The sequence below is a fragment of the Cygnus olor genome, chromosome 23 (genome assembly GCF_009769625.2).
Source record: "Cygnus olor isolate bCygOlo1 chromosome 23, bCygOlo1.pri.v2, whole genome shotgun sequence".
NCBI lineage: Eukaryota > Metazoa > Chordata > Aves > Anseriformes > Anatidae > Cygnus > Cygnus olor.
In genome coordinates this window covers 7,150,152-7,211,099 of record NC_049191.1, presented here as the reverse complement: position 1 = coordinate 7,211,099, position 60,948 = coordinate 7,150,152, and the positions used below count along the sequence as shown (strand labels likewise).

Below are 60,948 nucleotides of genomic sequence, written 5' to 3'. Positions count from 1 at the left end.
TGAAATCATAAAGCCAGTACTTTCACAAAGACACTGGATAAGCAACTTGTTGTGCCTCCTTTCATTAAGGACTTGCCCTGAGATAATACAGGCATAAACATACCATTGCTCACACACCAGGAAAAATGCTGCTGGTGCTCCTTGAGCCTCAGCTCACTCCCCTTAGACACGTCTAGAAGTAGGTGAGGAGCCTCTGGCAGGAACTGATCCACTGCAGTCCAGAAATGAGTCAAAAAAGCCCCTGTGGCCAGCTATGGCCAGAGTTGATAGGCTAAGCCAGTACTACTGGCCAGTTCCTCATAGCCCTGCACAGATGCTGGCAGCTTGCCATCTGGGTATCTTTGCAAAGCAGCAGTAAACAACTTCAACCATGGCAGACATATCAGAATAACCAGAGCAGTACTTGGAGCACACCTGTTATTTAAGACCTCCTTCTCCTCCTCTACCATGTTCTGCAAACGTGCCTGAATTTGTCAGAATATGCCAGGTGATATGACAAGACATACAGCTATACACATCATGGAGGACAGCACAGATGTGGGCTCTTTAGCAGCTTCTCCCCTTCTTACAGCTGCTCTGAAGAGGACAGCATTTCTGGGGGATTCATAAGAAGCAAAAGACAACACCAAAGCAACCATCAAAACTGCTGGACAGCTATTGTGGAAGATGCAGGACCTCTTGAAGAAGGTGGGGAAAAGCATCACAGTTACACAGTCTGATGCACTAAGCTGTTGCCACTACGCCAGGTACCGCTTACTGGTTATGGGACTTTCAGGGGTAGAAGACGGTGACCCAAACCACATAGCTTTCTGTCCTGAACTGGGCACAATCCTACTTCACCCTGTCCACCTTGCACTAACATTCCTGTCCACTACACAGCACAAGCAGCGTAGTCTCAGTAGCACCACAGAGCTCGTATGAATGAGAAGCTTTTCCTAGTGTTGAGCAGAGGTTAAAGTGAGATTTTTTTCCCTCTTTACTTGCCACTGCTAGATTAAAATAAACAGTTTTGAGTCCAGAGAAATCTACAAATTATCTGACTGTATTGGTCTGCTTTTGAAAAACAAACTCTCAAGCACCACCTGACCTTTGAGACCAGTAACAGCCATTCCACAGCCCCAGTTCTTTGGCTTGTCCTGAGCCACATCTCCCAGCCCATCCCTCTGCTGCAGTCCTTCCCAATTACACTGGCTGTTTCAAAGCACTTGGTGTAGTTGCGTGAACACATACTTCAGCTGGAACACTCCCTGTTCTGCAATGGAAGCTATTCCTACTCTCCTAAAACGCCCCAGGGAACAGTTATCTGCTCTCCAAGAGCAGTCAATCAGGAACTTCCTCACAGGGTCTAAAACACTGGTATCTTATTGCAAAGCACCCTGTGAACAGATAGCTTCTGGAAGCTCATTACTAGCTCTTGGGATGGCTGCTGGGTGCTGCACTCTTGTTCTACTCTTCTCTCTCCTGGTTTTGAAATACAACCTTGTTACAATCAGACAAATGCTTCAGGGACAATGTTCCAGGAAAACACTCCCATTATTCTTTAGATCAATCATTTATTTAGCTGCAAACTCTTCTCCACTTCTTTATTTCCATCTCTGCAGACTGCATTACAGAGAGTGCTTTAGATTACCATACAAGTTTCCACCTTTTTAATACTCTTCCAGGAAATCAACTGCTAGCAACCCCGACACTTAAAAAGTCGGACCACAAAGCTAATTGCTTAACCTACACCAACTATTTCTACTTGTGGTAGATCGGCAGATTTCTTAATTTCTGTGAAGATCCATTCTTCTGCTGTCAGACAAAAATGAAGACACAGCTGCTCCAGATGCTTAAATATTGCTGGATTGAGAAGAAATACCAATCTATAGCCTAAACGTTACTAAATTCATTACAGCTTAGGAACCCCTCTCAATATTACATGGCAGGAACCATGGTTATCTTTAACAGAGTCCCAGTTTGCTGTTAATACAGCTCTCCCCTGAAAGTTGAGGATGAGCTGCAGAGACACAGTGACAAAGGATGGCACAAAGGCCAGAGGCAACAAGCCAGGCAATGAGAAGAGCTAAGCTAGACTCTGAAACATAACTTTTGCAGAGAGAGGATTCTGCTAGAACCAGATAAAACTCCACTCAGAAAATGCCAACTGTTGTTTAAAACCCACTGTTAAGTGGTACTGTTGTGTGCAAAGTGCAACGCACTGCAGCACAAGGCAGCAAAGCAGCAGGTCACAAGCAATGAAGCTGCAGCAGTTTTAAGAGCTGCAGCCTGAGCCAGCTACTGAGACCTTCAGTGACAGTTGCATTTTGCAATGGCAGTAATCCTTTAACAGGCCACAAGACAATGCACAGTGTCTACTGCAGAAGTGTAGATTGGGAACGAACACACTACACTCTCCAAACTGGCAAAATTTGCGTTTAATTTACAACATAGTAAAGGTTACAGGTAAAAAGCTCAACAGAAAGTGTGAAAAGGCCTATTACATATTACACAAGTGTACAAACTTCTGTACAAAGCCCCTGGATGTTATACTGTCTCCTCCTGTACTGGCCGGCTATGGCCTCTAAGCTCTGAAATAATGAGAGCTTGTAAAAACCCAGGGAGGAGAAGAGCTTTAAAAACCAATTTTCAGTAAAGCTTCCCTTTTCAAGAAAGTTCTTGCAAAGAGCCACTTGCAAAACAAACAAAAAACCCTACCAAAACCCAACAAACAAAAAAAAAAGAAAAAAGATGACCTGTTCAACTTTTACTTGCTCTAACTAGTCTTACCGTAAAGAGTTGCCTTCATAAAACTGACTGGCTGGAAAAAGAAAACTACATCCTGTAAAGAAGCAAAACTAAAAATTAAAGTGAGAAAGATTTTAAGAGAGTACGGAGTGTTTGAAAGAAGAACGTAACAGGACTGAGTCATTTTTAATAGCAACTATGCACAGAGTGGCATAACTATATCATGGAGAAGTTACCACATTCATTCATGTAATAGTTTGAGCTAGATATGAAGGCATGGAGAGGTACAAGCCAGTCTCTAAAGGCATCACTCTTGTGAACAGGGTAGCTACTAGCTCTTTTTTACCTCAATACCATGATAGAAGCAATCACTCTGCAGATGCAGAAGTTGCACTGATTTTGGAGCATCTGTTCAAAACAGGTCTAGTGCCTACAGCACAGCAGATGCACTATAAAACAGCACTGTTCCAGCAACCATCATATTTTCACAATTCTACATAGCCAGGTAGCTACAGTACTGTACACATTAATGAACAGCTGGATATACTACTGCCATTTTAGGGCACATTTCCTGGAGGATTCCCCCAAACAAAGGAATGTGACTATGTAGCTGAACTGCATTATGCAACGTAAAAAAAATGAAAATAAACCTAAGAAAGAAAGGGCTCTGGCCTTACCTTGTATAAAGTCATAGGGTCTGAATATGTTTGAATCAGATTTTGAAATCTGAAACTGCGGATTTGATGGGGTAAAGCAATAATCCAAATCACATTTCTCATTTTATTCAATGGGAGAAAATGATTAAATAGTCAAAAAAAAAAAAAGTAATGCCATGAAACCAACTTGTGTGCTTCCTTTGTTCAAGGTGAGGCAGACCCTCTACTAGGAATTTATATTCTAGCTTTAGGTAGCACTTGATTCCTACCCACTGTTACTAGCAGCCAAAAACCAAAATAGCGTGTAGATTGCAGTTTTAGTTGTTACACATATGAATCCTCTGACACTGCTGATGGCTGCTCATTTGCATGTGTGCCTTGTCACATCTCATATACGCTAAGCTCACAAGTTCCATTTGTAAATAAAAGCAAAATTATTTAAATTAAAAGGGCCACCAAGTTTAAAAAAAGTGTCTTCCTCTGTGTTAACTCCACCTTAAGTTATCACTACTTTGTCAACGATTATTTGTACGCTGTAGATAGTGTCTATCCAACAGTCAAATGTATCTAGACTTGCCATGCTTGTATGCTGCCATTAGTACCAACACGAGCTCGGATCCATCCATGCGTGTACCCCTTTATCCAACTACATGGCACTCTGTTGTGCAATACTGGACTCCACAACTTAGGAAGTCCATCTATTCCTTGTCTATCTCAACTCCAGGTACTCATCAACTCATAGGATGTTGTAGTGTCTTAGGTGGAAATTAAAACAAGCTGCAGCCAAACTAGGAAAAAAAAAGAATGCCCCACATTGGTAGGGTTTTGAAAAGGTAAAAATAAAAGCTGGCCTGTATTTTGCAAGTTTTAGAACTCAGACCAGTGGGATTTCTGAAAGGCCTGGCCCCACAAACATTTACTTCTGATACAGCTGACCTGCTATGAGCAAGTCCAGCAGGAACAACATTACTCATAGTAAGCACGACACCTAAATACACGCATTTGCAGGGTCATGCCATAAATGATAATTAAATTGTGTGATTCTGCCCCTTCAACTTATGGATCAAAATTCAGAGTAAGAGACCTCAGGGGACAGAGGCTAAGAAAAGGCTGCCAGATATTTTGGTTCAAAGGGAGATGGTAGCTATATTGTTTTGTTGTTGTTTTTTTAACAGATATAAAAATGTTTGAAGACAGATCTTTAAAGAATTATTTCACTTCTCCAATCTCCATATTACATCTGGTTAGGACATTAAAATTTCAAAAGGACAATACTACACATAAACAGTTTGTGGAGTTCATAACTCCCACCCTCCCTCAACAAAACCTAACTCAGATCAGTAGGGAAGGGGTTGGCTTCTTGCCCGGCCATGCCTCCTTTGCATATTTCTTCTTCTTGGGTTCATTCACAGCTTCAGGATTAAAGACAGCAGGATTTGGAGCTGGGTTCATGTTAACTGTTGAGGGTACAACAGGAGTCAAGTCCACATCTGGGGCAAGATTGGGGTAGGGCATTGGCAGACCACCAATGAGTGCTGTCCCATGGACGCCATGTGATTGGGAACCCGCCTCGTTGTGAGTTGGAGGTAAGCCACCATATAATCCTCCACTGTAGGGAAAGTTTTGCATACGCCGTGATGCAGAATCATCCGTGGTCAGTGAGCCTGGATTGTCCAGTCGCTTTTTCTGTAGAAGAAAGTATTTAAAGAATTATTCAAAATATACGAAACAAGCAAGCTATGTAAACTGGATGCCAATGCCATTTTCCTCCCAAAATGCACCTCGACTAGCCACTTATAAAGAGATTAAAGAAATGAGTGGAAGTTTGCATATCTTCCTAGAGTATTCAAATTAAATATTGTACTGGCAACATACTCATCTTGGGGGAAATCTTAACCCTGCTAGTTCTAGTAAACAACCTTATGAAATCTTTATCATTTACACTGTTCAAACAAATAATCTCTCATTTTTACTTTTTGTTTTCCATACTTCCCACAATTTTAACTGATGCCTAGAACTACCATACTGAATTTCTGGAAAGTGGTTCTTTTTGGGAGGAAAAAAAATGCCATTGATCCCATGTGTTAAAGAAAGGAGCTAAAGATGGACTTTAAGGAAAGTGGTCAAATTGTTTTTATATACATATATACATATATATATATATATATATATATATATATGTATTTATTTATTTAAATTTGCAATACTTCTCCTTAACAATAAAATACTTCCCACGGTAGGACATTATGTTTCTAAGGTGTAATCCACATGTTGAGTTCATCAGTGTAATAATGGATCAAATAGAGAGTTGGAAGTTACTATGTACCTTAACAGGGACTACTGCTGTCTGTACCATGTTCCTGAAACGCCCAACAGAAGGGTCCACATCCTCTGTAAAGGCAAGAACAGTGCAGCTTTCAGTAACAACACAGAAAAAGATAAAACATATGTCAAGTAAAGCAGCCTATATGAAGAATTGGTACATGGACCTTCTCTTCTAAAAGCCAGCACTCTAGTAGCCCTCAGTAAACACTAGCATGCTTATACAAAAAGAGGAGCTAAGTGCATGGGTAGGGACACCTAGTGGCTTTGTCTCAAGGTGGGTTCACCAGTTATTCTATTAAGGAAAAACTTCCACTCAAGGAAAATGTAGAAGTGCTCTGGGGAACGGGGATGGACAGTCTATTTACACTGTTCAGACAGAATGGAGTTCTGGGCTAAAAGCCGCTGCTGTACAAGGCACTATGCATGCTCAAAGGCACAAGAGCTAGCCCTGCAAGACCTTGGGAGACGTCGAAGATAGAGTCAGAAGAATTCTGAATCTTTCAACAAACTCTGAAAATCAAACACCAGGATGTTCTGAGACCTAAAGTGCATAATTTGATGAAACAAAATGGTTATTCTGTGTGGTATGCCCTTCCAAATGAAAGTAACTTCAGACTGTATGTTAAGACTTATTAAACTGCACTTAATAGGAATATTAGCTATATGAATTATCATTAATAGGAATTGCATTGATATAAAACAGCTAAGGAAGAAAAACAACTACTGAGGAATTGGATACATCTTCAGAAGCGTTTTTTTGGATTAGATACGCAGACAAGCAGCAAAAAATGCTCAGCTTGAGTCAGATACTGAATTCATTAGGCAACATGAAGGGAAAGCATTAAGGGCCACGTTAAAAAACAAACTATAAATTCAGTTCTGATTTAGATTCTAGAGAAGGCAAATAATTTAAAACATCTCATGGGTCCAAAAGGATGAAAGTTTTCCAACGTTTGATTAAAAACTGAACAATGAAGCTGAGTGTGGTATCTGTATCCCGCAAAAAATCATGCAAAGATTTTACAGGGAGATGAAAAAGGTAGAAGTCACAGACTTAAGTAGGACGTGACTGCTTCTCTGAAATAGCAGAATATTCTCAAATATTCACTGTCAAATTTTTTTTCTCCTCATCTGTATACAGCCATGAGGAATCTTTATGTGAACACTGGAAAGAGGGCCTTTATAGTCATGAACTAGAGAGTAAAGCCAACTACTTACCTGGATTGATGATTTCATCATCATCACTGAACGTCACTCTGGAATTCTTCCGTTTTCTCTTTGGTCTCTGAATATCCAAGTTTCCTTCCTCTATGGTTAGCGTGGAAATTCTTTTGTTGTGGGCTGTATTAAACTCTGTCAGGTTCTAATAAAAAAAATTGAAGAAACAGTTTAAGTGCCTAGTGTATGAAGTCTGTGTTAATCACTGGTTGTACCCATGGTAGGTTCAACTTTAGACTGCTAGGAAGAAAAAGTGTTTCAGTGCTGGAACAGATTGCCCAGAGAGGTTGTGGAATTTTGTCTGTGAAGATATTCAAAACCCAACTGAGCATGGTCTTCAGCAACCTGCTCTAGCTGACTCTGCCTGAACAGAGGATTTGGACCAGATCCTCTGAATATCATGCAAACTGCTTTTCCACTCCACTGGCTAACTGTAGGAAACAGGGCTGCATTCACTGTTATTTGGCAATGGGGAACAGTGTGGGAAATCACCCCTGACCTAGGGCAATGCTAACTGGAGAGAGACAAGAGAGCTCTCTGCATCCTTTTGTGAAAAGATAATTGGAATAGTAGGATTAGGGCACTGATTCTGAGAAGCAGCATGAAGACAGGCTTATTGTGGTAGAACGAGATGATCTGTGTATAGTCTGAGGGGTCTTCTGCCAGCAGATATCTTCAAGAACAAGAAATTAAGAACCTGAACCAAGCAAACAAGTAGGGAATGCCATTTGTTTAGATGGATATGCCATCTTGGTACAACGTAACATCATACTCACATCAAGTTCTGTCTCCTCTTCTGGCAGGCCCAGCAAACCCTTGAGCTCTTCATCTTCACCGCCCATTTTCTCATCTCCTTTAACTGCTGATGGCAGTGTCTGAGGCTTCTCTCGCAGAGTATATGCCCGCGTAGAAGCACCAAATGAAACTGTGGAGTCAATGGGTATCTGCTGGGGTTTGTGAGCTTCCAAACGGATATGACCCAAGAATGTGCCATGTGCTGAGAAGAACATCAGAATGGAAAAGTCTGTAAGTCATCTGCTTGAGCTCACAGTATTCAAGTTTATGACTCGAGATGTTCAGAAGCTGTACATGATTGCCATGAAATACAAGTCACTGAAATACTGCTGAAAACATTAGTTATTACATACGTTTTACCTGATGTCTCACAAACTAAGATAACTCACATCAGCCCATAGAAAATCATGAAAATAAACATCATTCAGTTTCTGGATTCTTGCAGGTCTCAATGTACCACGACTGGAATCATTCTCTCAGTATGTCAGGTTTTAGTTCTTGGGAAACTGCCCTCAGAACAGAAAGCTTCATTATAATTGCGAAATGAAGCTCAAGTCACTTTCTTCCTCTCTCTTGAAAGGAAGACTCCTCCTAAGAGTCTAGAAATACTGTTTTCAACACCACGTGAAGCACAGGTAAGTTGACTGGAGCATGCATTCTGTTGCTCCTAACCATTGCCAATCTTTCACTAGGATGCTAATTTAGATTACCGCCATCTAGCCACACAGTGTAAACAACAGTAACAAAGAAAAGGAGTGTCTCGTTCAAAGATGTTTAAGCACTGAAACATAGTACTTCTGTCTGGTTATATGTCATGTTACTTACTGCTGTTTAGATCTATGAGGAAAACCCTCTTGAGATGTTTGTGATAGACCAAGGCAGCATGGACCCGAGAGCAAGACTGGTGGTCAATGGTAAAATCACACAGATCAGGATTTCTCCCAAAGAGATAGTATTTCTTCTCATCAATTATGAGTTTCTGAGGTAGAATATCAAACAGAAGAACATATTAGACTCCTATAATCTTTTGGATCTTCCTGAAAAAGTTCAAGACCATGAATAAAGAGAGCAAATTCAAAGAAAAACATCAACACCTGATCAATATTTCAGTTTTGTCTCACACTGTTCAATATGGAAACTCGTATCTTCTCTTTTAAAAATTGAAGCAGCTGAATATGGAAGATACCCAGTTATTCCCTTTAACAGCTAATGTAAGACAGTCTGGAAGGAAGTATGATTGTCCCACTACAGAAGGTTCTCTCTCACATCCACTCCCAGTGATTTTTATGCGTCACTTGAGGCAGATGATCTCGGGCCTCGTTGAAGCCAGGAATCTATGCTAAATGATCTCTAGTCTAATATAGAACATCAAAATTATAAAATTTCAAAACAGAAATGGGCATATAGATTTAAGATCTTTATTATAAAGATGTAAAACTAAAGATGTTCTGCCATATGAATCCATACTAGCCTATTCAAGCAAACTATTAATTTTATGCCTTTCTTCTTAAAATTCATCCTAGTTCTAATCTCTTCTTCAAGCAAGATTTTGCATACTGTAATATCAGTTATGTAAAACACTTAAGAAAACCAAAGGAACATGTTGACACTGTCCTATGGTGTGTACAGCGTATTCCTACTAACATTCTTTACTAAAAGGAACTCCTTAAACCTAAATGCTGAAGAACCTAAGCAGTGCAGCCATCTTCCTCACTGCATTGCAAGAGCTTAATTTGACCTGTGATGCTTCCAGCTGCACAAGTCAAAAGCTGGCAATCCGTTAGATATTTGTTAACGGATGGTTTCTCCTGCTTTTCTGAAATATTTACCAAAGCCCACACAATGTTTCAATAGCCTGATCAAGACATTAAACAGTACCAGTCCCAGGAAAGGCTCCTGAGGGACACCGCTTGTCACCAGCCTCCACCTGAGGAGCCACTGACCACCACTCTCTGGGTGTGACCTTCAGGCCAATTCCTTGTCCACTGAATGGTCGACCCATCAAATCCATCTCTCTCCAACTTGGAGATCAGGATGTCATGTGGGACCATGTCAAAGGCCTTATAGAAGTCCAGGTAGATGACATCGGTCAGTCTTCCCTTGTCAACTGATGCAGTCACTCCATCACACAAGGCCACCAGATTGCTCAGGCATGATTTACCCTTGGTGAAGCCATGCTGGCTGTCTCGGATCACCTCTTCGTGTTGCATGTGCCTTGACATTGCTTCCAGGAGATCTTTTCCATGACCTTGCCAGGCACAGAGGTGGTGCTTACTGTTCTGTAATTCCCTGGGTCCTCTTTTATTCCCTTTTTAAAAATGGGAGCAATGTTTCCCTTTTTCCAGTCACCAGGGAGTTCGCCTGACTGCCAGGACTTTTCAAATATCATGGAGAGAGGCTTGGCAACTACATAAGCCAATTCCTTCAAGACCCTGGGATGCATGGCATCAGGGCTCATAGACTTGTGCTTGTTCAGTTTCATCAGGTGGTCTTGGACCCGCTCTTCGCTTACAGTGGGTGGGACTTTGCTCCCCCAGCCTCCATCTACGGGTTCAGGGGAACAAAAGACTTGGGAAACCTGACTGGCAGTGAAGACTGAGGCAAAGAAGTTGTTGAGTACCTCAGCCTTCTCCATGTCTGTTCCTACCAGTTCTCCCTTCTCGTCCATCAGAAGGGGGAAACTCTCCTTGGCCTTTCTTTTCTGAGCAATGTACCTATAGAATCCCTTCCTGTTTTTCTTTGCATCCCTTGCCAAGCTCGGTTCCATCTGTGGAACTTACACTCATTAAAACAGTATTTCAAGAGATTTTGCAAAGATTGAAACAAATTCATGAATTTGAAATGTTGCAACAAATCACCAACAGCAAAAATCATTTTATTGCCTTTACTTCAGTATAACATTTCTAACAATTTTTGTGCCTCTGAGCTATAACCCAGTGTCATCCTTTATACACTGAGCTTAAACACTTCATGGTTTGTTTTAATGTTGCACTTTTCAGACCCAGCAATCACAAAGTATACCTCAGACCTCTATACAAGACCTGGGATACAGATGGCTGGGTTAGTATCAAGTGCACAATAATCCACAAAGATTTAAGGATGTTCTTAGTTGGTTACTACTGCCTACCATGAAAGACAAAGAACAGTAAAACTATTTACCACACATCCCAAACCAAAACCAGAAATAGATGTATCAGATCCAAATTATGCTCATCTGTTGAAGAGTTCCCAACACATGTACACAGTACATTATATAGCTGCTGACTTAAGTTCTCAATTATGGTGATTACAAGAGACAATGTACAAGGCCACCAAACAACCATAGGAGCAAGCAAGCATGGTACATGAAACAGTCTGCTAGGACTTCCACAACTGAGCCAGCTTTTCCCATCCTCACTTTAGCAGACAGCGCTAGAGGAAGCCAGGTACACACACAGGTGCTTGTACCCAGTCAGCACTTGCTATGGCACTCACCACATGGCACACACTGTATGGCAGTCAAACTGTACTGCACTGAGATGCTTGGACACTGATAACCGACAGCAGATGCTCAGGAGACAAAATACAAGCTCTACAGTCATTCCTTATCTCTGTGCTATCGCATTTCCCACTGAACCTCAGAGTACTTGGATAGCAGACTAGCAACAGCTGCTAACACTACGCTTTGGAATGGCAAAAAAACTCCTTTAGGTTATCAAGAGAGTTGATGGCAGGACAAAGGAATTTGGATGTTTGTTGTATCACTTTTTTTTTTTTTTTTTTTCCAATACAGAAGGAGATGCCAGGCTTACAAAGCCAACTTGCGCCTTCTGTAGATCCAAAAGCTTTGGTCAGCACAGCCTAACTACCCATCCTCAGATTCTGAGGACACCAGGACTGCCATTTTATCAACACTGAATTTGTTTGTCCATTTTCAAAAGCAATGATGCATGCTCAGCATCCATATAGCGTTCTGTTGCCATTTTTCATTCCCAACCAGGTCCCCCATGGTAGCCTTTATGGATTAAATTAGCAGAGAGCTCCATATAAACTCTTTCATCCTAACGCTCTCCATTCTCCAAAATCCAAAAGAAGCATGATAAGAAAAAGCCGGTCTCATAGAGTAAGTCTCAAAGGTGGAAGGCTGCATTATGTTTGGCCACCTGCCACATGCCAGAAAAAAAAAACACAAAACAAACAAAAAAACTAGGCTTTGCTCACTGTATCTCATTACATGGCCTGAAAGAAAAAGTGGAAAACCTTATGCCAAATACAACCCTTACCCCAGATGCTACCGGTAGGATGGCAGTGGGAAGGCTGAGCTGAGAAGCAGCCTTAATACAGCTCTCTGACTTCTAAAAATGTTTCTGAACATGTAACAGTACCACGAGAAGCCGAAGACACAGGCCGTGGTTTGAAAACAAAAAATGCAATGGGGTTGAAAACTATAGTGCCTAGGAAGAGCTGGAGTGGGATAGCTACAATGCAGACCAATTAGGTGGTAGGAGCCAACTCAATCATGCCTTGTATGATCTAATGAAGTACTGTGAAGATGTGATAAACGTGTTAGTATCTAGCTGGGCAGCCTGCTCTAAGGAACCTGCTTTGGCAGGGGGGTTGGACCCGATGATCTCTCGAGGTCCCTTCCAACCCCTACAATTCTGTGATTCTGCTTTCAAACTAAGGCTGAGCAAAGATCTCTCATAGGTCAAGGCTAGCTTTGCCAATTGTCTGTGTCTTCAAATTTGTACTAGGAGTACTGTCTCAAAACAATCTGTAAAACCAGCAGTTATGGACTATTTCACTATAAATAATTATTTTACTGGTTTCTGGCCTGGGAAAATACAAGGTTATTTGCAAGATCTCCACTTTCTTTCCTTTGCAGAGCATATTATGTTCTCTTAATCAAATTTTAAAGAGGAAATCTCTCTGCTAGACACTACAAGGAACACTTGTTACCTTCCGATGCTCCTGTGGTAGCATATGGCACAAACCAGGAAAGACAAAGTCCACAGAATCATAGAATGGCTTGTGTTGGAAGGGACCTTAAAGATCATCTTAGTTCCAAGCCCCCTGCCATGGGCAGGGACGCCACCCACTAGATCAGGTTGGCCAAGGCCCCATCCAACCCGGCCTAGAACACCTCCAGGGATGGGGTTGCTCAAGTCCTTCTTCATCTAACATTGAAGCTCTTAATTTTCCAAACTTCTGTTCATAAGAGTTGACTCAACTTTGTAAGCTTCTGTAGTCCAGAAACTTTTGTCTTTTTCAGTCAATTGAAGGTTAGAAGTCTCTTGATGACTACAATAGGCTCACTGGCTTGCATCCTCTGTCACCAAAGGTATAAGCCCCCCTCACCTTGTTTTAATTTATTACTTTTGATTGAAAGATCTCCTTTGGAAAAATCTGAATGTCAATCAGTACAACACCAATAATATGACTCAACAGAGTGAGCTAAGACAACACGAAATAGAGGAGAAAGATTCCTTTGCAGTAATAAAAATAGTTCACATCTGTGTTAATCACAACACCATAGATCTAGAGCATGGGATGAAGATCATGCTGTATTTCATGCTATAGGACAGGGCAACAATCTTGTAAAATATGGGATGTCCAGTTAACCTTACTGTAAAACAACATAAAAACTGAACTGACCAGATGAGTACCTCAAACAAGCAGCGTAACACGAATTTTTATTCTTAGTCTTTTCTATTTGAGATCTCTTTCCCCATGTTATTTGAGTTCCTGCTCCTGAAATTCCTAAGACAATGTGCCTTCTGGCTCCAGTCTGACACTACCTATACAAGTATGTTGTAGGAAACAAAATGGCAACTTTAGTCCATAATTAAGTTTGGAAGCAATAAGGCTCTGCCAACTACTGACTTCCCTCACAAACGTTTTATTTTCTCCTCTCTCACTAGGACAGGGTCAGTATTCCGGGATCAAATTGTCATTGTCTGAAAGCTGAACACTGCAGTTTTGTATCCCTTCAAACACTGCATCTAATAGGAAGATAACTGATAAAACCACTGCATAGGTAGAGACAGTACAGGCAAAGGAAAACACTTTCACTTCATTCAGAAGTTTCAGAACATAACAGTGATTTGAAAATAATGAACATCAGAGAGAAGGGAAATACTTCTAAGTGTGGAAAACATTGGAAAATTTTCTACTGTTAGTGCCTACGTAGATGATACACTGAACTCACACTGAACTCATACAACATCTACTTTCATACCTCAATGAGTTTGTCTCCTTTGACTACATCCAGATGTAAGCCAGGTGGAGGTTTTCCTGCCCTGGAAAACAAAAAAAAAGTTAAATATGGCATCAAAATATTTGGTAAAAGGTTTATCAGTATTAGAGCTAATACTGTATTAGATCTACTGACTAAACAAAAGGAAGCAGATTTATTTTGGGAAAAATATGAAACTACCAAAGATTGTCTTTTTCCTCCCTGCAGATTCCTTCTGACTACAAACAAACCATGTATTTTTACAATATGATTTAAACTAATAGAACATGAAGCATTTCAAGCTTTACTTCTCCAGCCAAAAAATAGCTAATTTACAAAATTAACAGAGCACCTCCCAACAGGAAGGCCCCAACAACTAGAGAAGAGGACAGAATGTACCTGTCCACTTAAGGGCCTGCTCAAGGGCTCCATTTTCTCATGTTACCTTCAAAGCAGTAGATCCTTTAGCTGTGGAGAGGAGCAGAAACTTCTACCATGCTCACCTCTTGAAATGGTAATGACCAAAAGCCTAAAGGGGGCTTCATGCGTATTAGTAACAATATAGAAAAATGTTGGCCAATGGCTGGTGTTCTTCCACGCCCATCCTATAATCAACCTTTCCTACCAACACAGGTAGCATGGAAGAGACCACAGCATTAGACGGCAAAGGGACACTTATCCTACAACTGTACAGCCTTTCTCCACCAAATTCTCAACCACAAACAGCTAAGTTCCCCCATCCCTCTTGCTCTATCCCTCCTCACCCCGGGAAGCAGATTCTCCAGTCAGCTTTATTTCCACCCGGGCAAAGGGAGCACAGAGGCACACAGGAGTCGGCAATGCACAGCAAAGCAATGCCAACACATATCTGAACACACAAGGATTAGCAGCATCAGAAACACGCTTGGCGTTCCATGGTCGCAACATGACATGCCCGTGGTATCTGTATGCTGCCCTTCACAACACAAGATCTTTGGGCTGCTCAGAGCAAATGATCTTTTTCTGCTCAAACCTTTAAGAATCTGTATTTGTAGTACTGCTTTACTGGTAATATCACTGCTGCTTGTCTCTGTGGCTGCATTAGGCTTTCTATGGAATAGCGGCGACCCAGTTCTCAGCTGCATTGCTGCCCTTCAGAAGAACCACAGAGATCACATTCCCATTTACTGCTTTTCTGACTGCACGCAAGCCAAGAGAATGGTGACAATGGGCAGTGACATTCTCAACATGGTTGCGGAAGAAAGGTCACCTGTAAGTTGTTTGAAGAGGTTAAATATAGATGTTTCTGCTCCTGGGGCGTTTTGAAGGTCTATTCTGTGTCCTCAGGTCAGTTGGTTACTATACACATGCTCTCCTAGATAACTTACTATAAGAACACAGTCCTCTATTATTCCTACTTCATTTCTTTCTCAAGTATTGCACAAGTATTTTCCATTCTTGCTTCAAATCCATTACACCAGCCTGCTTAGATCTCTCCCTGGCCCTTCCTGAAAATGCCAGTTGGACTTTCACAAGTTTTCGTACCAAAATAAGATGTCAAAGATGGACATAGCTGGCACTTTTTTATTCTTTTGGATGAAAAACAAACGGCAGCACGGAAAAGCGTAGAATCGTAGAATATCTGAGTTGGAAGGGACCCACAAGGATCATCGAGACCAACTCTTGAGTCCCCAAAGGACCACCCAAAAAATCAGACCATGTGTTTGAGTGTTGGCAAAACGCTTCTTGAGCTCTGGCAGGCTCAGTGCCATGACCACTTCCCCGAGGAGCCTGTTCCAGTGCTTGATCACCCTCCCAGTGAAGAACCTTTACCTGATATCCAGCCTGAACCACCCCTGTCACAGCTTCAAGCTGTTCCCTGGGTCCTATCGCTGGTCACCAGAGAGCAACGCCTGCCCCTCCGCTCCTCTTCGTGAGGAAGCTGTAAGACCACAGTGAGGTCTCCCCTCAGTCTCCTCTTCACCAGGCTGAACAATCCAAGTGACTGCAACTGCTCCTCGTATGTCTTCCACTCTAGACTCTTTACCATCTTTGTTGCCCTAAGCAGACAAACCAAGGTTCCAAGGGCAGTCTGCTAAAATGGTGACTATCTCCTAGGAATGGGATTCTGGCAGTGTGGGGAAACACCAGCAAGTACAAATGCCCCCAGTGAAGCTACGCTATGTGGATGATTAGTTTTACAAAGACTAAGTCTGCCAAGCACTCAAATACAGCTAGGGGACCATCTCCTCTTAAATATTCCTCTAGGACCACATAGCCAGGCAACGTGCGCTCTCTCTCTGTGCTGCTCTAAGGTCTCAGCTCTCATTTTTCATTGTAAGACAGGTTTAATTCACAGATTTACTCCTCAGGTCCGCTTCTCAGCGTCTCTTCTTTTTGCCCTCCAGCACTGGCAAACTTGTTTTTCTCCATTCCACTGAAATTGCCAAGTTCTAGTTACTCTGCAACATAACTTCCCTTGATAATTTTTGCAAGGCCTGCCTTACTTGGACGATAGAAAAGCTGCCACATCTCCTTTAAAAATCAGTAAGCCTTCCAGCAAATTACCTCTACAAGCAAGTCCCCTTACTCAGTCTTGCCTCTGCTTCCCCCTCTTCAGAGAGCTCTTCCTGGTTCCTCAAGGGTCTGCATGTCTTAAAAAAAAGATTTTAGCAACATCCTCAACCTATCTGTAGCATCACAAAAAATGTTGCTATTTTAAATCTGCTTTTACCTTCACCTTTATTTTTGAACACATAAAAAAAAGCCTAGCAGCAGCAGAGGAAGATGTTGCCCTCAGCTGTGAATTATGACGCTTTAGAAATTTATCCATTCTCTGGTTTCTTATGGACTGAGAATCTTTTGCAGACAGTAAACTCCCCTCTCTACCTATTCCTACAAAAGACTGAACAGAGTAAGGCTGTAAACACCAATTAGCATACTATCAAATCAAACTCACAGGAATCACTTCTGGTAAGAAAAGCCCTTTAGAAAAGACTAAATCAATGTCACTCTAAGGTTGCTGAAGTTTGATTCCTGTAAAAGCCTTAATGAAAAAAAAAGTTCTATGTTCTAAACTGTAATTAATCGCAGTCACTGAGTACCAGTATTAACAGCTCTACCTGGAAGTATCAACAACCCTCATATGCTCTGCCCTGTCAGACCCCAATCTCATGCATCAAGGAGGTAAAACACTGAAAAGAAACCACTTGCAAAAATCTACTGGAAGAAAGTTTATTAGAAAGTTGGTACTGTGCTGATTAGAAGAGAACAGTTTTCCCTCTCTTATTTTCAATACAAAAACGTTCTCTTTCTCCTACTGACTGATACATTAAATTGTTCTTCCTACACTGTTATGAAGCATGGAGAAGTTACTTGAGGTCTACAGAATCTTATCTCCATAGATCAGGTATGGGCAGCCTGTCTTAGCACTGCTATGAGACAAGTGATCTCACTTCACAAGTTGGCTCCGTCGGAAGTGCTTGCGTTTGACAGAGAAGAGGTTGTTCTGCACCTTCCAGATCACGTATCACAATCCCCACTGCCTGAGCACCTTCTGCTCTCTACAGGCCAGCATCCTGCATGTGACCTTAAAATCAGACCTGCAAATGGACTGTTACTGACCATTCATTTAATATATTGAACTGAAGCAAAATATACTTAGACTGGATCTTCCAAGGCTGACTTGGAAGAAGAGGAGCCTTCCACTGAATTAGCACAGATGATTGGAAAGGAGAATATGACAGTATCATTAAATTAATCGTCTTGATCAGAGCTAAGAGGACACCCTACACTGGAATTTTTCTTCACTGAAAATGAGTACAAGGAACTCAAGTAAGTGTCAATAAAGGAGAATTTATAGCAATTTGTAAAAAGGAGTAATGAAATGCAAAACCCAGATATTTACCCAAGTATTCTAAGAGACTCCAAGTATCATTCTTCTACACTTAAGAGTTCAACAATCTATTGCTTAAACTACCCTCAGCTCTCAGATAAATTAAGGCATCAACCAATGATACTGATTTTAAAACATATTTCAGGGGCAATGTGGAAACTACAAACAGTAAATTCAAATTCTGACTGGGAAATAGGTAGAAAACGTATTACAAAAAGGATCTGGCAGACACAGGAATTGATTAACAGTCTGACCACAACAGTCATCTAATCTGTACTCCAATATTCAACAGTATTTTCATTTGGAGATATGTGACCATACATGGGACATGACAATTCTTCCAATGCCAGGGAAGCATTTTTCTTGTTTTAAAGAAGGGTAGATCTTGCTTTGAATTACACATATTCTGCTCCTTTCAGCATCTGTAATAATGCCAAGACAACAACCGCCATGCTGAAGGAGCATCTTTGTTTGGGAGAATACAGTCAAGCACTGAAGTGGCTTCTGTTCTACTTAGATGAGCTGAGCATCATGAGAAGGAGTTATGAATGTGGCATGTTGAAAAAACTGATACTTACCAGCCAAATCATTCGACTTCCTGCAAGAGAGAGTGCATGTATCCATGGACTATGATAAACGAGCAGAGAAATGAGACTAAAAATGTCACCAACAGACAATGAAACAAAAGTACATGCTATTCACTACCTGTAGAATAGACGGGGAGTTACAAAACGGACTTCACACTCAAAATATTCCCAAATGGATTAATGGATTATTTTTTTATATATATATATTTTTCCAATGCTGCAAGGTGAACTTTCCTTAAAACGATTCTCTTCAAAAATACATAAAAGATGTGTATTACTTACACAGTAGTCCAAAAATACTATATTCAGGTTCCTTTAGACCACTTCTCTGTAAAACAAGAGTGCTATCAAGAGTGCAGTGCTGTTTCTGTATGATAAACATTAAGAACTCTCTCTCTCGCATTCCTATGGAATTGTATTGGGCAGACCAAAGTGACACAGAGTACAGAACCTTTTGCAAAAGAAAACCACCTCCAGTAACCAATATGGGATGCCTCACACAGCAATACTTTCCTGGTTTCCAACAGTTGCCAGCTCAAGGACTTCCGTGGTTGCTGTCTATACACACAGGTATCCACATAAATTGCTCTGTGAACCCCTGTAAACTTAACGCATTCACAGAATCTTACGCAAATGGTTTCACAGATCACCTACAAAGAGTTAAAGCACCATCTCCACTTCTTGGCCACAAATCTGCTACTAATTTCATCTTACAACCCCTGGTTATTCTGAAAAGGACAGCAAATACTTGTCTTCTACAGATTTTCTGTACACTATTCAAGACATCCAACATACCCTTCAGTTGTTCCTTTTCCAGACCACAGAGAAACCTCAGCTAGCCATCTGTAGTACAGCTTCCTATATCTTTGAGATAATACTTAAAAATAACACTTAAGAGAAAGAATTCACATTCTTGAATTTTGAAGAGGCAAGTAATATCTCACAGTGTACCAGAATTATCGGAGACAACTAAGATGATGTCAACAAGGGTATTGGTGTAGTAGACCATCATTTTTAAAAAGCTTTTGACAAAATTATCAAATGGTCTTACGAAAATTAAGGTGTGACAGGGAAAAGATACAGTAATCCACAAGGGAATGCAAATGATCAAGAGTCAGGGCTCTGTGATGTTTTTAGGCAGTCTGGAAAAAAGGGAGCCAACGAACAAATGAGAAAAATCACTTACGAAAACCACTACGTAAGAAACTCAAATTGTACTACAATACTGCAAATAAATCCTGTGATACAGAACAACTGCTTCAGAAGACATTCTGGGGGGAAAGAGTAGGAAGAAAGAGTACTCTTGAGTGCTTATACATGCAACAGAGGAAGACCACCTCAACCACGCATACGCAACTATGAGCTCCAAATTCCTTATTGCCACTCTGGAAAGATCTGGAGCCATCATGACTTTGTTCAGAAAGAATCAGAAGAACACTCCTCAACAGCTGACAAAAAACAAAAGACATCACAAGGTATAAACTACAGAAATAAAACATTTTCCAATCTTGAAAGCTCTTGTTACCCTGTAGAGAAGGGCACAGAATGATAACCAGGTATTCTTGCACAAGGGGAAAAAAATAAATGGGAGTACCTCTCTTTAGGAAAAAAAAAGCAACACACAGGCAAGTATTTATTCCCTTAGTCCTCTTAATGAGTGCTACAAAGCTAGCATATTTATTATTTCTTGAAACACAGGAAACAAGGAGACTTGGATTTGAAAACAAGGAGAGCACCTTTTTTAAACATTTGCACGGTTTGTGGAAAGCACTGTCACTTGATGTTGCGGAGTTAAGCTGTAAGATAACAAAGGAAAATTAGAACATTTGTGAAGATTAGGTCTGGTGTTAGTTGTTAAACATGACCATCCAGACACAGCATTCAGCTCACAAAATCCCTTAACTTCTGATAGCCAAAAGCCAAGAGTGTAGTCAAGAGGTCAGAATACACAGGGCTTGCGCATAAGTTATTGGTCACTATCGTAATGGGAAGCCACCTTGGCTGATGCTTTTAATTAGTACTACCACTCTTAAGCTCTTTCCTACAGAAAGAAATCAGAATAAAGAAAGATCCCCCTCTTATCAAAACACAGGCTGATGTTGGTGATCTTGTGTATCAGCAATGGAAATAAGTCATATGCCTTTCTCAAAGCTCAGCATACACACCACAGATGTCGAGACCAAGCTAGCACTGTAACTTGGTTAGGTGACTTAATACAAAGAGGTATTATAATAAAGTTAAGGCCAATATATTTGGGGTAATTATTTTAGCTCTCACAGAATGGTTTCTCCCAACTTGGATGAAGAGGGTTGCCAAAAGAGCTGACCAGTAATTCTGATCCAACCTCATTCTGTCTGGAAGAAATATAACAGTTAGGGCATTTCAACTTTCAATAATACAGGTTGATAAGAAACGTTTACGGTTTCCTCTATTTTTAGAAGCATTAAAATGATTCTTGCCAAACTTCCAGTTGTAAGAAATACAGTTAAAAAAACCTTACACTTCAAACTTGATGACCTTTCCTATGTGTGTAGAAAGAAGGGGTGTCATCCAAAGGGACCTGGACAAGCTTGAGACGTGGGCCCACGTGAACCACATGAGGTCCTGGGCAACCTGATCTGGTGGGTGGCATCCCCGCCCATGGCAGGGGGATTGGCACTAGGTGATCTTCAAGGCCCTTCCAACCCAAGCCATTCTATGATTCAAAGCATTTGCCCAACTTCACCTTGGCACCGTATTTGCTTGTTACAATGCACAATTCCATGCAGTCCAAGATTTTACTGGTTCACTCCGGTTCCCTTGGTTACTTACTCAGAAATAAAGTCTCTATGGAACACAGTGAAATTTGGAAATCATACACAGAATTTAATTCCTGAGAGCAAAGCCATAAATATTCTATTAGTGAGAACTAAAGGTCTGATGACAGAAAGCTGGGAGGAGTAGTTGATACCCCAGAGGGCTGTGCTGCATTCAGAGGGACCTTGACAGGCTGGAGGGTTGGGCCAAGAGGAACCTCCTGAGGTTCAACGAGGGCAAGTGCAGGGCCCTGCACGTAGGGAAGAATAACCCCAAGCACCAGTACAGGCTGGGGGCTGACCTGCTGGAGAGCAGCTCTGCAAAGAAGGACCTGGAGTCCTGGTGGCCAGCAGGCTGACCATGAGCCAGCAACGTGCCCTTGTGGCCAAGAAGGCCAACGGTATCCTGGGCTGCATTTGGAAGAGAGTTGCCAGCAGGCCAAGGGAGGGGATCCTCCCCTCTGCTCAGCCCTACTGAGGCCACACGCGGAGCACTGTGCCCAATTCTGGGCTCCCCAGTACCAGAGGGACATAGAGCTACTGGAGCGAGTCCAGAGGAGGGCTGTGGAGATGATGAGAGAACTGGAGCACCTGTCGAACGAGGACAGGCTGGGAGAGCTGGGCCTGTTTAGCCTGGAAAAGAGGAGACTGAGGGGAGAGCTGATCAGTGTGTATAAATATCTGAGGGGAGGGAGTCGAGAGGATGGAGCCGGTCTCCTTTCAGTCGTGCCCAGCGACAGGACGAGAGGCACAAACTGAAGCCCAGGAGGTTCCGGCTCAATATGAGGGGGCATTTCTTTACTGGGAGGGTGACAGAGCACTGGGACAGGTTGCCCAGAGAGGCTGTGGAGTCTCCTTCTCCGGAGATAATCAAAACCCGCCTGGATGCCATCCTTCACAAGGTGCTCTCGGTGACCCTGCTCTGCTGGGGGGTTGGACCAGGTGATCTCCAGAGGTCCCTTCCAAGCTCCGCCATTCTGTGATACTGTTTCATGGCATCAAAAATTCAATTTGAACTGCACTGAATTAAACAGAAAAATGAACATTAAGTAGCGAGCAACAATTGAACAATTATTTGATAAAACTATACCTACATTTTTTGAGTGAGAACAAGTATGTTGAAGGATAATTTCCCTGTAGCAATGAAGAAAAGAAAGGACCTAAAAAATCAGCAAGGCCAGCCACTGCTCTGGCAGGCCATCTTGCTGTAACCACAAGAGGGGCAGGCGCTGAGCTCTGCTCTCTGGGGACAGTGACAGGACCCGAGGGAACAGCATGGAGCTGGGACAGGGGAGGGTCAGCCTGGATATCAGGAAAGGGCTCTTCACCGAGAGTGTGACTGAGCACTGGCGCAGGCTCCGCAGGGACATGGTCATGGCACCGAGCCTGCCGTAAGTTCAAGGAGCATTTGGACAATGCTCTGAGATAGGGTTTGATTTTTGGGTGGTCCTGCGTTGGACCAGGAGCGAGACTCAATCTTGCTGGGTCCCTTCAACCTCAAGATATTCTGTGATTCCACCATCCACCCTACGCTTCTGTATTTTGTCTTATTTTTATTGTTCTCATGTTCAAATTACACCAAATTATACCAAAGGACTGGATAGTACTCTGACATCTTTATGTTGACTACGCTTGTCACCAATTTTTCTGTATTAGAAACTAAACAATGTTTTTCTTCAGTTTCTTCACCTCACACTCTAGAGGCGCTGGTCTCTGCGTTATGCCAGGATGAGTCCGTGAGGGATTTGTATAGATGATCTCTGCCCTTGATGGCAAACCATCTATTGCAGAACCATACAGTAATGGAAAAAGTAGGTATGGACAGTCAAGAAGATGAAGACAAGCCTAGCTGAGCTTAACCCTGGAAGGGGCAACAAAAAATGAAACATTTCAGAAAAAGCGGACAAAGCCACTAATGCTTTGGGATGTGATGCTAGCTAAGAAATGCCCAATAATGGAACAGAAGTCAAACAAATGAGCTGACAGTAACTCTTCAACAACGCTAGGGTTCAGCGTTGACATACCAGCAGGGTTACAACACCTATATCCAGCTGAAACCGAGCAGCCTCACTGAAGCAAGTCCTATCCAGCCTAAAGAGAAATTGTGAGTTTTAGCTGTTAAGGACATAGACAGGACAACTTTAATCTTATTGTGTTAATTTAAAATCAGGTCAATTATTTAGGTTTCTAAATGTGGACTCTGAAGCCTAATTTAGCCAATTCCTAAAATGTTGGCCTAGGTGACTACCATGCACACCGTCACGCCCAACTTCAAGGACAAGGTAGAATTTCCAGAACTCTAGAGCATGCCCTCTCCAGAGATCTGTGTGAAATGATTGACAAGAACACCGTTCTTTCCTCAGAGAACTGAAGAGATGCCACTGTGACTTCTAAAACATATTATTTTAAATGTATGTACATTCCAGAACAGGCCTGACGCCCCAACTACTGGTTTGTCCAGACAGAGTAAGGAGAGATTCCTGATCCCAAATGCAGGTTAAACCAGGACAAAAGGAGAGATGGACAATAACTATTTAACTCATGATACTCACCTAAAAAGCGGGCCCAGATCATTTGTATCTGATATAAACTACTGTTACTCGTTAAAACTACCTCAGAAGGTATGCTAGTGTGTTAATAAAGCTAGGATATGTAACTGTTTTATAAGGACATTTTTTAATCTCATGATATGACTAAATTTAATCCACAAAAAGCATTATCAACATCTTTACAACAACTTTATTCCAATTTTAAAACCTGTAGTCCATGTCTTTACTAATGCATATGGAAGAATTACAGTACATGCATAAGCAAGTACTTATGTAAGGAAATACTATTAAGACAGCATTCATTATTTTTAATCTGTCTTAAGCTAGTTCTGTTGTTGGAAAAAAAACAACTAGTTGGAAATAATACTTTAAAAAAAACATAAGAAAGAATAAGTATGTTATGAACTATGAAGAAGTAACCCATACCAGCATGAGAACTAATTCAAAGTCCAACCTTAAAGCCAATAAAACCTTTCAGTCTTTTCTGGAAACTGGACACTAAAACATTATCCATGGGAGGGGAGAACAGATACAACAATGGGAGCAGACCTCAAAAGCACAGCCAACAACTTAAAGACAAGCAAAAAACTATTTCTAATCATGTTTAAGATATATTTCTCATATGATGGGTGTTCACAGTCCCCATGGCAGCTCCACTTGGAGGCAGAAAAATAAATAGACAGGTGAAGACTATGATTTTGATTTTAATGTAAGTTAATTAGATTGAAAAGAACTCACTGCAGAAGAAGCTGCTCCTCACCACGAAGATCCCCTGTAACTTGATGGTTATATCTCTCTCTGCTAAGATCTATGCTGCTACCTAGACTAAAGATTTTTCAATGCTCATGCAGCATATGTATACACTGAGATTTTCTGGAAGTCAGAGCTTCAAATAATGATACCACTGCTCCAAGCCTGCTACTGCAAGCTATTTTCACTCTAGAGAATCCTAGCTATGAAAGACCCATCACTTATTCAATGTCATATCTGTGTGCTCTTTGGTTTGCCCTGGAGGAAATAACAACTTCCAAATTGTGAGAATTCGTAATGCAGTAGATGCCAGGGGAAGTCACATAAAGCTTTAACAATAAATATATTATACTCTTTTTCCAGAAAAGAAAAATAAACCGTAAGTAAATAAATTGAACAAGCTAGGAGAGCTCCTCCCTCCTAGTGGATGAGACAGTAGAATACCACTAGCCACGACTGCCTAATATTTTCCATTTTGAGTTGCCTGTACTTTCAGCAGAAAACAAATGCACTCGTATCGGTAGCTATCTGTATTGCTTTCCTGCTCCAGATTATTATTATTATTTTTAGGTTTATGAAACAACCTACCTGTTTCAAAACAAGCGTTAAGCAAAATTTTAAGTTTTCTGTCCACAAAAAGGAATCTTTCATTGACGTTGTCACACCTTTGCATGACAATTTGAGTAAGATCAAACTGTATCAGGTATGCCTTTTAGTATCCTTGTGTAAACATACAGCTTGTACTAACTCAGTACCTAAAATACTACAATTTGCACATGTACAATAGAGGTGTAAGAAAAATAAAGAGCTCCCTTAGAATGCACAAGGTGAGCGTCCACATAGGAGCTTTGGTTTACCTGCAAAGTACTTTAGGAAATTATGGTAAAAGAACATACAGATCGCAAAAAAATTATCACCAAAAAGCTTGGAATTGTCAGAAAGAAACAGGCCCCAGTACCTGAACATGACCTTTCTTCTGGGTGTGAAAACTCCAGCTTGGATCATATTCCTGACTCCCATCTCACTGCTTTAATCCTCAGTGCAATAGATTGTGCTTCAAAAACAAGTAAGGTCAGCACCAGCACAACGAATAAAGCTGTCTGTCTGTAAGACCCTGTCCTGTTTGTAGCGGAAGTCAGAAAGTATGTAGCTGAAGAGGCCCTCACAGTTATAGTCTATACAGTCCTGCCCTCCAGATGGTATTTATTTAGGAATTCTTCTGCAATAGCTTGCAAGTGACTGAAACTAGGCATTTAGCAAGCTATACTGTTCCAGCTGTTCAATTTGTGGCTTTTAGAGGCAGAAATTGTTCAGATTTACCACCAAATATAATCCAAGTTGTGAACACTATTGTATCAAAACGCTAAGAAAAAAAACCAACAAAACTATGATGTTTCAAATTTCAGGTTGAACATCCAGAACACACTGAGTATTTTTTTGGTTTTATCTAACTCTATCACATCACTATTTTACAGTCATCTTGCCTCATACAGATACTTGATATTGTATGCATTCAGCATACTTTTTATTTAAGATTTAAATGGTTGTACTAACTGCTGAAGCAGGCACTTATAGAACACGTAAAAATATGAAAGCACATTCACTAAGCATCCATGTATTAAGCACTACCATCAAGCACCAAAAAGCAGGAGACCTGCAGTAAAATCCAGATGACTATGCAATTAAAGACTGCAATCATGAACACGTATATGCGGCTAGCTCATACAAATATGTAAGCCCTTGAGTTTTCAGCTTTAATGTTGTGTCATTTTCTATGTGACTTAAACTAAACCTGCACACATCCCCTGAATAACCAGTGATGTGGCACCCGAAGGAGATGGAACAGCAGAGACCTGTTATTAGCCATCCATCCAGAAGTGCTAAGCAAAACAGGGCCCCAGACAACCTCACCTAAGGCCGTGTTTTCAACAGAAGGCCGGGCCATATGATTTCCAGAGGTCCTTTCCAAGGGAGCCTTTCCTACGATTCTAAAATCAGCAAAATTCACGTTCCTAAGGCTGCGTCTGCAGCTCATCGCTTTGCCCTGACTTCTTAACGCAACGCAACAACAACAAAAAAAAAAGAAAAAAGAAAAAAAAAAACAGGCTTATTTCAAGCTGACAGATTTTTCGTGCTGCATACATCCCATACACCGCGAATGCCATCCGAGTCCCGGGGAGGAGGCACAGCACCTCCACAGCGCTCCCCGCGCACCGCCCCAGCGCCAAGCAGGTGAGGGCCGCTGACGGACGCACCCGCGGAGCTGCCCTGCCGGGACCGCTGACAGGCCCGGCGCGGCCACCGCTGCTCCGCGACCGCCTCTGCGGAACGAGGGAGCCCGGGCCCGGGCCGGCGGCCCCATCCCCACGCCCGTCAGCCGCCGCCGCCGGCCCGCGGCCCGGCCCGCCCCTGGCTCCCCACGCACGCCCGTGCCAGCCCCGGCCGCGGTGCCGCTCCCCCGGCCCTGCCCGGCAGCCGCTCTGCGCCGCGGCCCCGCGGCGAGGAGCGGCCCCGGCCCGCTCACCAGCTGGGGCACTCGAAGAGCGAGAGGCTGCCGCCGCCGCCGCCGGCCGAGTTCGCGTTCGCCGCCATTTTGCGTCTGCCCCATTCAGGCGGGCGGAGGCAGGCTGGGAAGCGGGAGGACCGGCGCGGGACGCGGGCCCAGCGTGCCCCGCGCGGCGCCGCCGCAGCCCCCGGGGGCGGGGCCCCGAGCGGAGCCGGGGGCCGGGCCCCGCCGCCCCGTGTGGGAGTCGGGGGAGAGGGCTGGGGGCCGGCGGCCGAGGGACAGGCTGGGTTAAACGGCTCCGTAACGGGGCTCCAAAGCCTCACTTTAACGCGTGCTGCTCGCTTTTTAGCGAACGGCAGACAGAGGACAGAGCAGGTGGCAGCACGCACTCGCCCCGCACTGTGTTGCCATTCCAAATAACGGGACTTCGAGGGAGGAAAAGCAGGCTGCTCTGAAGCAGCAAGGAGCCACAACTCCCACAAGAGCTGCTCCTAAAAGGGTCAAGCACCCAGAGCCCTACAGGAATAGCAGCTGCTCCCACAAATAAGCTCATCCCTTCCCCGGCTCTCCGCGCAGCGCAAGCCACCCGTGAGCCTGCCACGCGTGGCACCAAGCTGCCCCTGCTGCAGCAGAGATGCACTTCTCACTGCAACGTCTCACGCTTATGACCATCACTCAAGATTCCTGTTCAAAGTAGTTCCTGCAGCAGCTACACAGCTAAGCTCCACAAAGCAAGGAGGCCAAAGGAGTCAAGCAACTGCAGCAACCCTAAGTCCAGCAAGCTGGACTGGTGTTCTCAGTTCCCACTGCCTGAAATTGGCTGGAAATAAGGCACCCAGGCTCACTTTAAAGCGGGGAGGGGTAAGCTCTTTCATTTCTTACAGAGGTGTAAGATCCAAAGGAATCTCCCCTTACAGCAGACAATGCGCGAAGCAGCATGATCTATTTTAAATAAGGAGCAGAACAACATACAGTCAGTTTCCTTGCTCTCAAGTAAGATTTTACAGTACAGCTTCAGAAAGGACTTCAAGTTCTACTGCCCTGCAAATAGTCAAGGTTTACCTGCAACAGATTCAATTTTATATCAGCTGGTGTGTTTTATGTCCATGTGAAAAAATCAGTGGTTTCAGCTGTTTCATTCTGAAGAATCAGGGACCACACAATTAACGTCAGAAGAAACACTGCTGTTGCTTATATAAAGCAGGGTAGATGTCTAAATCGCAAGAGAAAGAAGCTGTGACAAAGGCTTTTAAAAGTGTTTATTAACGGTTATTAGATGGAATGATGGCGCAATAGTGCAAACCACTGTGCAATTGGGAGAACATCCTCCCTTCCCAGCTTTCACATTTACTTTATTATACAGGAGACATGGAATAAGGATTAAATACAAAATGGGTCAGTATGATGCATTTACCACACTGTGTTGGGCTTTGGACAGATTGCTGTTCCCTCAGTGCATGTCAGTTCAGAGCTACACAGTGAGGAGTGCTGCTACATTCTGTCCAGCTCTGCTAGCAAGACAGTTGGAACCAGCAATCTTTTTCATTTGCACGCTCATCCACAGTCTCAAAAACCTAGCACTTCACCCAACCAATTTCTGTACTTTATTTCATAAAGAATGGAAAATACCAGATATTCACAAGCCATACAATATTTACTAATACAGTACAATAATCTTCAAGATGCAAGATTTCACCTATAACTCATCTATCTTGCTGGCTTGTAAACTTAAGTGCCCACTTCCTTATCTTTGCACAGTTTTCTCCCTGAAAAAAACAATTAGGAGCAAGCAGCTAAACTTTGTATTTTAGTGCTTTGAGTCAGCATTGGAAGAGATTTATTTGTCTAATAACAAGTCAGCTAGTTTCTCTAAGGAAGTTGCATTGACAGACTGCAAGTTAAAGGACATCCTTGCCCTCAAATTATGTGTTCTGAAAAAAAAAAAAAAAAAAAACAAAAAACATGCACAAATTAAAAACAACAAGCCTCAAGGCCAAACTGACCAGTTACTAAGTACACAGTGGTTCCAACTATTATCCATACATACTTCTCCTTGCCTTTCAGATCTGCCATGGCATCTCTCTTCAATTGAATTTAGAACCACGGCCACTTGGAGACTAATAAAAACCATGGGGCAGATGCTGGAGACTTTAGAAACTGCTGAATTAATGTAGTGCAAATCATTGTTGTGCCCTCTTTGAATGTCATTCTTATTCCAGTCCAACAAGTTACCTATACATATAAAAAGTTAAGATTGTGCCACTTGTCAAAAAACAAGACATCTCCAATTATTGATCACACTTCAGCGTACAGTTGGGACAGGGAATAATACATTACAGAAAGCAAAACCACAAGATGTTAGTTACATAAAACAAGATAATTTGTATATAAACTGATAGATACTGTCTCCATGGTTCACTAATTCCAAATACTAGTTATCTGCACATTAGTTGCTAATATTAGTTGCTATTACTAGACGTAGTACCAGCTTGTGCTCTCTCAGGGTGGTCAATTCATTTCTGAGACTAGTCAGCCTGTTCGTGCTGGGGGGGAGGGGGAAATTCTCAGCAATGAGAGAAGGTTCCATGTGAAGATTTCACTTTTTTGTCTGCCAGATAATCAAGCCTATGATTATAGAAGCCACAGCAAGGCCAACAATCAGGATACAGATCTTCTTACGGGATTTCTTCTAATGAAAGAAGAAAAAAAAAGCCACTTATACCACTTATACCAAGAACAGATGATGACAAAAAAGCAAGAGTTTTATCAGTTAATGTAACTAGCTTCAGTGAACTAGAGTACTCAATATCCATACTTATTCAGCGGAAGTAACCAGAGCAGTCTGTACACTTGCACGTTCCTTAAACAGCACGATCCTGCAGCTAAACGTAGCTAGCTTAGGAGTACAGTGGTCCAAGACAGGCAATTAAGTCAAAATACAACAAGACTTGCTACTTTTATGGAAAACACAAGCTTTACTTCAAGTTAGCTACAGAAAGGAATTTAATGCCTACCATATATTTTTCATCCTAAGGGATGCCCCCATGGCTTCAAAGGAAAGCTAAACATCTCTAGCTATTTGGATTTTCTAGGTAAAACAAATAAAAACGCTAGTCCTCTGCTGCAATCTCCACATAGCAACTTGGAGGTGGTGCAGAGGTATCATCACATTTCTACAGTTTAAATGATTTAATATATAGTTACTGTACCTGGACTTTACAGCTTTGATCATTTTATTCATCATAGGAAGCTACAGTCTGTCGACATACACCAAATATTTATAACTTTAAGGATTTGAGACTAGTTATAATACGTCCTTTTCTGTCCAGAAAAACACATCCAATATATGCCTAATAGCTTCCAGACTTGGATTTAATAAAAGTTTTGAAATATCAAAAAGAAAGCCATGGAGACAGGGAATACTACATGTTGCCAGGTGGCAAAAGCTACTTTCCCCTCCTTGCAGCTTAAACAGCACTGGAATTCTATTGCTTTCCAGCATCTCCCCACTCAATAGCTTGAGTGTGTCCAGTTTTCTACCTTGTATGGGAGTCTGAAGTCCCAGCATTGAAGTGTTTATAGGACTGACTCCAGCAGAACCCTTGCTCCTTCGCAGAACCTAAGTCCACACGTAAGGTACAACAATCACAGAATGGTTGAGGTTGGCAGGGACCTCTGGGTCTATACAGTCCAACCCCCTGCCCAAGCAGGGACACCTAGAGCAGGGTGCCCAGGACCAAGTCCAGACGGCTTCTGAACATCTCCAAGGAGGGAGACTCCACAGCCTCTCTGGGCAGCCTCTTCCAGTGCTCAGTCACCCACACAGTGCGGAAGTGCTTCCTGGTGTTCAGATGGAACCTCTTGTGTTCCAGTTTGTGCCCACTGCCTCTCATCCTGTCACTGGGAAGGCACTTCCATGAACAACAATGAACAGATGCTACAGAAAACTGTGAGCATTGTAAAGGAGATTTAAGCAGCAGTGAGAACCACTGCAAAAGAGTGAATGGGACAGGAAGGTCAGACTACAGGATAGAAACTGAGCAGTTAGAAAGGTGCTGTAAACCCTGGTCGTCAGCAGTTTCCTTAATCTGGGCAAAGATTTTATTTGTTTTTGCAACTTTACATGTAATTTTGCCTTGGCTGATGTTTACAAGATGGGTACAACATGAGAATTTGTTGTTAGCAGAACTGTTCTGCCCTCTCCTGAGAATGGCACAGAGCTGAATATTTAACTTGATAAGCATATATAGAGAATGTATAGTCTGTCTGTTCCTTCATCTGAATTAGAATGCTAAATTCAATACTATCTTCTTGACTTAAGCGCTTTATCTATTCCTTTCAGAACTTTTTTGTGGGAGTGCCAGCTTGCACAAGCTGTGTTTAAATAGCTCATTTGGTGTGCTACAATCCTTAACGTGTCCTGCTATGCCTGTACCATTATTGCTCACCTGTACATTGATAATAATGCAAGCACACAGAATTTACCTGATAATAGGCAGCTCTCTGTAACTGCTCGCTGGCTCTTTCCACATGAACTTCTGCACTTTCCACATTTGCCTCTATGCTATCTATGGAAAAATAAGAGAACGTGTTGCAAAAGAATTCAAAGCTTCACTGTTTAGAAAAAATATCAGAAATATGATACTTTTTATATAAAATATCAGAAAAATTGAACTATGCTGGCAGACTATGCAATTAAACTAAAGAGAAACTTCCTATTATCCAAACACTTACCAATCATATCTCCTTGGTCATGAATCATCATGGCTAAATCCTTAAATATCTGATTGACATCCAAAATGTCTGCCTGAAGACAAATTTGACAAGTTACAACAAACACTGGTTACAGCTTTTCTAAGCCTCATTCTTAGTACCTCTTCTGAACACTGCTTGAAATAACAGAATAGATACCGTCATTCACTGACAGAAGGGATTTGATGCTACTATTGCTGGAACTCAGGATTAACACCGAAGCCTGCAATGTTCCCACTACTCACTATTTGTTTCATGCCACTAGCAATTAGCACAGTAGGGAATTGAGATGGACATTGTGATGCGAGTTGCTCCTACCATCTCTGAAGGATTGCAAGGATCTTTCCTTTCACTGAAGGAAAATATACCCAGTCTCCTTCAACAGGAGCAGGGAGATTGATCTTGGCATCAATCCTCCCTACAAGGAACTCTGTTCCTCCACTTTCAGGTCTCTTCAGCCCATCCCACTAGTTAGCACCACACAACTTCTTTGGTTCATCTCCAACTACTGTTAACCATGCAAAATCTACTGTTCACCTCTAACTGCCTGATTGCTGTTTCTCTTTCTTTAATAAGTTCAAGGTCCTGTTCAGTTATTGCCACATCATCTTCCTGAGATTGCATTTGATTCCAATCTTCACCACTGGGAAGAGATGAAAAGAAAGTAAGACACTGTTTGTTTCAGCATAGGCTTATTTCCATACTACTTTTATACCAAAGTAACAGTGAATTAAAGTTAAAAAGACTCCTACAAAACAATCTCTCATGTTCCTGGTCTTTCAACTGGATACAGAGGCAGATTTAGGACAACTACAAAGAGGAACAATTGCATAGCAGGGACAGGCCAGGAAACGTGAAGAAACTGGAAAGCAGTACATGCATATGATATTCTATGCTAAGATGTGACCATTGCCTATAATGTTATAGAAGAAACCTTTTTTTTTTTTTTTTTTTTTTTTAAATATCTGTACCTTCCTTTCCTCTCACCATCCACCCCAAAAAGGGGGGATCAGTCAGGGTGAAATTCTTGGTGGAAAGTAGCCTGCAAGCACAACACTATCGGAACAAAAGAACACCTGAGAAGCATCTCAGTTCAAAGATGCTCACTTGCTATCTGGCATTTGGAGATATGAATAAAGAGTATATTTTAATTAATTAGTTTAATTAAGAACTGCAAGTTAAATCACACACCAAGAGAGATGCTAAGAAAGAAATAACTCTGCACCTCATCTACCCCCATCTTGATTTCAGCACTTTGTAACTGCTGTGTACATTACACAAACTGTTTGCAGTGAAGGCAGTACGCATAATACAAGGTCATCTATGTGTTCTGCATAAGAAGTTCAAGTGCAGCATCTCCCTCTTTGCGGAGGGAAGTGTACCTGAAAACACTAATGTCACAATATGCCTGTTGGGTATACAGCTCTAAATCATAAGATAAAAAAGAAACCAAATTAAGCTACGTGACTAGACCAGAGACAGCTGAGACATTGGAATTCAGCTCTGAGATGACCGTAGGGTTTTCAGGTATTTAAGGCAGAAGTTTCTGACATGTAGCACACAAGGACTATTTTAAAAGCGGAGTAGCTGCTACATGCCACTATGGCTCAATGAGCCAAAGGCCTCTGCATGAACAGGTACTTAGGTGGTTCCCCTTCCTTTAGTGAGCAAGGCCTTCAAACTCATCACAGCGTATGTATAACTGAACAACGTGGGGTCTTCAGTTCTGACTCAGTACGTGGAAACACAGGGCTAACAAAGGGGACGCATACCAAACAGCTGATCAGATGCAGCACAGTTTGCAGAGGGAGTGTGGGTAGATGAGACATGTAAGCTAGGTCTCGAGTTAGAACACTAGGAGGTTTATACAGATAGGGCCAACCCCGCACTTCTAAAATATACATAGTGGAAACTGACACAGTAATCACAAACTTTCATAGCATCTAAAGTTCACTTTACTCACACTATAGAGTTGATAAAACATGCTGCAAACTTACTTGCTATGCAAGTGCACAGTTACTGCGAAACCTGTAAGTTCTGACGCTATCGTAATGTTGAGTTGTGCATCATAACATCAATTTGTTATTACATCCAGGGCTTCTGAATTTAAGGTAGCCTCGTACACTAGTCTGTAATAGCTCTAACTCAGCTGCTAGATAATAGCCAAACCTATAGAGTAAGTATAGAGCTCTTTGTGGAAAGAGTCATGGTGATGCAAAACATGTCTGGTAATCTTGTGCTCACAGTCCAGAAAACCAGAAGCTCCAACTGCTACATTCTAGGGACTGTACTATTTCCATTTGGGCAGTAATCAATAACCTACATTTAAGGAGGGTAAAATACTGTCATATGCACTTAGTGTTTTTTTTCTATGCTGTATATTACGAGTACTGTAATAATTGCATTTCACATCTTTTGGCTTTTCATTTAGCTAAAAGAGCTTTGCCCAAGTTACAACAATATACCTTACCACAATAATTTTAGTTATAGATAGGTAACAGTACAAACCAAGAATGCAAGAAGTGTTACCTATCAAATGAAACTAGCTGTTCTTCTCTGAACCGCTCATCAGCCTGGAAGAGATAAATAAGTTATTAGACTTGTAGACTACCAGAAGCAGCAGCAAAATCAACTGACGTATCTAAAAGACAAAGGCATGTACTGTCCAGATAGTTCTTTGAGAATGCTACTGCCACTTTAACTTTCAGCTTTAACTTAAGGTAATTAAAACTAGACTTAGATTCATCTTCAGACTTAATTTTTGAATTTAGATTGTCTCAGCAAATATCAGACGCAACTGAGAGATGAAGAGTGAGTCTGTTTACTCAGATCAGGTGTCATTGTCTGACACTTATTTTTTAAGAACACAAACCAAGTGATAAATATATTCCCTTGTACAAGTTAAGAATGCATACTTAACACAAAGACTTGGGACAAGGGGAGAAAAATGCTTTCACTGGTCTTTTTATTATGACTTCTTAAGAGCTACAGGAGCTTGTAAAAATAATAGGGAGAATATTTGAATATACACTGGAGATGCTAGCAGGACAGAAGCTATAATAAAATAAAGTGTGAGGTTAAAATGTAATTTAAGTTATGGTAAGCTTCCAATCGACCTCTTAATCTTTATAGCCTAGGGCTGATGTCAAAGACCAGCCTGCAAAACTAAGCTATTAGCTGTACTTTGAGTTCCCATCTCATCCTCCACAACATTTGCAACTACCAGGATTCCTTCCCTCCTCTACTAACATTGAGAAGCAGCATATTAAAATGAGTGCCTAGTATTTACGACATCTGGAATGACAAAATAATGTACTGAGGCCTCATCTGCCCTCAGTTATGTGTCAGTAGGCAAATATGAAGTTGATTGTCAAGTAGAAATCTCTGAAAACACTTGTAATTCACTATTTGTAGGAATTTTGTAGTGACGTACTTACAGAAATACGGGATCCAGCTCTTGCCCTTGCAACAGTCTCTTTTTCCTTCTCTGACACTCGCCTCTGTATTGCCTGGAAGTTATTTAAGGCTGCGGAGAAATCATTCATTAAACGTTCTTTCTGAAGCCTCTGTTGACGCTAAAGAATTGAAACAAAAACAAGTGTTCAGATATTCCCATTCACTTATTGTAAACCAGACACTCCAAAACATCATAATAAAAAAATAAATGCTGACATTCAAGTGATCTTTTGATTCCACCATTCTGGGTCTGGAACTGGAGAGAACAAAAAGCCCATCATATTTTCATTTGCTATACCAAATGCTCTATGCCTTGTCTACTGCAGAAAAGTTTCGTGCAACACAAAACTAGATTGAAATTAGAGAATTAAGACTAAACTAGAGAGGAGTTCTACACCATTAAGTTTATTAAAAACACATTCCAGAAATCTACCTCATTTAATTATGTACCTTTTGGATACCTACAAAGCTTTAACCCTCTATTCCTTTACTTAGCCAACTTGTCAGTACTTAATACTCTCTTTTCCTAATAAGGCTATCCCCTTAACTTTCTCACAACGGAGGCCTGAGCACAGCAGAACAACTCTGGATGTGTGGGGCTGTCTGTTCTCAAGAACACTCCCCACTATCCCAGCTTTGTGAGCTGTCTCTCTCAACCATGCCACACAAGCCTGCTGTTATTTTAATCAGAATATCCATTCTGATAGAATAGAATAACAATTTCAGTCTATCTTTTCTTCAGTATCAACTTATTTAGCTTCCCTAGAGCACCTCCTTTGAGTGTTGTGATATCCCAGTTATGGGAAAAATGAAGTGGAAAGAACTTGTTCCAAGGACAGTTAATACTCAGACCAATTATGTTTTCCACTACAGAGATTTCCAACAGCTCTCTCAGGGCTCTAGTATTCTAGAACAGCTGTTCTCAGGCTTTCTAGTATTGCGATCCTTCAACAAGCTTGTATCATTTCAACAGCCATTTCAACGAGAAAAGTATTTTCAATGAGTTCTCCCCTGCATAAGCTGCTACAGCAGCCTTGTAATACTCTGCAGTTTTCATCTGAGCTGTCTGGAAGCAATAGCCCCTCTGCCAGGGGAGATCCTCAACATGATACAAGCTCCTACAGATTTTGACTGAATTGCTCCATCAGGCTTCATTTACCTTCAGAAGTTGCTGCCACATTCAGCAACACGCACGTCTGGAGTTTGCTCACCAAAAGGAGATTAACTGAAAAATACTTGCTGAACAAACATGCAAAACATGGCTATGCTTACAACTAGCATTTAAACCTTTAAATACAGAATTAAATCTACTAAGAAAGCAGCTGCTGACCACAGATCATCCCACAAGAGTATCACAAAAGCATATAAATCAGTACTGTGGTATTGATTTAAAGTAGAGTCAAGAGAACTCCAACAGTAGAGGACTGTCCTTTCCCTTTCCCACAGGGAGACCATGAAGGACTGTTTTGCAATCATAATCATTGCCTCATCAAATTTATTCAACTATGAGCAAAGTGAGAGCTCCTTCCCTCCCCCACCCGCAATACAGCTAACGAATTACATCCAAGGGAAAGCTTTTTTGGCATGATCACACTTCATATTGACATACAGCTTGCACTAAGCTCTTCTCCTAAAACAGTCTCACGTCACCAAACACTTCCTGATCAAGTGTATTTTTCAGAAATTTACTCAGAAAAAGAACTACATATGCAGGTCTCCGTAAACATTTACAGATATTTGCTGCTGAGAAGTGTCGTCCCCCCATGTCATAGAGTCAGGACATAGCCAGCTTCATTTATCTTCCCACTTCAATAACTGTCTTCATTGCAGAAGGCTGCTGTCTTTTCATCTGTGCCAATTCAAGCTCTGTGAACTTGTGTTCTAAGCTAGTTTAATGAAAAAAGTGACCAAAAAAAAACCAACCTGCAGGTAAGTTCTGTGTGCGTACCTGTTCAGAAGCAGACAGAGGAAGTGGCAGAGACCCCAGCTCCTTTAGATATTCATTGGTCTCTTTCGCAAGGCAGTTTGCAGAATGCTGTAGCTGTTGTCTAAAATAAGAGTTCAGAAGCAGTTATACACATTCCTTCCAAAAAAGCAGTCTCTGAGCATTTCAGTTTTCACAATATCAACCACGAAAGCATTCTGGGATCACATATCTTTAAGGATCTTTCTTCAGTAACGGAACAGAGATGTACTTTTAGCTTTTACCATCAACATGGCTCCAGCCTACATCAAAGAGATCCAAAGTAGCCCTGTGATCCCTGCTAGCTAATACAATTGAGTAGTTTTAAAAAGATATTCTCCTCCAATTGCATAAAGAGAGAAATTCAAGGGAGGCAAAAGTTTTACTCAGGGAACATAATCACTTTTAGGGTGAATTGTTGGTGGTACTAAATTGGTAACTAACTGTTCACTTGGCAACCTGATTGACTAAACTGACTCCACCACTGCTTAAGCATACACTTGACAGAACTACAGAGACCTCAGAGATAGCAAATTCTTACTTTTCTGTAAAAATTAATGGTCAGAGAAGAATGATACAGCTTCTACTTTGAGAAATGCAAGGCCTTTCCCAAATAAAGCCCTTAAACCCCCCACTCCAGTCACAACATAAAGATTCAAAGCTATCAGTGCAAAGGATCTGAAGCAGCACCTCCATCAGTACCGCAGTTACAGGAATCCACTGGTTACATGAAGTTTAATATTAAGACATCATCTTCTACATGAAATACGTGGTTTATTAGAAATGTTAGTGCTTCACAGAGAATAGAACTGCAAGTTTCATTTGACAGCCATATGGGTATATGCTACAGCACAGACCAAGAAAATACAGTAATAAAGCAAGGATCGAGTTGTACTGGAATTTAATAGGTATAAGATGTGTCAACAGATCTGGGTACTCCATGTGCACAGCAGCACAAATACAATTTAGGACAGGTAAGACAGATGCTTTATTAACTATGGCTGTAATGAGAAAACATTCAGACAGCATCTCTCCCTCTGCTCCCTTGTTCCATGCCAAGCAACTGCAGAGACCCAACCCATAGACTGTTTCAGGAGGCAAAAAAAAAAAGTAAGGAAAAGGAATCACTTCAGTGTTAACAAGCATGTCACCTCCCCTTGGAGGGATTGACTCCTTGAGTAGCCTGTTAACTGCCACAATTCTATAAAGCAATCAAACAGAAAATAACGTGGCAATATGGAGAGATGTCTCTTGGTGGAGCCTATAGGAGTAGCACACCCAGTATTAGGTTAGACATGGGGAGTTTGAAACAATCAGACTTCACTTTTTTTTGAGAGAAATGTTTTTTTAGGATAAACTTTTCATCCAGACCTCTCAAATCTTAAACATATGTGGTGTAAAAATAGAATTATTAAGTGAAAAGGAGCTATTCAGCCCAACAGATACACGAATCTACATGTTCAGGCTGCATTACTACCTAAGTTGTCCAGCAGTAGATGAACTGCATAAGCCACCCAAGCATTTTGTGTTAAATTTGTATGGCAGCTGACGATTTGTGGAGTACAACCACTCACATCTTAGTGAATAAGAGCCATTTCCACAACAGAGTTAGAGTGGAAATACATTAATTTAGTCACCAGTGATCAGTTCTTTAATCTACTGATTAAGTACAGGTTAAATCACCTGAACAGCTCAGGAAAGCAGATTCCTTTCTCTCTTTGACTCCAATCACATCCTCCAAATGCAATGTATGTTAGCATGAACTATCACCATGAGTCATGCGTTTATTCAAAAATCCACTATTAGAAAAAAATTGGGATGTTCGATATTCAGAGTTTCAAGGTGCAGTCACACGAGAGATAATGGAAGAACTCGCTTTCAAATTTCCTTACTCCAAAAATTATTCTTCTCATAACGTGCTATTTATGCTTTTCGAGTTTGTAAAAGATGCACAGACATACAGATTCCCTGTACAGTCTCTCTAGAAGATATTTTAAACTATATCTGTTAATACATTTTCTATATTGTTCCTCATTGGGAAACTCTTCTTGTGAAGTTTTATGTGGCATTTTGGCTGCCGTAGAGGATTGCTAATCTTTCCAGTACCCAACTCCTTCTGTACTAAAAGACACTTTTTCAACAAGTGTGGGTCTTCCTTGCTGCTTTTTACTGCTCTTACGTGAGGACTAAGTACCTAATACGGCATTCATTCCTTTTAAACCACAAGTGAAGCTATTAAGACTAGTCCTCGGTATATTAGCCATGCATTAGCTGTACTCTACTACCCTTTTTAGATACTCTATACCATCTTCTAGTCAGTCCTATCCAGCAGCTTAGAATGGCTTCTCCAGAGTCCTGGAGCCACACGCAGTGAATTACTTAACACATCTACTCATTTTGTTTTATAGGACTACACTAAATTGCATCTGCCCAAAGCAAGTTATTCTGTTTCTCTAAGAATACAGAGGCAACTAAAAGAACCTACATAAAAGTCAACTCAGTTAATACTTACAAGTTTTCCTGGAGCTTGCTGGAGTCCTGTTTGGTTCCCAGCTGGCTCATCAAATTCTTTATCTGCACAGCTAAGATAAAGAGATCACAAGATAAGTTAGTAAGACAAGTTCTAGAGTATTTTATTCCTTTATGAAGTTGTTCTTCTAGCTTCTCCTAAAGAAGGATTTCTCTCGACATTTCACTTAACTCAGGCTGGTAAGACAACACTTATGCTTTGCATTTAAAGCAAAGAATGCATTTTAAACATCCCCATTTAGAAACGTTCTAGATTACTAGATTAACTTTCATCTAAGAACATGATAGGGAGGCCTACATATCCTGAAGGCAAATATCTGTAGCTAAAAGCATGCCATGCTCCTCTTTCCTCAGTCTTTTTGGAACTAACAAAGGTGTTTGTTTCTAACAACCTTGTAATTTCAGCATTTAGGCCATACCTCTCCTACAAAGAAAGGCTGAGAGAGCTGGGCATGTTTAACCTGGAGAAGAGAAAGCTCCAGGGAGACCTCATTGAGATCTTTCAATACTTTAAGGGGTCTTATAAAAAGGATGGACTCTTTACTTGGGTAGATAATGATAGAACAAGGGGGAATGGTCTTAAACTAAAAGAGGACAGATTTAGATTAGACATTAAGAGGAAATTCTTCACTCAGAGGGTGGCAAGGCACTGGAACAGGTTGCCAAGAGAAGTTGTGGGTGCCCCATCCCTGGAGGCGTTCAAGGCCAGGCTGGATGTGGCCTTGGCCAACCTGATCTAGTGGGTGGCATCCCTGCCTAGGGCAGGGGGTTGGAGATAGATGATCTCTAAAGTCCCTTCCAGCCTGAGCCATTCAATGATTCTGTGACTGTGTTGCCACTTTCACATATTCTAAAATTGCTTAATATATTAGTGCTCTGTTTTAAAAACAGAGATCTGAACTGATTGCACAGGTTGCTAACAGTTTTTTTATATATTTATATATATATGTACGTATATATATATATAATATATATATATGAATTATGCTACTCACTATAGCCAAAACTTGCTGCAGCACTGGCACAGTCTTTCAAGTACAGCAGATAACACTGGTGTACGTCAGTTATCTTACATCAATTTGAAATCAGGCTGTAGCCAAAGAGATGTTCTAGCCCTCTTCTTACCCTATCTACTCTCTTTCTACTGTTTTCCTTGTGCAGGCACTACGTATCGTGCAACCACAGCATAAATAGCATTAAGCTGTTAACCTTTCTGAAAAGCAACTACCATTTCTTCTCTACCTCAGAAGATTATATTTGAACAGATCAGCAAGCTCATCTGCTGTAGCCACACACTTTTTAGCATTATTAAAATAAAGATGTTAGGAGCACCACTTATGACAGCAGTACAGTGCTCGGTTGGCTCAGGTTGATCCTGACATCATATCCTATCCCCTCCAGCAGTGAGACAGGCAAGATCAAGAATGATCAACCCAATATAGTTCTACAGGCAGCTTAATGGTGTTGAAATATCCAAGGAGTTTAACAAAATTTACTTCCAATTCAGTGAGATCCTACCATTGCAATTTCTTCTTCTAGCCTGGAGCAAGCCACTGCAGTTAACAAAAGGTGTTGCTAAAGAAATATCAGATTCCTACAACAGCCAATTCTTTTAAAGGGATGTTCAGCATCTTACAATAATAACAGTTCAGATGGGGCTACAATATGATTTAATCAGTAATTAGGCAAGGATTTTGACTTCTGCATACAGCAAGCATAACAAGTTTCTTGGCTTCTGTTAGCTCATACAGGGAAGAGCTGTTTAACAATGAACACACTGAGATGAACACAGCTTCCAGCAAGACCACAATAATTTCACAGATCTATTGGCCACAGGTGGGTCACAAAAATTGTCAGTCAAGTTAAACTGACAAATAACACACCGTGTTCTGTGTATGGGTATCAAGGACCAGGCAGGTGGCATTTGTGCTATAATGTCTAGATACTTTTGCTATTTTTTTCCCTCCTTTGGGGGAACATTCCTGTACGAGTCTCATTTCCATGCCAGGCAGTGTGCTTTTTGTTCTCGTCTTTGCCAGGTTGATCAGTCTGCTGTGCTTAGCTTATTTCAGCCAACAGCAATGCGCAGAATCTACATGAAATGACAGCAAAGCCCCTGAGAAGCCAAAGAATGAGGCTGGAGCTCTTCACCTTTATTCTTTAGATGGTGGGTATAAGTATCAATATAGATAGCCTCCTCAGCCAACAGCTTTCAGTTTAAAAATCCTTTTTCAGGCTGTGAAGTCTTCCACGTACAGACCATTACGCGTTTCAGATTGTTTACAGCATTTTAATCTCTCCTCTAGATGTTTAGGTAACATGCAGCCTTGCAAGGAATAGTTTTACCAGCTCCCTCCAACAGTTCTCTGTACATTTTGTGGGAGGTGCTAATTCTACTGAGTTTCTCAAAAGGAGTGAATAAAGTTCAGCTGCGTCCACTGTTTGGTTGCTGTTTCTCCCTACAAGGGATAAAATGAGGAACGAGAGAAAGCTTAAGGCTTCAGTTGCTTTTTTCAGGTTTGAATGAAAGCCCTTTATAAATACAGAATACAGTTAATTACCATAATGGTAAGTCAGATGTTCTTGTGCTCCCAACCACCTTGATAAAAACTGTACGGCTATTTGTTTCATTTGAGATAGGCGGCACACTGAGATAGGAAGGCTGCTGGTCATGAGACAGTGGAATATTGTACAATAAGAAAGAGAAGCTGAACTAACTGTAAGAAGATCATAGAGAAGTCCCATGGAAGGGGAAAAAAAACACGCAAACAAAAGCCATGTTATCTGGCAAACTAGGGAGCAATTTCACAGGCAGCCATGGCTATACCAAGAGGAAACAAACATGACCAAGCAGAAGCAAAGCGGTCTCAGCAATATTCATAGCTTTGTATAACCAAACCGGAGAAGTCACCATCTTACAGTAGAAAAAACATTTTCAACTGACCTTGCCTCTGTGTGCGTACATTTAGACAGCTAACTCTATTTTTTGAAACGGCAGCACGTTTAGGAAGGGGGTGCATCACTAACTCTTTTGGAAACGACTCATTTAGTAAGTCGTATTTCAGCGATCAGTAACAGAATTTCAATGACTACCTTACGACGTTGATAGCATTCTCTAATGACAAACCTACGGCCAAGAAACTGCAGTGCTGTTTCGTTAGCGACAGCCTGTCCAGCAGCAGAACGTTTCTTTGCATAATTCTGCTCAGGAATTTAACAGGAAGTTGCAAGTAAATATGAGCCTTCGGGAACTCCTGCGGCAGCAGCTTCTCCGGGATGCCCGGAACGAGGCGGGGTGACGGCCTTTGGCTCCCCGCTTCCACACAGCAGTAGCGGTGTCACACACGAAGGCGCCCACGCACGGATCAGCAGCCAAAGGGCCACAGAGGGTGGGCTCGGCTCCGCGGGGGGCTCACGCGGGTGGATAAAAACGCCACGATCGCGCACGTCGCCCGGGCTGGCGGCAGCTGACAGGCGCAAGCTCTCACTAAACCCCAGCGAGGCGGGTGCGGAGCTGCCGGACCGGCCGGCTCTCGGCCCCCGGCCCCCGCCCGCCCTGCCGGGACCCTGCCGGGGCCGGGGCTCCCCGCCGCGGGTGGCTCCCGCTGAGGCGCGGCGGCCGCCGGGCTCCGCCCCGCTCCCCTCCCGCGGGTCCCGGCCGCACTCACTGTACTGCGCGATGCGCTGCACGTTGGCGCTGCATGTCTGGATGATGCCGCCGAAGTCCCGCGGCGGGGGCGGCGCCCCGGGCCGGTAGGGGTCCAGCGGGCCGTACGACATGGCCGGGCAGAGGCGAGGCGGCTCGGCTCGGCTCGGCCGGGCCCGGCTGCCAGCGCCCCACCGGCCCCTGCGCACGCGCGGCCGCCGCTGACGGAGCGCCCGCATCTACGGGAGGCGCGGCCGCCGCGCGTGCGCGCTCGCGGCTTGGCGGGGCCCCGGGGTGCCGCGGTGAGGGGGCGGCCCCGCGGCCGGTGTGAGGGGAGGTGGCGGCCCCGCGGGGCGCCGTGGTGGAGCCCTGGCTTCAGGCAGCGTCGCCAGAGCGGTGGCTGGCTGTGAGGGGAAGCCGTGCCCTCCCTCTGCCCCTGCCAGGGCTCGTGCTGGTGCTTGGGCTGGGCTGAGGGAAGGAACTCCTCGGTTTTGTCGGGTCGGGCGGTGTCCCGATCAGACTCGTGCTGTGGCCAAGCGCCAAAACCCGCATAGGAGAAGGAGGGGGATGTGTAACTGCAGGGACAGGAACAGGGGCAGACAAGCCTCTCCCTTTGGGCATAACCTGTGCTTACACAAAAGCAGTGCAAAACAAGACCGTCAACATTTGAGGCCTTGTGAGATGGGAAGAGTTCTGCTGTAGCATCTCTGAAAGGCAACGAATGATGCTGACTTCGTAAAGGCCTAGAATTTATATAGTTGTGGTTTAAAGCCAGGAGATGGCTCAGCACCACCACGCCACTCTTCGCTCCCTCAGAAGGACGGGGAGAAAATATGACGAAGAAGCTCATGGTTGAGATAAGGGCAGGGAGATCCCTCACCAATTACTGCCACAGGCAGAACAGACACAGCATGGGGAGCTTAATGCAATTTATTGCCTATTGCTAACAGACTAGAGCAATGAGAACGAAAAGCAAACTATAATCTTCCTCCCATCCACGTCCTTCTATCTTCTCCCCCTGAGCAGTGGAAGAAAATGGAGGTTGCAGTCAGTCTGTTACACATCATCCGCTGCTTCTTCACGGTCACTCTGCCCCTGCTCCAACGTGGAGTCCCTCCCATGGGATGCCGTCCTTCCTGCATGGGCTTCCCACAGGCAGCAGCAGCTCTTCAAGAACTGCTCTGATGTGGCACCGTACCACAGGGTCTGTCCTTCAGGAGCAAACTGCTTCGGCATGGGTCCCCCATGGGTGGCAGCTCCCCCCCAGACCCCCTGCTCCTGGAGAGGCTCCTCCATGGGCTGCAGCGTGGAGATCTGCTCCCCTGTGGTACCCCATGGGCTGCAGGGGGACAGCCTGCTCCACCATGGGCCTCTCCATGGGCCACGGGGGAACTTCTGCCCCAGTGCCTGGAGCACCTCCTGCCCTTCCTGTTTCACCAACCTTGGTGTCTGCATGATTCCTTCTGTCTCAGTTTCTCAGTCCTCTCTCCCAGCTGCTGTTGTGCAGTAGTTTTTTCCTTTCATAAATATTCTCTCATGGAGACACAACCAGCATCGCTCAGCGGCTCAGATCTGGCCAGCGGTGGGTCCCTTTTGGAGCTGGTTGAAACTGGTCCCTATCTAACATGGGGCAGCTTCTGGGCTCTTCTCACATAGCCCTCCCCTGCAGTGCCCTGCTACCAAAATCTTGCCACATAAGACCAGTACCTTAGTCAATAAAACACAGGGAGAATAATGAATAACTGTTTAAAAGTAGAGCATACATAACAGTTCAGGATTAAACTTTATCCCTTCTCTTTCCATTATTATAGTGTTCTCAAAGACAATTATGAGTACTCTCACAGAATCACAGAATGGTTGAAGTTAGCCGGGACCTCTGGGTCCATCTGGTCCAACCCCCTGCTCAAGCAGGGACACCTAGAGCAGGGTGCCCAGGACCAAGTCCAGACGGCTTCTGAACATCTCCAAGGAGGGAGACTCCACAGCCTCTCTGGGCAGCCTCTTCCAGTGCTCAGTCACCCACACAGTGCGGAAGTGCTTCCTGGTGTTCAGGTGGAGCCTTTTGTGTTCCAGTCTGTACCTATTGCCTCTTATCTTGGCACTGGACACCACTGACAAGAGCCTGACTCTTTCCTCTTTGCACACTCCCTTCAGGTACTGATACACGTTGATACGTTCCCCTGAGCCTCCTCTTCTCCAGGCTGAGTAGTCCCAGCTCTCTCAGCCTTTCCTCACAGGAGAGGTGCAGTCTCTTGATCTTGGTGGCCCTCCACTAGACTCTTTCCAGTATGCCCATGTCTCTCTTGTACTGGGGGTTAGAACTGGATACTCTAGTCAGGGTTTTGGCTCACCACTGCTGAATAGATGGGAAAGATCACCTCTCTTGACCTTCTGATGACGCTTGGTCTAATGCAGCTAAATATCATTAGCCTTAGCAGCAAGGACTGATTGCTGACTCCTGTTTGAATTGGTGTCTACCAGGACCCCCAGGTCATTCTCTGCAGAGCTGCTTTCCAGCTGGGTGGTCCCCAGCATGTCCTGGTGCCTGGGGTTGTTCCTTTCCACAAACAACTGCTTAGAATTGCATCTGAAAATGTAACACACAAATACTGGCTCCTAGGGAAAGCCTGTTTTCAAGACAGCAGAGCAATTTAAATTGAATTATCAGTTATATCATTTGTTTGTTTGGACAACTAATTTTATTCAAACCAAAGCTGTAAAATTAGTTTGAATTTTTTTTTGTTCTGTTTTAATTTTCGCTTAAAAAACCCAGACCTGTATGTGCAATAGGCACTTATTTAAACTGAAGCATGTGAACAGTTTATCAACAAGTTGATTTGACAGCTCATTTGCTTGATGCAGCACACAGACAAATATGTGCAGATTCTGAGTGGTAGCACACACATTGACATTTGACAAGACAATGTGTCTTCAGTGAACACAAGTAGGACTTATGACAAAGAAGGCAAGCGATGGAGAATGCACTGAGGGTAGCACAGTCATTTCCCAGATTGACCCTGTTTGTAACAGAAATTAACTTGACATATAATATAGTAAATTCCAAACACAGTAGAAGATATAATCCTCCCTCCTGCCCCCTGCAAAATTATATTCCTAAGAAAGATTTATTAAAATAAATGGAAGAAAGGCAAACATATGGAGGTGCTGAATTGTGGTAGGAAGTAACTTGTTCTGAAAGTGTTCTCTTTTAGATACACTAAATAAGCAAACCATTGTCAGGACATGAAAATAAACACTGAAAAAGAGAAGCAGCACTTTAATATATATATATATATTTTCTTACATAAGTTTACAATAATAATCCAGATCTCTGTTTTCTTGACTGCAACGGATTCATGGCTTCCAAAGATCTGTGATGACACTGGAATTGTTTGGCTGCAGCTGAGATGTACAGTGTACTTTACTGGGTGAGCTGCTCTTCTGAAAGAACTTCCATTTTAGTGTGGTGCATTTGTTGTTTGAAATCCCACACTCCCTCTGTCCTTTGAGGAATAATGACACTCATATACAAGAAAAAGCGATCTTTTTCTTACTCTTTTGTTCTGTTTTGCCAGTGTCAGGTCTGAAGGGGTGACAGACAAAAAGCCAGTCACTTGAAGATGGACATGCTTTGTTGTGTAGATTTCTGAACTGATAATTTACACATCACATTGTCTGTTGAAAGCAACCAGCATCTTATCTAGTTGCTTTTATGCCCTGTGAGATGTTTTTATTTATTTATTTATTGGGGGGGAGGAGGGGGAGGGAACATGTCACCAATAAAAATGTTAATTACAAAAGAACGGAATCTCTGGGTCATGAGATTTCACTGCACACATTGACTGATCCATGGGGGTGGGAGGGAGCACAGCTTAGGCTTCCCGATGCCATATAGTTCCTACTCTAAATACAAAGGTCTTTCATCAACAGCAGGCGTAACTGTTGACTGTAAAATCAATCCATGTTGTATACCAAGATCTCCTGCCTCCAATTCTGTCCATCCTTGTGGAAAAAGTAAAGCCCAGTTATAAGAAAAGGTTTACAGCCGTTTTATGTAAGCACAGAGTGGGGAATTCTTCAGTGAACCAACTCCTCAAACATGCAGTCATTGCCATTATCTTGTTTTGCACGCTTCTTCAGTGAAGTAGGACCACTATAGAGAAACCAAGACTGCAAACCATATAAGTGGTAAAAAAAAAACCACGCAGGCAATCCCTTGGTTCTGAGGGACCTTGTGGCATATGCAGCCCAGGGCAGTGCACAGGTTCTCCGACAGCGCTTGCTACTGCCCGATAGGGATTTCACCTGCACTGCAGTTTTACCTACAGACTCATCAGTGTAAATTCATCCTAGTTTCTAGATGTATCTAAAAAAAAATCTCCAGCCCTCCAAGGAAGATTAGTCCCATCTCAGTGGCATGCTTGTCATGGGGCTGAAGGAACAACCCCCCCCTCCCAAAAAAAAAAATAATGCTGTGGGAAGCACATTGCCAGGTAGAAGTGCTCTCTGGCTGGAAATGAGCAGGTCATGGAGGCTGGCTGGTTGGAGAGACAGCTGTTCCCTAGGCGTATGTAATCTGAGCATTGAGAAGTGGATCTGGGAAGCCCTGGAAGTCTTTTTAGGCATCGTGCACTCATTCCTGCTTGGGTATGTCACCTAAGCACAACCTGTGTTTCTGCTGTGTCTTCAAATGACATGTCAAATCTGAGCTGCTCTGAGTTGGAGGATCTTCCTGACTGTGCTGGAGGTGGCTGTAGGTGCAGAACAGCTGTATAGTGGAGCTCTACAGGAGGGTCCCTCTCCAGGATCCCAGGCTTCAATGGCTGTCACCAGTGGAAGCAGAGGACAGGACGCTGGCGATAGCATGGCTGACCACCTGGTGTGTGCTGGCATAGAGGGCTGTGTATGTCAAGCTGTGGCAGAGACCTCACTGCCTTAATTTTCTGTGGTGCCACAAAATCCTTGGGAAATTTCTAAAACTAGAGACTGTTCTGGAGTCTGTGTGGATGAAATGGAGAGGGGATGGAGTTGTCAGCTGTCTTGGTGCCTTTGTACCAGACAGTGTCCTTGCACCCAGGCAATCTCCACCAAACTCATAGCATGGCTTGGTGAGACCTCTGTGTTCCCACTGTGCTTATAGCAATATCCAGTCCCAACACCAGGCAGAAAGGAAGATTGTTGGCCTGGATTTATTTCAGGAAAGGCTGCAGCACTGTTGATTGAAGGAAAGTACGGGAGCAGAGCCCATGGCAGGGTACCAGGACCGTTTCTGCACCAGTGGTGGGGAGACAGGGCATAGGGAGCTCATGGGGTAGAGGTGTAGTTTTGCAGAAGGTGTTAAAGCTGCCAAAACAGCTTTGAGGGCAATCCCATTAACAGCAGTATGCTTGCAGTGCGTCCTGCCTTGCTGACAAGGAGGATTATCAGGGCCCTGGCTGCTCGCTCTGGTTTTTGTGGGTGCGAAATGCAGAGATGTCACTGCCACCACACACAGCCCAAGATGGCCACGGGAAGGAGGGGGCCAGCACCCACTTCCTAGCGATGACCCAGGGCACCCACCCAGCACCCAGTTCCCCCAGTGCCGCATCTGGACAGGGCTGTGATACTCAGCAGGGCCACCGGGGGACAGCAGCGCCCCGTGGGAGTTCCTGGGTGGCCGTGTGGGTGCCCGTGCCGGGGCCTGGCTGCCTGCTGGCTGTCTCGGTACCACGGCTGGTGTGGTGCCAGGGCCCCGCTTTCACCTCTGATGGCCCCTGAGCCTCCTCTGCATCGGGTGCCACATCCCTCCTTGTAGCGTGTCCCCATGTTCCTCAGCTTCACGCTGCCGACTACTGACAGCCAAGTTTCGGGCCCTGGCCTGGAAGCGGGCCCAGCTGCCCGCGGGGCTTTGCCTGCCCTCTGTGATGAGGGTGGTGGGAGACACGAGGCACAGCCAGGCCACCCACCCTCCGCCTGGAAAACCCTCCTGTCCACTTCCAGCCCCTACCCCTCAGGCATCAAAATAGTCCCTTGCTCTCAGAGAAGAGAAAAGGGAAAGCCAGTATTTGCTTTTCAGAAGGTGCCAGGATTTCAGAAGCTGTCTCTTTAATAGAGAGGCCTGTGAGCTACTTTGACTTAAACCAGGTCCTTAAAGAAAGAAGTTCCTGTATGGTGCTCCTGGGGTCAGCTGCTGCTCTTGGATCAGGAGCGGCAGGATCCATCCCTTTGCTCCTAGCTTTCTCATTGCCACTCTCACACTACGTTTATTTATTTATTTATTTTCCTGGCATACTATGTATTTTAGCCTATGTTCCAACTCATGTGACCTGTGAAAGTGCTATAAGGTCTTTTAATGAAAGGTCGTACCCTTGCACCATGGATACTCTTCCAACATGCTCATGCTCTTCAGAGATCTCACACAACCCTGGTCAGCAGTGCAGAAATGAAGGAACTGATTGAGCATCCTGCTTTAATGAGCCTCCGTTCTACCCAGTGGCTGTGTAAAAACTGCAGCAAATGCTTTTGTGCACGACGTGAAACAGTGGGCTGGGGGGCTCCTGCTGCCTGCGTGCCCTGAATGCATGCGCCTGCTGAGCACACTGAGGCAGATGCAGGGTTTTGCATACTGAAAATATAAGGAGGGCTTTTTCAGCTCTGAAAGCTGTTTATTCTTTAGAATGTACTGACACCAGAACGGAAAGTGCCTTTTCCTGAAACTGGCTATTTATAAATAGCCTGCTCTGCCGAGCCTTGTCTTGCAGGGGGGCAGGGACTCTTGCAGCTTTACTTTCATTGTCTTGAATTCACCCACAGGTCCTTCAGACAGGAGCAAACAGAGCAGATCTTGCTGACCATCTGCTGGGGACACGATACAGCACTGACAGCTTTTAATAACTCTTTGGAGTTACCAAACTCCAGTGATTATCTATTTCAACCTTAAACATTTTGACTGTGCTGTCAGCTCTGTCTACAGCCCTGGATTTTTGCAAAGGCTTTGCAGGAGAAATTAGTCATTTGTGGCAGTCATGCTTTTGACACGTGCAACAGTTGTGCTAGTTGGAAGAGCACGATCCTTGGGGTGTACTGGCAGAAATCAGCGGCAGTTCTTAGCAGTCTTTCCAAGTCACTGAGCAGTGTGCAGTGTTCACTCCATGCACACACTTGTGGTAGGATTTGTCTGCTCTGAGATGTCTAAAACATAACAACATAACCTCCAAGTCTTTGCTTGCTTTTCTTTCTTGTCAAAGGAGGGAAATAGGTACCTTCAAATCTCATCTCCATGATGTCTTTCTCAGGATTTTATATAATTTCATTTTGAAGGGATCCTGGGCAACACTCTTCCTAAATTCTCCTGTCCCACTCCAGCAGACCAGCAGCTCTGTGAGGCAGTGCTGAGTTCCTCTTCTTCCAGGGACACTTTTGAAACCCATCAGAAGCTCCAAGGAAGCTAAGAATATGTTTAATTATTAAAAATACTGCTCCTTCCCCATCCTAGCTGTGTCGCCTTTGCAAACACAGTTTGCTCTTGGCAGCAGTGCAGCATCACAGTATTACTTTGATTTTTCCATCAGTAGCGATGTGCTTCCGGCTTTTGTGATCTAGCTCTCAGGAGCCTCATGCAGATGACCAGTGTGGCTGCCAAAACAATACACAGGTGCTCAGCTGAGAATAAAAGAATGAAATAAAACTCTCTCTCTCCTTCTGATGGTTTGTGTTGGATTTATATTGGTTTATATTGGATGTTTATATCAGAAAAAGGAAGAGGTGTCAGTGGGATTGGGAGAGGACTACACAGCCCTCCAGCCACGCAGGAAGAGCCAGATTTCAGTGTGGTTCTACGCAACAAATGCAGATGGAGGAATGAGGATGAACACATATGGCTAGGAACCAAAGAAGACCTTGGGAAAAAAAAAAAAAAAGAGTGGGAGAAGACCAGAAAACTGTTGAACTGAGGAACGGAGGTCTTTTCACCCCCTTGATATTTCACTGATCATGAGTAAGACATGGACTTTTGTAGCTGGCTGAACTTGCAGAATTCCCTGGAAATGTGAACTCAGGGATATTTGTGACAAATCTGGAAAAGAATTAATGTTCATTCCTGAGGCTGCAGAGTGCACTATGGCTCTCTTCAGACTGAAAATTTTCACTGCATCTGAGCTACACACACACACACAACTGACAATAGGACTTGGCCGACTTGTCAAAACTTCTCTCAACTCACTAATGCCCTGCAACCGTCTTTCCTATTTACAGTTGAAACAGGAAGAGCAGGACTTGGTCCATACCTTGGTGTAGCAATTATGAAGCAACCTAACGGCAGACTGTAACCAGCATCTGAAAATCATGAGTGTTGTAATGTGCCGTGAACGGCTACATGCCCCAGAAGAGACCCTCATCTTACAAATACTGCAGAAAGATGGATCACAGAGTTCCTACTGTGTTTTCTAATCAACAGTGTTTTATCAGAAACCCGAGATGCAGATTCCCCCTTCTCTCTTCCTCCTTCAGGGCAAAGGTTGAACTGGGAACCAGGCTGGGATTAGATGCTTGCAAAAGCAATCACTTGCAAAGCTTTTACTATGGGCTCAGCCCTTTGGCTCTGGTATATCGCCTGAATTTGGCAAAGAGCTGCTTTTCCTAATCTCCATTCGTGCAGGGACATGTGGAAGCTCCTGGGAATCCCTGCCTCAGTCGGAGAACTTGGGTTCAGCAAAGTGGGACTAGTCTCCATGAATTCTCCACAGTAACATTCTCAAGAGATTGCAACCTGCCTCCCTGGCTCAGCTCAGTGATGCACAGCCCCTCTGTGTTTCTCTTCTTGCCTGTGATGCCCTTCCCCATGATCCAGAGACCAGAGAACACATGAGGCTGCTGACCCAAAAGAGAGATAAAATTTCAAGTCATCAAGCCAACAGCTGGTGCTTTCAGACCCTCTTCCATGTATCTGTGTGCATGACCCTGAGCCCATGGCTGGCTCCTGCGGATCCAGCTGGATATGCAGATGAACTATGGCAGGCACCCCACTTTTTCCCATGTCCTGGCTCGTATGGGGGTACTTGTGTGTCAGCTCTTCTTTTTCATTCCTACTCAGTGCCGTTAGCAGTACTATGTACACCACACGAGCTAGCAGATGCCTGACTGCCATTTCCTGCAAAGCCTCAAGCCATCTAAAGAGGGCTTTTGTAGAAGAAGCCACAAAAGCCTCTAGCATCCTTTGCTACAGTCACAGATCTCCTATCCCAGTGGTCTGCCTATCCTCAGTGCATGTAGGATAGGGCTCAGACAGCAGCTCTTCTTCCCACAGCTCTCAACACAGAATGAAATGAAAGCAATTCTCTGAGAAATCTCCTTCAGATGGAAAAGAAGAGCCATTTCACCAAAGCTGTCATTCCAGGCCCAGCAGGTATATAATGTTTTCATGTGCACTTAGTGCTGGTGCCTGTTCGTGAAGCTGAATTATCTTCCAGATCACAGCAGCCTGTGTCTGGGTGAAGGACTCTTGCTTCTCTACACATCATCTGAAGTTGCCTGCCAGACCTGGGATCAGTCTTTCTCTCAAAGTTGCTTCATTTGTTGTATCATTTTGTTTATGTCCACAGAAGGATTTGGCTTGTCCCCTGATATACAGAACAGTCACCTGTATGAAGGTAGGCAGCTTGTTTGTGGAAGCTGTGTGCACTGGCTACGGATCCATACTTAATTGAAGTTAATTGCATTATCACTTCCTCTCTCTTACCCAGGATGCTTTATCTCCTGTGCAGGCCAGCAGAGAGCATGATATACAGCAAAAGATTTTTAGGGGATTCCTAGTGCCTTGGCTGTACAGTGCCTACAAAACTTCCTTATTCTGAGCAGTGACTGTCTCATATGCTAGGGGAGGATTTTAGATCATTCCCAAATGCATGTGTGCAAAACCTGTTTCTTTCTCTCCAGAGAAACAAAGTGATATTTCATAATTTTATTGCAGTGATTTTTTTTCCAGTTTCCTTGGTAGAGAACTCTAGATCTGTTCATTCATTGATGCTTTGCTCATTTGTTCTTGTTGGTATGTTGGTCTCATTTCTGGTTTCACTTCCACTCTCTTACTGGGAGAGTCATGTAATTAAGAAACAAATTAAGAAATTTAGAATGGAAACTACTGTTTGAAATTGAAATTGAATTGAAATTGAAATGTTTGGAAATTTGGTGTTGTAGTGGATTTACTGTATAAGTCTGCCAAAGACTGTCAATTCCATGTGCATCATAAATGTCACTTGAGATCTGTGTATCTTAAGTCCCTCTCAAAGGGGTTTATGTATTAGAAGAGATCTTTAACCTGACAGAACAAAAATGATTTTATTGGACTTGTCACTAGTCTTCCCTGGACTAAAACACCTTCCATGAGGTTTTTGAAGCCAAATCTATCAGATAATAAGATGATCTGTGGCACATTTGCTCCAGGTTCCCTTTTATCCACATAAGAATTATAGACCTAGATGTGACAGACCCCAAAGGTTCCTTAAATCACATCTGAAAAGCAGCAACGCTAATGTCTGAGCAGTAATAGAAACAACGGATTTTATTTTAAGGTTTACCAACCTCTATATTAGACATTCCTCCTTTGAAGAAATCCAAGACTTGACCTGACGTCTTCTTCATCTGATAGCTTTGGGGATACTGTAATTCCTTAAAGCCTATCTGTTGTCATCTACATACAGATGAAACTACACTCACGTGGCATTACCTTTATGTACAGGAGCTGTGTGCATTGCAATGACTTTTGCCTATGCCTTGTTTTGAATTTTCACTAGAATTTATCTTCAAGCCAACAGACTTTTTCACTACAAGACTGATGTTTTGACTGTTGGTCTGAACCCTAGGCAAACACTCTTTAGCTCTGGAAGCAGAAGAGAGTGTGAGCACCAGCACTGCCCATTCCCTAGACCCTAATTCTGCTCACTCTTCTCGGTTGCGGGCAGGTGCCACGGTAAAGCACAGATTTAAGTACACATTGGAGAATATGCATAATTAGTCATAGAGCAAGCTCTGCCCACAGCTGGAAATATCTTACCTGGTCCAGTGTGTTCTGAAAAGAGACTGCAAAGTAAGAAGGAAAAGGAGTTACTGGAGCAAATAACTTGTTAGTAGCAATGTCTATAGCTGGAGATGGGAATGTGCTTCAGGTCATTGCGCTGGGCCAGCTTTAACTCTCATTGTTTCTCTTTCTGGGGTGCACAGCTCAGTGTGAGCTGGTCTGGAACCTCAGCTTGATACAAAACTGCTGCTTAGCGAGTTCGATTACAAATAAGGCTGTGGGACTTCTGAGGTGATCCAGAGTAATTTGCAAAGGGATAGTCAGGCTGGATTCAATGTGTTTCAGCTGTCATGCCTCTTTGACAAGAGGCCCAAAAAGTGTGTGGCTTCACTTCTCTCATACTGACGAAGCAGCATCAGGAGTAAGGACAGTGAGTTCCTCTTAGCTCCTCACTCTGCATCAGGGAAGGAGCATGTTGGGATGTGGGAACAGAAACTTCTTAGCCTCCGTTCAAACATCAGCACCAAGCAGCAGACAGCTGATGTTCAGTGGTGTGTGGACTATACAGTCAATATATATATATATACATATATACATACAGGACATATCAAAAGAGGACTTCTGGATCTGCTAAGGGACTTGGGAACTGGCTTTGATCAATGCCTTGGAAGAGGTCATTGACTCTTCTTCTCTCAGGCAGGTAACACCATCCTTCTTAGACATATCCTCATTGGCAGGTGCTTGTAACTTGAGGATCCAGAGCAGGGGTTAACACCAATGTTTCTGGCATTCACCTAAGCAGGCCTAACTCTAGTTTCTGCTTGCTAAAAGCAGAAGCACCAAATCAGAATTAAAGAAGCACCAAATTACCCTGGTATGTTTGATGCCCTGAAGGGTCAGGCTGCAATGCTACATAAAGCCAAAGTGATTCTGCCCCGTTGTGGCAGCTGTGAGGTTCTTACTCATGTGTTTGCAGTTGGCTGCCTTCATCCAAATCAGTCTTATTTCTTGACAACGCAGTGAGGCAACGTTATTGTGGGGGAGCCTATGCGAACAAGCAGTGATCAAGTGCCTAAGCGTTGTCCAAACACAGTAATGGCTTTCTTGGGAGGCACCAGCCCCACAGCTGATACATCTCCCTGCCTCTGTTGCCATATACCATGGGAGGAGAGCTGGGACCTGAGGAAGCACTTTCCTATAAGATGGGATGGGAGCTAATGTTCAGAGCATGGCATTAAACCCTATTGTAGGTGTGGTGCTGTTTGTATGAGGGGTGTCCTGAGCACCCAGCTTGTCCTTTGAGGCAAATGCTGTAATTTGTTTTGGAAACTGAACAGGATAATATCGGGTATAACTACGGTTTTGTTTTTTATGAGCCATGAATGTCTGATTAGTAACATTTACAGCATGGCTAGAGGAGGAAACCATGTCTGAGACAGTTCTCTCTTGTATCCAATATTTGACTGAATATTTCTTACTAAAAGTGTTTTGGAAGTGTTTGAAGATGAGGAAAATTGCAAAATCTCCTTCCTTCCTCATCCCTCTGATAGTCCAGAGGACTCACAAGCAAAGTCAAGATGTCTCAAGAGCAAATTGTATTCTTGTCCTGTGTGTCTTTAGTAGGAACAAACTGACCCAGGAATGTGCTGCAGAGGAGCTGAGCAAAGCCTATTCCTGCTGTTTTAAAATCAGGAAAATTCAACCATTTTTTTTTCTAAGGGGAGAGGGATGCAGAATATGTGAGCGCCCATGTCAGAAGGCCTGGCAGTATGGACAAGAGAAGATGGGACTCTTCACCACAAACTTCTGAGGCAATTGCAAACTCAAAGATACAAGGCTTAAGAGAAAGGTGAAGAAACGGAGCCCTAAAACTGAAACCCAGCCTTGAGTTCAGGGGAGTGTCATGTGTATGATTGCTTGTGCCTTGAATACATGTCAGATGATGGAAGCAGTCCGGAATCTCACAGGGAGACAGCACTGTCTCCTTGTGTGGCCATGGTGGAGGGGATCAGGGAGGAGGGTTCATAGATGAGAAGCTCGCAGAGGAAATAATATAGCAGATCATGGGCAGCAAGGAGGGCAAAACATCTTATGACATGATGGCATCAGTCTGTACAAGTTGGCAGTTGTAGTGTAGATAGGACAATGACCCTATCACGAACACCCCGGAAAGTGTTTGAGATGGTGGGAGAACAAAGGGATGGTGCCTGGGTGCAGTTTTTAGGAATGCAGGCATTTGGGCAACAATTATGCTAGTCTTTTACATGCAGAGGTGGTCTTCCTCAATCTCCTAGGCCAGTACTGCTCACAGGAGAGAGAACCATAGCAGTACATGCAAAGGTCACTACACATGTGATATTATCCTCTGGGAGAGATATATGGAGTCCCTGCATACGGATCTCTGAAAATAGCAGGGCAGTGCTTGTGCCGGCCAGCAAGCAACTTGAAATAGAAGAAATCAGGAAAGAAATGAGAGCAGTGCAGCACTGAAACAACGGTCTGGAGAAATCCCATCCTCCGAGGTTTTCAATATTTGACTGGATGAGGCCCTGAACAATCTGCTCTAGTGAAGACAGTCCTGGCTGGAGCAGGAGATTAGACAAAATGACCTCCAAAGGTCCCTTCCAGTCTAAATCTTTATGTGGTTCTTTGACGAATGAATGAAAAATAGAACAGCCAGACCTAACTTTAGCACTGGAGAAATCCATTACACACCTATGGTTTAAACTACTGCTGTTTCTTATGCCATCCTGTAAAACTAGACAGGACAGAAAAAGGTGGTAGTGACAATCTACATCATGAAGTGATTATTGAATGAGAAGAGGCTCTGTAAGGAACATCAAAGAAGCTATAAAATCATTATTGGTGTGCAGGAGATGACTATGGAATGATTGGGAATTAGGGGGCACCCAACAAAATAAGTTGGTGGCAGGTTTAAAATGAAGAGGAGCTTACAGAGCTTAAACATCTTAGGAGGAGCTTGCTTACACCTTCATAACTCCCTTGCAGATTTCATTGGCAAAAGATACTGTTGAAGTAAAACATATCAATGAATTAAAAAGTGAACGTATGCTTAGAGTGGTTAGGTCCACAGCTGTGTATTTAACATGGTAAAGATGTAATGTGTGTCTCAGGAGCTCCTCAGACCACTACTTTCCAAAACCTGTGAGGGAGCATCATAAGGACCATGTACAATCACATGATTTTTCAAATTTCCTCCCCAGGGCTAGATGGACTTTTGCCTTGGCCTTCCCCAGCAGTTATCATCTTAATCCAAATTTCTGGTTATGGACAGCGAGGGATGATACACACACGGATGGGTGACACACTGGTCTTTGTCAGACCGCAGGTTCCTGGGGTACACAGTGCTGCCTTGAGGTGTGTGACAGCAGTGCCTAGGGCAGAGGGAAGCCTGGCAGGCTTGCAGTGCTCCTTCCCAGGTTCACTCTCTGGCATTGAATGATCTGTGGCTCAGAAACATCCTGGATCAAAACCAGGATCTTTATTTAGGTGGATTTTTTCCTCGAGTCTTTTGTCTGTCTGCTGTTTGAAGCCACGTGTCTCAGCACCTATCACATCCTGTGGCATAAGAGATGTCCTGGGTCAGGCAAAACGCTGTCTAGTTTCATATCCTGCCTCCAAGACTGTCCTCAGTGGATGGCTTTGGAAGAACACAGGTATAAGGCAAGCACACATGTCACTGCCCTGGCCGGTTTTCCAGTTCTTAACCCTCTCTTGTTCTGCAGCCTCCTAAGCGAGACATTTTTAATGTGCTTACAAACCCTCCATGGATTTCTTTTTCAGGAAGCTGTCCAGCTGTGCCTCAAATCCTCAGCAACCTTGCATATCTACGATGTCCTGTCGAGTGGAGTCCCACAGCCCAACTACCTGCTGTAGAAAACCCCACCTCCTTCAATTTGCTTTGGACCTGTAATTTGCCAGGTCTCCTTTAATGCTTATTTCTCGCACAGGCAGAAGAGTGAACAATGGCATCGCTTCTCAGATCCTTTCTGAACAGAGTTCTGGTTAGCTCTGGTTCTGAAGAGAAGTTCTGGTTAGCTTCTGACACAGAAGCTGCCCCACAACTCTGAACACCCTAGCTGCCCTTCTCTGAACCTTTCCCAGTTCCACCCTCTCCTCTAAGCCAGGGAGGCGGTAGGAAGAGGACAGCACACAGTGTCCAAGTTGGAGGTGATCCATGCAGACATCCAGTGATGGCCTCTGCGGAGCTTCCTACTCTGCTCTTAACAGTTCTTAACCGTCAGCTGGGTTTTTGATCATACAGAAGAATTCATGTAATGTGTGTCGTCCTTCCCCCATCCCCCCCAAGCAATCACTGTCAGGAAGAGCTTTACTGTTTGAGCTACATGTTGCATGAAGAGATACCTCTGCTCACTCAGGTGTGAACCTGGCCTCCAGTACCTAAATTTGCAGAGATCAACAGATACCTTCCATTACACTTGGAGAAAATCATTCCCTACTCACCTTCCCTGTTACTTGTTTTATCAAACTTTGCCACCCAGTCTTTTGCCTCCCAACTGAAAAGTCACAGTGTATTTTTGGGCTTTTTTTTTTTTGTGAAACATTTCTCTGCCTCAGGCGTTTTCCCTTTCTCTACAGCTTCTCTAGCTTTGTTATCATTTTTTTTGTGATAATAAGGCCAGCATTTGGGACAATTCACTAGTACAGACAGTACACAGGATGCAGCTAAATTGTGTATTTATACTGTAGGACACTCATTGTTTGATTCTTCTTTCTATTTCTCTCCTAATGGAGAGAAATGACTTCCAGCCTTCCCGCTGCTTTTCTGTCTCCTGCTGAACAGCATGCTAGGATTTTTTCATAGGAATATTCGTTATAACACTAAGATCTTTCCTGAGGGACTGTAGCTAGTTTAAGAGATCAGCACTGTGTGTGAAGTCAAGAAAGACCAATTCTACACATATCATTTAATATTTACCAGTCATTGCTCATCCTATTGCGCCCAGCCACTCACTATTAGCAGATCCTTCTCCAGTCCTCTGCTGCTCTGCACCACCAAGCATTATCAGCAAACTCCATCACCTTGAGAACACGTGTGGTCAGACAGGGATGTATATGCCTTTCTGTACTTTCATGCTCACGTACTCTCAGAGGCTGCCTCAAGATCCAGGCTCCGTGAGTATAATTACAGAGTCTGTTTGGATTGTAACAGAGGGTCCAGCCAAGATCAGAGGTGCTTCGCACCTGTTTTCTGTGCACACAAACACACGATACAAGGAGTCATCTTTGGGTTGGAGGAACACATCCTGCATGGAGGCCACTTTTGTCCTCAGTGTCCAGACTGATTGATGCTGTCATTCAGCAATGGTTTGCAGCGCTCTGTGGTGCCTGCCAGCCCCCTACAGACATCAGTGCTTTGGAGCATCACCCTGCTGCCCTCCTGCCTGCTGCTGGTCAGTGACAGTTTGTTGAGAAAGGCAGAGTTCAGCACAGATGCATTTTTGGTAATCTCGAATGACTTCAAGAAACTAGTCTGCAGACCCAGGTAGCTGGGTCTCCCCATTATGCCACCTGGCACTTCTCACTGCGCCGTGCCAGCCACCCTGCCAGGAAACCTGGATGGCCAGACTTCCCTGTCAAGCAGAGTGGTGAAGGAGAACAGAGCAGCCCAAGCTGCACTTCGTACTGCTGCAGCAGGTCATGTGGCATACAGAGGCATACAAAGCAGGCAGCATGAAGAAGTGTAGTTGAAACTGCACCTAAACCAAGAAGGCATTAGGAAGGAGGTGATGATGGACTCATCCAGTCTAACCCAGTGAAAATACCTACCAATAAACCCCTAGCAGAAACCATACATGGTTTTGGCCTGAGTTGTCTAGGAAATCACACAGGCTGACCATAGCACTATATTTTGGGGAAAAGCAGAGGTAACACACTTGAGGAATTCATTCCTCCTCTGAAATCTGCATTTATAAAAAAAAAAAAAAAAACTTGACACTGAAATAAACTCAACTAAGCCTGCTAGGACAAATTCCCAAGACAATTCTGACTGGGACCCTCCAGTCACTCTGCATCTCTGGTAGTTTCAGCTCCTGTGCTCTGACTTAAACCAACATTGTACTGCACAGCCTTCCAACAGGATGTAGAGACAGAGCCAAGAGGATATGCAGACATGTTCCTCTGTCCAGATTGCATCGAATGCCAAATACTTCTTACAGAGAAATGTGTTCCTGTTCCTGGGAAACCACTTCACAGAATACTGAAGTTGACAGTCCTGCAGCTGTGGGGTGGACACTGTTCCCTGCTTTGTAGCTGTAACACTACAGGCCACAATAGTGTATCACACAGCCTGCTTGCCCCCCAACTACACCTGACAGCCTAGAACTTGCCTGTTAATTTGGGGGTTCAGCTACTTTTACTTTGAGGAGTAAAACCAGTCACCAACTCCTAGCCACTTAACTACAACCTCTGTGCAAACTCTGTGAAGAGAAAGCAAAGCTCTTCTTTGCCTTAAACAGCCCAAGCAGTTCTCTCTGCACTTGCAACACAAGTCCTGCCATCTACTTTTTGATCAGCTCTCCAGCTTGCACAAGCATAATCACCAACAGCTTTCTACAAGGAGAGGACAGGA

General features: G+C 43.3%; 2 protein-coding genes and 1 non-coding gene across 4 annotated transcripts; all 3 read right to left on the bottom strand.

Annotated features, from left to right (window-relative positions):
• Positions 1–2,402: 2,402 nt before the first annotated feature.
• PPP1R8 (protein phosphatase 1 regulatory subunit 8) lies at positions 2,403–27,179 on the bottom strand. Its single transcript, XM_040534732.1, has 7 exons — positions 27,015–27,179; positions 13,939–13,999; positions 8,547–8,700; positions 7,703–7,923; positions 6,927–7,071; positions 5,710–5,774; positions 2,403–5,069 (listed from the first exon to the last, which is right to left on the bottom strand). Exons 1-7 carry the CDS (start codon positions 27,080–27,082, stop codon positions 4,716–4,718), a joined length of 1,068 nt encoding a protein of 355 aa, XP_040390666.1. The 5' UTR covers positions 27,083–27,179; the 3' UTR covers positions 2,403–4,715.
• On the bottom strand, positions 10,633–10,798 carry LOC121059070. The gene has a single exon (XR_005814426.1).
• Positions 27,180–28,240: 1,061 nt separating the features above from the next.
• On the bottom strand, positions 28,241–43,580 carry STX12 (syntaxin 12). 2 transcript variants are annotated; one of them, XM_040534733.1, is made up of 9 exons: positions 43,365–43,580; positions 39,680–39,749; positions 37,153–37,252; positions 35,186–35,323; positions 34,278–34,321; positions 32,286–32,391; positions 31,731–31,803; positions 31,482–31,564; positions 28,241–29,685 (listed from the first exon to the last, which is right to left on the bottom strand). In XM_040534733.1, the coding sequence occupies exons 1-9, from the start codon at positions 43,474–43,476 to the stop codon at positions 29,593–29,595; spliced, it is 819 nt and encodes a 272-aa protein (XP_040390667.1). In that variant the 5' UTR covers positions 43,477–43,580; the 3' UTR covers positions 28,241–29,592. The 2 variants fall into 2 exon arrangements, with proteins under 2 accessions (XP_040390667.1, XP_040390668.1); XM_040534734.1 differs by lacking the exon at positions 43,365–43,580 and adding an exon at positions 42,790–42,808.
• Between the last annotated feature and the right edge of the window lie 17,368 nt (positions 43,581–60,948).

Excerpts from the sequence above, each read along its gene's own strand:
- PPP1R8 (XM_040534732.1), bottom strand. The coding sequence starts at position 27,082 with ATGGCGGCGAACGCGAACTCGGCCGGCGGCGGCGGCGGCAGCCTCTCG. Across the intron at positions 14,000-27,014 it reads CTCTTCGAGTGCCCCAGCTG|GGCAGGAAAACCTCCACCTG; the intron begins GTGAGCGGGCCG and ends TTTGTTTTCCAG. Across the intron at positions 7,072-7,702 it reads AAGAGGAGACAGAACTTGAT|AACCTGACAGAGTTTAATAC; the intron begins GTGAGTATGATG and ends TTTTTTTATTAG.
- STX12 (XM_040534733.1), bottom strand. The coding sequence starts at position 43,476 with ATGTCGTACGGCCCGCTGGACCCCTACCGGCCCGGGGCGCCGCCCCCG. Across the intron at positions 31,804-32,285 it reads CAGCAATCAGGCAGTTAGAG|GCAGACATTTTGGATGTCAA; the intron begins GTGAACAGTAGA and ends ATTTGTCTTCAG. Across the intron at positions 31,565-31,730 it reads TGACCAAGGAGATATGATTG|ATAGCATAGAGGCAAATGTG; the intron begins GTAAGTGTTTGG and ends ATTTTTCCATAG.